General features: G+C 39.3%; 2 protein-coding genes across 3 annotated transcripts in view; one reads left to right on the top strand and one right to left on the bottom strand.

Annotated features, from left to right (window-relative positions):
• The first annotated feature begins 17,606 nt into the window (after nucleotides 1–17,606).
• nrg1 (neuregulin 1) lies at nucleotides 17,607–63,451 on the top strand. 2 transcript variants are annotated; one of them, XM_031287341.2, is made up of 9 exons: nucleotides 17,607–19,088; nucleotides 28,775–28,913; nucleotides 33,477–33,535; nucleotides 41,312–41,335; nucleotides 44,271–44,373; nucleotides 45,340–45,490; nucleotides 45,587–45,708; nucleotides 53,442–53,642; nucleotides 60,510–60,751. In XM_031287341.2, the coding sequence occupies exons 1-8, from the start codon at nucleotides 18,401–18,403 to the stop codon at nucleotides 53,632–53,634; spliced, it is 1,479 nt and encodes a 492-aa protein (XP_031143201.1). In that variant the 5' UTR covers nucleotides 17,607–18,400; the 3' UTR covers nucleotides 53,635–53,642; nucleotides 60,510–60,751. The 2 variants fall into 2 exon arrangements, with proteins under 2 accessions (XP_031143201.1, XP_031143200.1); XM_031287340.2 differs by lacking the exon at nucleotides 53,442–53,642 and having other exon boundaries at nucleotides 17,609–19,088; nucleotides 60,510–63,451.
• Nucleotides 63,452–65,086: 1,635 nt separating this feature from the next.
• Nucleotides 65,087–72,089, bottom strand: part of LOC116041479 (thyrotropin receptor-like) — a 23,031-nt gene continuing 16,028 nt past the window's right edge. The window contains exons 8-11 of the mRNA XM_031287376.2: nucleotides 72,031–72,089; nucleotides 71,694–71,882; nucleotides 67,027–68,107; nucleotides 65,087–65,656 (exon numbers count right to left, since the gene is read on the bottom strand). The exon at nucleotides 72,031–72,089 is cut by the window's right edge and continues 19 nt beyond it. Of these exons, the coding sequence (XP_031143236.2) occupies nucleotides 65,375–65,656; nucleotides 67,027–68,107; nucleotides 71,694–71,882; nucleotides 72,031–72,089 (1,611 nt within the window). The 3' untranslated portion in view covers nucleotides 65,087–65,374. The remainder of the gene's footprint in view (nucleotides 65,657–67,026; nucleotides 68,108–71,693; nucleotides 71,883–72,030) is intronic.

The raw sequence follows: 72,089 nt of genomic DNA, 5'->3' as shown, positions 1-72,089 counted from the left end.
ATTAAAAAGTTATAATATAGTAGATCGAAAAAGGTCATACTATAATATGTCGAAAAAGTGATAAAAAGTCATAGTATATTGTGTCGAAAAAAGTGATAAAAAAGTCATAGTATAGTATGTCGAAAAAAGTAATAAAAAAGTCATAGTATAGTATGTCGAAAAAAATAATAAAAAAGTTATAGTATAGTATGTTGAAAAATGTGTTAAAAAAGTCATAGTACAGTATGTCAAAAAAAGTGATAAAAAAGTAATAGGATAGTATGTCAAAAAAAGTGATAAAAAAGTAATAGTATACTATGTCGAAAAAGTGATAAAAAAGTTATAGTATAGTATGTCAAATTTTTTTACAAAATAGTCATATTATAGTATGTCCAAAGAAGTGATAAAAAAGTCATAATATAGTATTTCGAAAAAGGTCATACTATAGTATATCTAAAAAGTGATAAAAACGTCATAGTATAGTATGTCTAAAAAAGTAATGAAAAAGTCATAGAATAGAATATCGACAAAATTAATAAAAAAGTCATAGTATAGTATGTTGAAAAAAGTGACAAAAAAGTCATAGTATAGTATGTCAAATATTTTAAAAAAATAGTCATATTATAATATGTCGAAAGAAGTGATAAAAAAAGTCATAATATAGTATTTCGAAAAAGGTCATACTATAGTATGTCTGAAAAGTGATAAAAAAGTTATAGTATAGTATGTCGAAATAAATAACGAAAAAGTCATAGTATTGAAAATCGACAAAATTAATAAAAAAGTCATAGTATAGTATGTCGAAAAAAGTAATAAAAAAGTCATAGTATAGTATGTTGAAAAATGTAATAAAAAGTCATAGTATAGTATGTTGAAGAATGTCATAGTATAGTATGGCGAAAAAAGTGACAAAAAAGTCATAGTATAGTATGTCAAAATTTTTTATTAAAAAGTCATATTATAGTATGTCGAAAAAAGTAATGAAAAAGTCATAGTATAGAATATCGACAAAATTAATAAAAAAGTCATAGTATAGTATGTCAAAAACGTATTAAAAAAGTCATAGTACAGTATGTCGAAATACTGATAAAAAGGTCATATTATAGTCTTTCGAAAAAAGTAATGAAAAAGTCATAGTATAGAATATCGACAAAATTAATAAAAAAGTCATAGTATAGTATGTCAACAAAAGTGATAAAAAAGTCATAGTATAGTATGCTCAAAAACGTATTAAAAAAGTCATAGTACAGTATGTCGAAAAAGGTCATAGTATAGTATGTCGATAAAAGTAATAAAAAGTCATAGTATAGTATGTTGAAGAAAGTCATAGTATAGTATGGTGAAAAAAGTGACAAAAAAAAAGTATAGCATGTCAAAATGTTTTATAAAAAAGTCATATTATAGTATTTCGAAAAAAGTGATTAAAAAGTCATAATATAGTATATCGAAAAAGGTCATATTATAGTATGTCGAAAAAGTGATAAAAAAGTCATAGTATAGTGTGTCGAAAAAAGTGATAAAAAAGTCATATTATAGTATGTCGAAAAAAGTGATAAAAAAAAGTCATAGTATAGTATGTCGAAGAAATTCATATTATAGAATATAGAAAAACTAATAAAAAAGTCTTACTATAGTATATCGAAAAAAGTACTAAAAAAGTCATAGTATAGTATGTCTAAAAACGGGGTTAAAAAAGTCATATTATAGTATGTTCAAGAAAGTCATAGTATAGTATGTCGAAAAAAGTTACAAAAAAGTCATAGCATGTTATGTCGAAAAAAATTTGTAAAAAAGTGATAGTATAGTATGTCGAACAAAGTCATAGTATAGCATGTCGAAGAAAGTCATAGTATAGTATGTCGTAAAAAGTAATGAAAAAGTCAAAGTATAGTACGTTGAAAAATGTGATAAAAAAGTTATAGTATGTCGAAAAAGTGATAAAAAAAGTCATAGTACAGTATGTCGAAAAAAGTGACAATAAAGTCATAGTATAGTATGTCGAAGGAAGTCATAGTATAGTATGTCGAAAAAAGTAATAGTAGAGTATGTCAAAAAAAGTGACAAAAAAGTCATAGTATAGTATGTCGAAGAAAGTCATAGTATAGCATGTCGAAAAAAGTAATAAAAAAGTCATAGTATAGTATGTTGAAGAAAGTCGTAGTATAGTATGTCGAAAAAAGTGACAACAAAGTCATAGTATAGTATGTCGAAGAAAGTCATAGTATAGTATGTCGAAAAAAGTAATAAAAAAGTCATAGTATAGTATGTTGAAAAATGTGATGAAGAAGTCATAGTATAGTATGTCGAAAAAGTGATAAAAAAGTCATAGTATAGTGTGTCGAAAAAAGTGATAAAAAAGTCATATTATAGTATGTCGAAAAAAGTGATACAAAAAAGTCATAGTATAGTATGTCGAAGAAATTCATATTATAGAATATAGAAAAACTAATAAAAAAGTTTTACTATAGTATATCGAAAAAAGTACTAAAAAAGTCATAGTATAGTATGTCGAAAAAAGTACTAAAAAAGTCATAGTATAGTATGTTGAAAAAAGAACTAAAAAAGTCATAGTATAGTATGTCTAAAAACGGGGTTAAAAAAGTCATATTATAGTATGTTCAAGAAAGTCATAGTATAGTATGTCGAAAAAAGTTACAAAAAAGTCATAGCATGTTATGTCGAAAAAAATTTGTAAAAAAGTGATAGTATAGCATGTCGAACAAAGTCATAGTATAGCATGTCGAAGAAAGTCATAGTATAGTATGTCGTAAAAAGTAATGAAAAAGTCAAAGTATAGTACGTTGAAAAATGTGATAAAAAAGTCATAGCATAGTATGTCGAAAAAAGTGATAAAAAAAGTAAAAGTATAGTATGTTGAAAAAGTGATAAAAAAAGTCATAGTGCAGTATGTCGAAAAAAGTGACAAAAAAGTCATAGTATAGTATGTCGAAGGAAGTCATAGTATAGTATGTCGAAAAAAGTAATAGTAGAGTATGTCAAAAAAAGTGACAAAAAAGTCATAGTATAGTATGTCAAAAAAAGTAATAAAATAGTCATAGTATAGTATGTTGAAAAAGTGATAAAAAAAGTCATAGTACAGTATGTCGAAAAAAGTGACAAAAAAGTCATAGTATAGTATGTCGAAGAAAGTCATAGTATAGTATGTCGAAAAAAGTAATAAAAAAGTCATAGTATAGTATGTTGAAGTCGTAGTATAGTATGTCGAAAAAAGTGACAACAAAGTCATAGTATAGTATGTCGAAGAAAGTCATAGTATAGTATGTCGAAAAAAGTAATAAAAAAGTCATAGTATAGTATGTTGAAAAATGTGATGAAGAAGTCATAGTATAGTATGTCGAAAAAGTGATAAAAAGGTCATAATATAGCATGCTGAAAAAGTGATAAAAAAGTCATAGTATAGTATGTCAAAAAAAGTAATAAAATAGTCATAGTATAGTATGTTGAAAAATGTGATGAAGAAGTCATAGTATAGTATGTCGAAAAAAGTGATAAAAAAGTCATAAAATAGTATGTCCAAGAAAGTCATACTACAGTATGTCACAAAAAGTGACAAAAAAGTGATAATATACTATGTTGAAAAAAGTCACATTATATTATGTTGAAAAACGTGATAAAAAAAAGTCATAGTATAGTATGTCGAAAAAAAGTGATAAAAAAGTCATAGTATAGAATGTCGAATAAAGTCATAGTATAGTATGTCGAAAAAGTGACAAAAAAGTCATAGTATAGTATGTCGAAGAAAGTCATAGTATAGTATGTCAAAAAAAGTAATGAAAAAGTCATAGTATAGTATGTCGAGAAAAGTAATAAAAAGGTATAGTATAGTATGTTGAAAAAGTCATAGAATAGTATGTTGAAAAAAGTGATAAAATAGTCATAGTATAGCATGTTAAAGAAAGTCATAGTATAGTATGTCGAAAAAAGTGATAAAAAAGTCACAGTATATTATGTTTAAAAAGTTCATAGTATAGTATGTCGAGAAAAGTAATAAAAAGTTATAGTATAGTATGTTGAAAAAAGTCATAGAATAGTATGTTGAAAAAATTGACAAAAAAGTCATAGTAAAGTATGTCAAAAAAATGCATAAAAAATTCATATCATAGTATGTCGAAAAAAGTGATAAAATAGTCGTAGTATAGTATGTCAAAATTGTTTATAAAAAAGTCATATTATAGTATGTTGAAAGAAGTGATAAAAAAGTCATAATATAGTATTTCGAAAAAGGTCATACTATAGTATGTCGAAAAAGTGATAAAAAAGTCATAGTATAGTATGTTGAAGGAAGTCATAGTATATTATGTCGAAAAATGTGACAAAAAAGTCATAGTATAGTATGTCAAAATTGTTTATAAAAAAATCATATTATAGTATGTTGAAAAAAGTGACAAAAAAGTCATAGTATAGTATGTCGAAAAACGCAATAAAAAAGTCATAGTATAGTATGTCGAAGAAAGTCGTAGTATAGTATGTCGAAAAAAGTTACAAAAAAGTCATAGTATAGTATGTCGAAAAAAGTGACAACAAAGTCATAGTATAGTATGTCAAAGAAAGTCATAGTACAGTATGTCGAAAAAAGTAATAAAAAAGTCATAATATAGTATGTCCAAGAAAGTCATACTACAGTATGTCACAAAAAGTGACAAAAAAGTCATAATATTGTATGTCGAAAAAAGTCATAGTATAGTATGTTGAAAAACGTGATACAAAAGTCATAGTATAGTATGTCTAAGAAAGTCATAGTATAGGATGTCGAAAAAAGTAATAAGAAAGTCATAGTATAGTATGTCGAAAAAAGGGACAAAAAAGTCATATTATAGTATGTCGAAGAAAGTCATAGTATAGTATGTCAAAAAAAGTAATGAAAAAGTCATAGTATAGTATGTCGAGAAAAGTAATAAAAAGTTATAGTATAGTATGTTGAGAAAACTGATAAAATAGTCACAGTACAGTATGTCGAAAAAAGTGATAAAAAAGTCATAGTATAGTATGTTTAAAAACGTAACAAAAAAGTCATAGTGTAGTATGTCGAAAAAGTGATAAAAAAGTCATAGTATAGTATGTCGAAAAAGGTCATAGTATAGTATGTCGAGAAAAGTAAAAAAAACTTATAGTATAGTATGTTGAAAAAAGTCATAGAATAGTATGTTGAAAAAAGTGATAAAATAGTCATAGTATAGTATGTTGAAGGAAGTCATAGTATAGTATGTTGAAAAAATTGACAAAAAAGTCATAGTAAAGTATGTCAAAAAAATGCATAAAAATTCATATTATAGTATGTCAAAAAAAGTAATAAAATAGTCATAGTAAAGTATGTCAAAAAACGTGATAAAATAGTCGTAGTATAGTATGTCAAAATTGTTTATAAATTCATATTATAGTATGTCGAAAGAAGTGATAAAAAAGTCATAATATAGTATTTCGAAAAAGGTCATACTATAGTATGTCGAAAAAGTGATAAAAAAGTCATAGTATAGTATGTCAAAGAAAGTCATAGTACAGTATGTCGAAAAAAGTAATAAAAAAGTCATAGTACAGTATGTTGAAAAATGTGATGAAGAAGTCATAGTATAGTATGTCGAAAAAAGTGATAAAAAAGTCATAATATAGTATGTCCAAGAAAGTTATACTACAGTATGTCACAAAAAGTGACAAAAAAGTCATAATATTGTATGTCGAAAAAAGTCATAGTATAGTATGTTGAAAAACGTGATACAAAAGTCATAGTATAGTATGTCGAAGAAAGTCATAGTATAGAATGTCGAAAAAAGTAATAAGAAAGTCATAGTATAGTATGTCGAAAAAAGTGATAAAAATGTCATAGTATAGTATGTCGAATAAAGTCATAGTATAATATGTCGAAAAAAGTGACAAAAAAGTCATATTATAGTATGTCGAAGAAAGTCATAGTATAGTATGTCAAAAAAAGTAATGAAAAAGTCATAGTATAGTATGTCGAGAAAAGTAATAAAAAGTTATAGTATAGTATGTTGAAAAAAGTGATAAAATAGTCATAGTATAGTATGTTAAAGAAAGTCATAGTATAGTATGTCGAAAAAAGTGATAAAAAAGTCATAGTACAGTATGTCGAAAAAAGTGATAAAAAAGTCATAGTATAGTATGTTTAAAAACGTAACAAAAAATTCATAGTGTAGTATGTCGAAAAAGTGATAAAAAAGTCATAGTATAGTATGTCGAAAAAGGTCATAGTATAGTATGTCGAGAAAAGTAAAAAAAACTTATAGTATAGTATGTTGAAAAAAGTCATAGAATAGTATGTTGAAAAAATTGACAAAAAAGTCATAGTAAAGTATGTCAAAAAAATGCATACAAATTCTATTATAGTATGTCAAAAAAAGTAATAAAATAGTCATAGTAAAGTATGTCAAAAAACGTGATAAAATAGTCGTAGTATAGTATGTCAAAATTGTTTATAAAAAAGTCATATTATAGTATGTCGAAAGAAGTGATAAAAAAGTCATAATATAGTATTTCGAAAAAGGTCCTACTATAGTATGTCGAAAAAGTGATAGAAAAGTCATAGTATAGTATGTTGAAGGCAGTCATAGTATATTATGTCGAAAAATGTGACAAAAAAGTCATAGTATAGTATGTCAAAATTGTTTATAAAAAAGTCATATTATAGTATGTTGAAAAAAGCGACAAAAAAGTCATAGTATAGTATGTCGAAGGAAGTCATAGTATAGTATGTCAAAAAACGCGATAAAAAAGTCATAGTATAGTATGTTGAAGAAAGTCATAGTATAGTATGTCGAAAAAAGTTACAAAAAAGTCATAGTATAGTATGTCGAAAAAAGTGACAACAAAGTCATAGTATAGTATGTCAAAGAAAGTCATAGTACAATATGTCGAAAAAAGTAATAAAAAAGTCATAGTATAGTATGTTGAAAAATGTGATGAAGAAGTCAGAGTATAGTATGTCGAAAAAAGTGATAAAAAAGTCATAATATAGTATGTCCAAGAAAGTCATACTACAGTATGTCACAAAAAGTGACAAAAAAGTCATAATATTGTATGTCGAAAAAAGTCATAGTATAGTATGTTGAAAAACGTGATACAAAAGTCATAGTATAGTATGTCGAAGAAAGTCATAGTATAGGATGTCGAAAAAAGTAATAAAAAAGTCATAGTATAGTATGTCGAAAAAAAGTGATAAAAAAGTCATAGTATAGTATGTCGAATAAAGTCATAGTATAATATGTCGAAAAAAGTGACAAAAAAGTCATATTATAGTATGTCGAAGAAAGTCATAGTATAGTATGTCAAAAAAAGTAAGGAAAAAGTCATAGTATAGTATGTCGAGAAAAGTAATAAAAAGTTATAGTATTGTATGTTGAAAAAAGTCATAGAATAGTATGTTGAAAAAAGTGATAAAATAGTCATAGTATAGTATGTTAAAGAAAGTCATAGTATAGTATGTCGAAAAAAGTGATAAAAAAGTCATAGTATAGTATGTTTAAAAACGTAATAAAAAAGTCATAGTATAGTATGTCGAAAAAGTGATAAAAAAGTCATAGTATAGTATGTCGAAAAAGGTCATAGTATAGTATGTCGAGAAAAGTAAAAAAAACTTATAGTATAGTATGTTGAAAAAAGTCATAGAATAGTATGTTGAAAAAAGTGATAAAATAGTCATAGTATAGTATGTTGAAGAAAGTCATAGTATAGTATGTTGAAAAAATTGACAAAAAAGTCATAGTAAAGTATGTCAAAATAATGCATAAAAATTCATATTATAGTATGTCAAAAAAAGTAATAAAATAGTCATAGTAAAGTATGTCAAAAAACGTGATAAAATAGTCGTATGTCAAAATTGTTTATAAAAGTCATATTATAGTATGTCGAAAGAAGTGATAAAAAAGTCATAATATAGTATTTCGAAAAAGGTCATACTATAGTATGTCGAAAAAGTGATAAAAAAGTCATAGTATAGTATGTTGAAGAAAGTCATAGTATATTATGTCGAAAAATGTGACAAAAGTCATAGTATTGTATGTCAAAATTGTTTATAAAAAAGTCATATTATAGTATGTTGAAAAAAGTGACAAAAAAGTCATAGTATAGTATGTTGAAGAAAGTCATAGTATATTATGTCGAAACAAGTTACAAAAAAGTCATAGTATAGTATGTTGAAAAAAGTGACAACAAAGTCATAGTATATAATGTCAAAGAAAGTCATAGTACAGTATGTCGAAAAAAGTAATAAAAAAGTCATAGTATAGTATGTTGAAAAATGTGATGAAGATGTCATAGTATAGTATGTCGAAAAAAGTGATAAAAAAGTCATAATATAGTATTTCGAAAAAGGTCATACTATAGTATGTCGAAAAAGTGATAAAAAAGTCATAGTACAGTATGTCAAAAAAAGTGATAAAAAAGTCTTAGTATAGTATGTCGAAAAAGGTCATAGTATTGTATGTCGAGAAAAGTAATAAAAAGTTATAGTATAGTATGTTGAAAAAAGTCATAGAATAGTATGTTGAAAAAAGTGATAAAATAGTAATAGTATAGTATGTTGAAGAAAGTCATAGTATAGTATGTCGAAAAAATTGACAAAAAAGTCATAGTAAAGTATGTCAAAAAATGCATAAAAAATTCATATTATAGTATGTCGAAAAAATTAACAAAAGTTATAGTAAAGTATGCCAAAAAACGTGATTAAAAAAGTCATAGTATAGTACGTCGAAAAATGTGATAAAAAGTCATAGTATATTATGTCAAAAAAAGTGAGTTTGTGTCTGTGTCACTCTGTCTGTCTGTTTGTTTGCCAGTCTCTATCTGCGTGCCTGATTGCCTGTGTCGCTCTAGACACTGCAGAGAAGTCAAGACATCCAATATCACCATGAACCTTGGTGTCTTATTTTGAAATTTGTTTTATTTTGTAAAATATCCGTCGGCGCTCTGGCCTTCCTCTATGTGATTACCTACCTGGCTTGACACATTCGCTTGCGGAGATGCCAAAACGATCATTGCAGCGCGCACGTAGATGGCAACAATCATCGTGCTGGAGAGGCTGAGAGCCTGGGCGTTCTTTTGTCATTATGCGCAATGTAGACAGCAATCAGTTTTGGACGGATGATCAGTTTTTGGCATGACACTGGTAGCGATGTACTAACTCGCATGTACTCGCATATGTGGGGACACACAGAGATTGATCTTGATTTAACTTTTTTCAACATATTATACTACAACTTTTTATCACTTTTTTTCGATAAACTATACAATGTTTTTTTTATCACATTTTTCCACATGCTATAATATGACTTTTCAACATGCTATACTATCACTTTTTCAAAATACTGTCCATGAAGCCACAATGTCCTAGAAAAGGATTAGTGTAATGGAATTAATGTATTAGATTCTTCTGTATGTTCTTTTTCTAACTCCTAGTGGTGACTGTAAGTAGCTGCACTGAAGAGGAAGTAAGGTAACAGGACCACAGTTAGCCCCAACAAAACATAGCAACCCGTTTTTTTAAACAGAAACGGGGGTGCATTGAACACCCTGTTTTGTGCGCAAGAGCTCTGCCTTTTTATTACCACCTGTTTACAGACACATCTCTGCTGATTGGGTATCATCTGTAAGACAGCCAATAAACCAGAGACACACCCACCAAACGAGAAAACATAACTCAGAGCCTGTCGCACACTGTTTCACATTTTATTCATACAGCGCTTTTTGCACTCAAAGACACTTTAGTTTTTTAAAAGGAAATACACATACTACGAAAATTCACACACTAAAATACACACATTAATCAAACAATAAAAGCAGCTTTAAAAAAAGTGAAAGGTCATGTATATTCACGTTTATGTTAATATATATTTGGTTTGAGTACAGTTGTTTGATGGTTAGGTTATTGTCAACTACATATGGATGTATTCATATTTGGTCGTTAAAGCATTGATGCTTGTGTTAATGGCATTTACAGTTGTATTTTCATCTTATATCATATGCATTGACATCATTTACATTTTTTCTCTATACTGTTGTACAAGATATATTTAGTACTTACAAAGATACTTACTTGTTTGTATTTTTGCGTAATTTTCCAGTTATACAAAATGATATATTTTCCTTCTTTAAAATCTGCCAAACACAACAACCTGCCTGATCCTTGGAGAATGTAATGCTAGAGAATATAATGTTAAGCTAGCTGTATGAACTTTTATTGAGGACAGCATAATTAGACCAGATTAGACAAAAATCACGGTTTATAGTGTTATACTGAACAGTGTAGGACGTGAATCCATTTGTTATATATGTATATATACATGTTTGTCTCTTCCATTTTAAGGACAATTCAGCCTGACAGTGAGAGCATCAGATGAATCAATACGATACGATACAACTTTATTGTCAGTTTACACTGAAATTCGTTTTGCGTTCCCGAGCAGTGAAAAATACACACAGAGTTAGACAACAATTACACATACTACAAGATGGAGACATATCAACAGCCATGACAAAGAAACATGATATCCTTGGATCCAGATCATAATTGGCAGCAACAGGATAGAGTGATATATAAAAGAGTTCTTAAGTCTGTTGTATCTAAACGAAGGGACTCTAAATCGCCTGTTAGAAGGCAGAAGTTGGTATTCATAATTTAAACATGCATGGAGTCAGAAGAGATGTCGCGAATCAGCGGCTGTATGACCAGCTGCCATAATAAAAAGAGACCAAAGTTACGTCTTACATATACTTACAACAGTAGCAATAGCCAGTATAGGTCTTGGTTTTCAGAACTGCTTTGGTGCCAAAGTTGTAGATGAACCAATCTATCTAAAAGCATAAACAGACAAGAGCCAGAAAATATTATGATAAATGGCTCCTAAAATATTTGAAAAAATAAACTGATTTGAATTCCCCTTTGCCTCATGATGTCTTTGAAATGTTCATTTTATACAAAAGGCTGGACAGTGTGATGACTCACGGTATAATGTGTACCTGCCATAAATTCAATTAAAACATGGCAGTTTCAGGTGGGCTTGATGTTTGGCAGAGCGGCATGAAGACCTGATCCAGGTGCTGCTTTATAAGATAGTACTAACATTTTAAGTCCGTCTGAACCAGAACTATTTTCCAAAGAAAGCCAGTCTTGTGCAGTGTCAGATGAGTTGTTTTTTAAACAAACTTCAACAGATGAATTTGGATACAACACCTGCAAAAACAGAGGGACACCCTTCATGAATTAACAACTATATAAGGCTTTTCAAGGGTTTGACTCTAAAACAGCATAATTTCTTCTTGTTAAATTGTTAGTTTAATTCATTTGAACCATGTAAGTGGCGCTGTTTACCATAACTACCTGTGATTCCAGTAACAAACAATGCAATATACTTGTTTCAAATTGCTGTTAGAAGTGCTAAAAGTAATATGCTACTGTAGCACCTCTAACCTGAATTAGAACGATAGCTATCTATTACCTAGGCCCTGAGCAGCGATTGACAACACGCACAAGGAGACTTTACTTTTTTGAAACAGAACAGCTGGCAGGTTTGTTACACAAGCACTGTGCAACACACTATTCACAGAATTATTGTATCTTACATTAGAAAATACCCCAAAATGAAATAGAGCTCTTTCATTTAGTAAAACATTAGGAAAACAAAATAAATTGTCCTTGGAAAAATAGAAAGTCACTTTACCCGGGTAGTAAACCAAAAACACATTCAAGTGTTCCTTATCTGGAATCCATGGAATCCAATATCCGAGATCTGGATACGAATCAGTTCAGTCACTCCGCGGAAGAGAATCCGACACACATAGGTGTCGATTTCGTTGGGGACGGTGTACCTACCAGACTTCGTCATGAGTCATTTGTACCTACCACTTTTTTGAAAACCTCGAGCTCAATTTAGTTTAAAAAAAAGTCCATAACACATATAATTCTTGAGCGACAGATGCCAACAAATCCAAAACAATCTCTATCGCCACAGGGCAGGCACAGACACACACACACACACACACACACACACACACACACACACACACACACACACACACACGCACACACACACGCACGCACAAACACACACACACACACACGCACACACGCACACGCACGCACGCACACCACACACACACACACACACACACACACACACACACACACACAGCTGTCTGCTGCGGCGCTGGCTGCATGCTTCTCTGTTCACAACATTCTGCTTAACGTGAAAAAGCTTAACGTGTACCTAAACAACGATCAATGATCACCAAATTTCTCATGGCCATATCTTGTAATGAACACTTTAGTCTGTCAAAAGAACTAAACCGAAATCCAACGATTATATAAGTTATCTCACATTGTCGTTGTGTTGTCTTCTTCATTGGTGCCTATGGCGAGGAAAAAGCTTGTACCTAAACAATGATCAATGATTACCAAATTTCTCTCTCATATTGCTCCTCATAACCACTGAAAACTGTCAAAAAATCAAACCAGAAATGTGGTGATGATTGATCATTGTTTAGGTACATTAAACCACGTTAAGCTTTTTCACGTTAGGACTTATAAACCCCATGAGAACCGCGGGGAGTCAACCCACAGCCGCTCCGCTGCCCTGCTGAAAATGTGAATCAGAAACACTTAAATTCAGATAACGTCCATAATAATTGGAGTGTGGGTTAGATTTTTTGACAGTTTTCAGTGGTTATGAGGAGCAATACGGGAGAGAAATTTGGTGATGATTGATCGTTGTTTAGGTACATTAAACCACGTTAAGCTTTTTCCTTACATAGACTCTAATGAAGCAGAAACGCTAAATGTCAGATAACGTCCATAACAATTGGAGTTTGGGTTAGATTTTTTGACAGTTTTCAGTGGTTATGAGGAGCAATATGAGAGAGAAATTTGGTAATCATTGATCATTGTTTAAGTACATTAAACCACGTTTTTATTCAATAGTAAGCTACAGGACAGCGTCTTTCAAAACATGACCTGCGCAAAAGAGAAAAATGAATGTGTCATTGTACGCAGCACTTCTGGAAATGTACTTCCGAATGCGTCTCTGTCCCCAGCACATTTCAAACCAAACTGACGCCCATGCCGACACAGCTGGCCACACTGTGTAGAATGTCACTCACCAGGACAGGTTCGCCATCGAAGTCAGTATGGTTTGGAACCAAACTAAATCCAGGATTAAAAAAAAAAAACAATCTGCACGTAGCAGTACAGAATAGATAAAAAAACAATTATAATAATTTTGATCTCCTTTATGGTACCTTATTTACTTTTCTTTTCTCAATACCAGTTACACATTTAAAACCATTAGCTATGGTTATAAGATAACTGTTCAAATCACACTACGACTATGCTCCGTACAAGTCTGTTTGACTAGAGACCATAGTTTGCATTGGCAAAGCCAAAACATGGTACAAAATTAAACAATAGCATTTCCACATTTCTTTTTATAAATAAATGATGTTCCTTACAGGATTAATGCATTTTTCAATCATAACATATAATGAACTGTATGCTATTAAACTATTAAACATGAAATGAATGCATTATTTCCCCATTAGTAATTTCACTTAAGTAAAACACATTTAGAACACAGTACTTAGCTGAATGCTCAGTTCAGCAAAACACAAAATGCACACATTATGAGCTAAGTGTAATATAAACATCTTACAATACTCTCATGTCACTTCGATTGGTTTTATTATAATAGCATGAGATTTTAAAACCTAATATTGTTTAGTGATAGCATCACCTCGTGGTAGCTCGCAATATGGTAAGCTAATGAGCACCTTGAGATAACAGAAACTCACCAGAGGTTTCGGCAGGAAAACACGGTGGAGAACAACAGAAAAGCGTCTCCCACAATGCAGTCCTCGGGTTACTAGTAAAAGATTATCTTATCCAAACAACTCCTGATTAGAATTGACTAGATACCATACTGTTCTTCTATTTTGGCCACATGAACTAGAGCTTTTTTCTAATGCAACTTGATACAACGGAGAATCCCTAATGACGAACGTAAAAACAGCGCTAGCGCGCCCTCTACTAGCATAATTTAATTTGACACTCGACTAGTTAACCCTTTAGTGACAGCATATATTCTATATGGGTTACACTACAATAGTGTAAAAGACAGATTACTGTTTTCACATTAGGTAATACATTGACATGACCCAACATTTACAGGATCTATCCTTTCCATAGTATATATCCTATGTGTAATCAAGTTGTGATCAATGAAGACATCCTATACAATAATTTGGCCAGATTTGTTTTTACAGTATTTACAGTAACCTCTCTGACCTCTCTGTTGGTGTCCATGCCCACCTCTCTGGCCTCTCTGTTGGTGCCCATGCCCACCTCTCTGACGTCTCTTTTGGGGCCCATGCCCACCTCTCTGACCTCTCTGTTGTTACCCATTCCCACCTCTCTGACCTCTCTGTTGGTGTCCATGCCCACCTCTCTGACCTCTCTGTTGGTGTCCATGCCCACCTCTCTGACCTCTCTGTTGGTGTTTATGCCCACCTCTCTGACCTCTCTGTTGGTGTCCATGCCCACCTCTCTGACCTCTCTGTTGGTGTTTATGCCCACCTCTCTGACCTCTCTGTTGGTGCCCATGCCCACCTCTCTGACCTCTCTGTTGGTGCCCATGCCCACCTCTCTGACGTCTCTTTTGGGGCCCATGCCCACCTCTCTGACCTCTCTGTTGGTGTCCATGCCCACCTCTCTGACCTCTCTGTTGGTGCCCATGCCCACCTCTCTGACGTCTCTTTTGGGGCCCATGCCCACCTCTCTGACCTCTCTGTTGTTACCCATTCCCACCTCTCTGACCTCTCTGTTGGTGTCCATGCCCACCTCTCTGACCTCTCTGTTGGTGTCCATGCCCACCTCTCTGACCTCTCTGTTGGTGTTTATGCCCACCTCTCTGACCTCTCTGTTGGTGTCCATGCCCACCTCTTTGACCTCTCTGTTGGTGTTTATGCCCACCTCTCTGACCTCTCTGTTGGTGCCCATGGCAACCTCTCTGACCTCTCTGATGGTGCCAATGCCCACCTCTCTGGCATATCTGTTGGTGCCCATGCCCACCTCTCTGACAGATCCATAGTCCACAAGCTCTTCCTATTCCTTGCTGTCTATCCTGCTCCATGCTCCATCCCACCCCTCCCCCCCACCACACACACACATACACATACACACACCTTTATTGTAATAGGGTGGCCAATTGTGGTTACCATATGTGGAATCAAATAACAATAACAAATATTCATTATGTGTGGTTACATGTAATATAGATGTTCATACATACACGCATTATTTAGCTGACAAACCAATTTAAAATCTATAGGTTTACCAAACGATTCAGTGACTAACCATTAAGAGCTGTTGGATTAAATGTTGGTGAAATCTAAATGTATAATTTCTATAAATGTAGACATTTTTTCACATACAAATTCAATGGGCAATACGTAAGGAATATTGTATTTTTCTGTATTGATTCATATATTTTCACAAGTACTCAATTACATATTTATTTTCACATTTATTTTCAAATATTTTGTATTTTTAATTTTGTATTTTTATTTACAAATGTTTGTTATTTTCACATCTCCTGTCTGATTATGACGGATGGTGTCACACAACCTTATCATAGTCTCTCCTTCCTCTCATTGGCTGAGCAGTCTGGGTTGGTTGCAGTGATAAACAACAACGGTGGCATACATAATTGTGAGATTCTTGGCTTACTCTGAGGAATACTCTGAATGTTTTGAGAAATATACTTTTTTTCACCTTTCTCGACCCAGACTGATCAGCCAATTAGAGACAGGGGAGACCATAAATAAATGTGGAAATATGGGAAAATAAACAAATTAATACTTACGAGTTGATCTATTCATTTATTTATTTTAGCACATTTTCTGTTTATTTATTCATGTTTAATCTGGTAAGCTTGTTTATTTAGTTAACTATTTCTTCTGTCACTCTTTGGCCACCATAAAGGGTTAAAATGCTGACTAGGTAATCAATATGCAGGTCTCTAATTCAGGGGCCTGACAGGAAGTGCTCTCCCACAGATGCCATTACTGGTATTAATTCTGTCTGAGGATTTGAAAGGGTCACAGCAATGTCAATGTTCAGTGTGGCGCTGACCTGACCTTTGTGACTGTCTTCATCTTGTTTAAGCCCCGACTCCTCAAGGAGACTTTGGATTGTCCTGCTAGCCTATTAGCCCGCATGGTGGGGGGTTGGGGAGTTCATAGTTTTATTGGTGGTCTGGGGGCTTTCTGTCACACTTGCACATTAGCAAAGGAAGGGTCAGTTTTGTGATTAATATCCACAGTTTACTATGTATTGTATCTGAAAAATTGTAAACCACAATAAATGTTGGAACTACTGATGCATCTGGATATTTTCTGTTTATATTTCAGGCCAGCAGAAATGACTAGGGCAGATCTGTTTTGTTAGTTAATTTTAGTCATTTCTTGGTATTCCAGCACTGTTAATCCACTATTGGGCGTTATAACAAATTCAGGGCACATTTAACATTATTTCTTTCTCTACTTTGCACAAGTGTTAAGTAGCAACCATGTTTAAAATGTCTGCTATGAAAAGGACTATAGTATGCCCTTTTCATAGACATTTCATGACATTTCAAGACATTTTGACTCTGCACAGTAGGTCAAGCACAGCTAACATTAATGTTGGCTTAGTTCTATATTAAAGAGTCCCAGTAAGCCATGGCAGTGTGACAGTGAACTGGCATGAACAAGAGCCAGGAGCCTGAAACTGAAGCAGATTAATTCAGCCATCATTTAATTTAATATTTATACCTTTGCTTTTCCTACTGTCACATGTCAAACTGTCTTCTGTGGAAAAGGCCCATGATTATTGATCTATTATGAAGGTTCTAATGTTCATTTAAAACTTGTATGTATTATATTAAAGCTGCAAAGATAAATCAATTAAATTGTCATAATCGATTAACAAGTTTGAGTCATTCCCTTATGAAAAAAGTAAAACTTCTCTGTTTCCTGCTACTTAAATGTGACTATTTTCTAGTTTCTTCTCTCCTCTGCAGTAAAATGAATATGTTTGACGTGTGGACAAAACAAGACATTTGAGGACATCATCTTGGGCTTTCGGAGACCCTGATCGACATTTTTCACCATTTTCTGACATTTTATAGACCAAACAACTAATCCTTTAATCCAGAAAATAATCGAAAGATTAATTGATGAATGAATGAAAAATAATCATTAGTTGCAGCCCTAGATTACATAGATGTGCTGTCTATACGCTGTCGTTGCAAGTGCCTTATTCATTATCATTATCATCCGTGCTACTATGTTATTACACTAATAAATGCAGATACTTGAGAAGAGTAGAACACAATGGCTGCGTCCTCCTGGGGTGGATCATATGTCTGCTTCCCCGGTTCCTTCCCCTTGACAAAAAAATACACTCTTCAGTATCAGCATAATCAATGGGAGTGGTGCTGGAGGGGGCGGCTACAACAGTTTGCCTGTATGTGATTCGCTGACATGGGCTCTAATTGGATCAAGTAGGAACTTGCTTAGCTGGATGCTTTGTGCTGGGATTGGGAGCCGAGCACGAACGCGACCAGACAGGAAGAGAGGCGGAGAGGGAGGAGGCTACAGGCTGCCCCGCTCACCACTACGAGAGGAAAGATTGAAAGAGGAGTGGTGAGAGAAAAAAAAGGGGTGTATTCCCTCTTCTCTGCCTCTTGTATTCCCTCTTCTCTGCCCTTCTGAGCCACTGCAGCCCCCCTCCCCCTCCCATTCTCTTGCTCTCTCTTTCCCTTACTCATCTGTTTCTGTGGCTGTGCTGAGAGGAAGGGCACCTGCCGCTCCCTGATGATTCAGCCTTTCAGCTACTTGGAGCTCCACAGACAAGACAGCATGTCCCTCCTGCCACTGCAGTGCCTGGCCGTCCTGTCCTCTGTCTGCACTACAGCTACTGCAGCTGGCCCAGCACGTCGACACCGCCTCTTCTGCCCAAGCGCTCAGGTGAGTGAGTACTACTCTTCCACCACTGCTCTCTAGTAAACCCTGCAGAACATTTAAGGAATCCAATTCTCTGGCAATCTTTTTGTTTTGTTTTTTTGCCTGCAGCCAGTTTGACGATTCTATATATAGACTGATTGCCTTTTTCTGTGAGAAAGCATGAGTAAGGAACTCCTTTCCCTCGTGCGCAGAAGGTTGTCTACAGAAGTCCCAGGCTGTTAACAAGGTGCGACTCACTCTGAAGAGCATTTGTACCTTCCTCTGAAATCCCAGCTCTGACTCTGCAGCATCATAATGGAAAACATACTCGAGGAGACTGGTGGCAGACAGCCACTGTGCGATGCTCTGAGTTAATAGTTGAGGTGTTCAGAGAGCCTTCATCCAGCAGTTGGAAAGGATGACTGAGGGAATGGACGACATCTCTGCAGGGCCAGCTCACCCCCCTGGATCGGCCTCCCCCACCAGCTCTACTGTTGATACCGGACAAGTCCCTGAGGAGAAACCAGAGGAGACAGTGGCAGCTGGCGAGAGTGGGGAGGAGGGTGCAGAGGGAAGTGGTGGTGGTGATGGGGAGCATTTGGGGGCTTTGGGATTTGTGGCCTTGCCAGGGACCTGCTGTGTGTGCATAGAGATGGAACAAATTAACCATTGCCTGCACTCTGAGAAAATCTGCATTCTTCCTATCCTAGCCTGTCTGCTTAGTTTAGCTCTCTGCACAGCTGGCCTCAAATGGGTCTTTGTGGATAAGATCTTTGAGTACGAACCACCCACACACCTAGATCCTAAACGCATCGGACAGGACCCAATTATCATATCAGTTTCCCCGACGCTGGGACTGACTGTGTCGATTCCTCATTCGTCCCCGTCGTTTGTCTCCTTGACCACCGCCATTACCCCAGGACGTCCTGACGTTTTCGTAGAAGAGAAATCGACACGAGGGTCGTACATGCCCCAGTCTCCACAAGTGACTCAGTCTGATCCTTCTGTTACACTGAAATACAACGCTGAACGTCCCACCGTCCCAAAGCAGACTCCCCACCCTCAGACAACACAGGAATTAAACGACATCATCATCCCAACAATCTGTAAGTACCCAACACTCAGTTCAGTGACAGCTCTGGGATTGGGTTTTCATTTATTTATGTCCCTTTGTTCCAAAACTGGTCTCTAATATCATGATATAGGATGTAATTATGGGCTGGAGTCCTGCTTTACCTTGGACTGTGATTTTCAACATTGTACAGACAAGCTCAGTGTTTTCATAAAAAAGGATTCAAATGTTTTTCTTTCTTTCTATTTAATCCATGAGTTAGTAAATGGTGCATTCTATCCATTGTGTCAGGAAGTGTCAGGACCTCACCTGAAAGCAGACACGTTGTGACTTGCAGAGTGTAGCATAGAGGCCCATGACTAAGCCTCTGGAGTATTGCTACACAGATAGGTGTGCAGGAAACAGCAGCTCTATTCCAACCTACTTTACCCCTACAGTGAGTGAATGTATCATTTCAAACATTCATTCCTTCCTCCTAATTTATTAATGACCCATTGAATTTAACCACATTGACATAGGCACACTACAATAACTGGATGTTATGGTGATATTTTGAATGTCTTTGGTAGGCAGCATACAATATGGAATATCTTTAAAATGTGTCGATGCACATTTTCAGTCATATGAAAAAGTGAAAATCAATAAATGATGTGGGACACAAACTGGAACTCCGGGATGTGGTACAGGGAGACTTCCTGTCTTCTGCCTGTGCTCCATTTCAAGGTCAGAGCCTGCTGGAGGCTAATTGATGCCCTCCCCCCCCCATCCCTCAGCCGCAGGGAAAAACAACCCACTTATACTGTCTGTCTGCCAGTGGCTCGCCACTATGACGAGTCTGTCGTAGTCACATTACTGTGTGCTTTATTACAGTGAGCTAATCTAAGGTGATAATGGTGGTGAGCGGTCAGTTTCCAACCAATGCCTCAGTGAAGGCACATACTGCTCTCTTTATCAGCTGCACAGATAGACGATGTGTGTAACTCAGTGGTTCCCAACCTTTTTGGTCTGAGGTTCCCCCCAGAGTCCGGTCAGAGGAACTCACGTACCCCTTCATCAATTCCCATTCTATGTTTCAAATTACTTTTAGTCATATAAAAGTGGATAGTTTTTTTTTTCATACTTGTTGAACTTTTAGATTGTCTAGACTACAATGTTTTAACTAGGCATTCATTACCTTTAGCTAACTATTTTAACTGTTTAGTCAGTAGGTCTACTTTTAGCTAACCATTTCAGCCGCTTATGCAATATGCCTACTTTAGCTAACTATTTCAACTGCTTACTTTTAACTACAGTATTTATTCCTCTCATTTACTCATTAGTTTTAGCTAACTACCTGTTTAAACTTCTGTGCTTGCTTGCTAACTAGTTTTCAAGCACTCTTACATAACACATGCAACATCTAGTGTTTAGTTGTTACAGGTTTTAATCAAATCATAATTGCTCCGCAATCTTTCCATGTAACCCCTGGCAACAGCAGAAGTACACCCTGGGGTGGTTGAGAATCAATGCTGTAACTAACTGCTATAACTGCACTGTGGGAAAATGCTTGATAACCAGCTACTGTTAACACACGTACTGAAACATTTAGGTACATTGGTGGTGCAAAGGCCACTGCAGACTGTCAGTGTTGAATTATTTGTAGCAGTAACTGCTCATGTGTTCTAACAAATACAAAGGGTTGTGTTTGCTGGTGGGAAGCCAGCGAGGGATCCACGGGCATCATGCAAACACATCTTTGTATTCTTATCCTAATCTTCCTACAGCAGTGTGGAGGGTGAGGGAGACAGTGTCATCTGATGATCTGTTTGGCAAATTGTAGTGGGTCCAGTGAGTCAGGGAGGGAGGTGGTGATAAAGGATTTGATTAACCACTCAAAGCACTTCATGATGGTGGAGGTGAGTGCTACTGTTCGGTAATCATTCAGGCAGAGGGCGTTAGTCTTTTTGGGGACAGGGACAATGGTGGTCTTCTTGAAACGTAGACTGGAACAGTGACAGGCTGAAAATGTCTTTGAAGACTTCTGCCAGTTGGTCTGCACACACCTTGAGAGCTTGGCCAGGGACACCATCAGGTCCAGGTGCCTTGTGTGGCAACACATCTGCCCTAGATATTAGTAGTGGGCAGGGGTCCTGGGCCTTTTGTGCCTCCTCAGCCTCCCCGGTTGATCTCAAAGCCTGCATTGAAGGAGTTCAACATCACTGCTGTTTTTCTCTTGTAGTCTGTAATGGTTCTTAGTCCAGCCCACATGTTTCTGGTGTTGGAGCCCTGGAAGTTATACTCCATATTTTCCCTGTATTTTTTCTTTGCCCTGCTAAAATCTGTCCCGAGCGCATACTTGAGACATTGATGATGTATCAGCAGGACTTTCCCCAAGGTGGCGCTGTTAAAATCCTCCGCCACAATAAAAGCAACTTCCAACCATGAGGTATCGGTCCTGCTGATAACTCCTTACAGCTCGTCCAGTGCTTGGGTGAAATGTACACTGCTGTGAGAATGGTCGATGTAAACTCCCTAGCATCCGATCATAAGGTGCTCTAGATTAGGAGATAGATTAGAACAGCCTGTAGAAAGTATCTCCACATCTGAGGATCACTTAATGTTGATCATGAAGCAGACATCCAGCCTAGAGACTTGATTTATTGATATTGATACACAAAGCTAATGCGTACGGTAGGGCTGCTCGATTATGGAAAAAATCATAATCACGATTTTGGTCAGTATTGATATCACGATTATTTAACGTGATTAGTCATTGACTTTTGGAAAGATGTTGCATTTATTGAAGTTAAAAAACAGTGAAACAAATCAACAGTTAACAGATCAATAGTTTTTCTTGATTACTCTGTTTTTGTGATCATTAGGAGTCAAAATCGCAATCACAATTCAAATTTCAATTAATTGTAAATTATGTAGCGTAAGGTAACGTTATAACGTAACTACATTCAACACGCTCATAATGTTGTTAGTATGATTGTTTGGACCACGGTTAACGGGCATTAACAATCAAATTTGCCATGTATTAGCTACATTAGCTTTTGAAATAGGATTACATTAGGCAATGTGATTTGTAGTTGATTGACATTTGGTTTTGGTTTGTCTGTGTGTGTGTGTGTGTGTGTGTGTGTGTGTGTGTGTGTGTGTGTGTGTGTGTGTGTGTGTGTTCTACCATAGCCCCGGCTGCTGGACAGGATCAACTGGATTGCTGAAATAGTTTTTTTGGTTTGTTTTTTATAATCTATGCATTCAGCATTTTTCGTCATTTATCCTACAATTAATCAACAATTAATATTCTATGGCATTCGAAATTCTCCTACTCGTAACACTTTCTTTTCTCCTTGGAAATGAGGGGTGAGAGGTTTGTAGCCCGAAGTACATTTTTGCCAGAAAAAGAAACAAACAAAACAAAACATTGTTCTGTGTGTATGGGTTCTGTGGCCAATCATTTTTCGAAAGACAGATTAAAAAAACTGCATACAGATTTGGTTTAAGATAAACTCAACTTGTTGAAACTCAACACCTTGAAATCACCTAATCTATTTTTTGCTGATTTTCAAGCTACAGTATACTGTATAGTAACAAGGTCAAAAAAAAAAAAAAAATGATTTAAATAAAAAGCCTCAAATGGAATTTGCCTTTTCTGGGTTGTTTTCCCTTTTCATTTCCAGTGTGTTCTACTTGTCTGATGTAGGATTACTGGTATGTTGTACAGATGCAGACCTTACAAACATATCTGTAGGCACAGAGCCTTCTGTATATCCTTAGGATAGCTCTACAAGGAATACATCTTTATACATGTTAAAATTAATGAGGCTGCTGCACCTCTTTCTCTAACCATTTCAGCCAAGCAAAACTTACATTTTGAATTCGTAAAAAGATGAATTGTTCATCAATAGTAATGTTGTTTTTCAAATCTTTATTGTGCCTTGTAAGTGATTTAAGAAAAATAATTTTGTCTTAAAGGTGGATTAAGACAAAAAGTGCAGACAAATGTCAGAATCTATTTTTAGATCAATTTCACTGAGTCATGGTTTCCTTAGTAACCTTAATAGCATTGTCAATACTTCTGAACAATAAAGGCTTGTAGCTTCCCATTGCACATGTGTTGGTCGTAAAACATGTGCAGGAAGTGATGGCTTATAGTATCAACATTATCATTACACATCAACATTAGCTCACCGCTAAGTGAAAGGAGCAGAACAGGAAACAATGAAACTCCGAAAAGGCCATGTCAGTGAGAGAGTGACTGCTGGACTATTTGAATGAACAAGGTAATAATGCAGGGCATTGCTGTGCTGCCACTACCCTGGCCTTCTGTGGACTGCCTGACATACAGTGCGTTTCCTTGCACAGCAATAACCAGGGTATGGTCTTAACCAAGGGGGTAAGCTTCTCCTCACAACACATACCTCCTATGGCGCCATTTTGATGCTAACAAGGACTCACCCCCTGTTAGCATCCCATTGACTGCCATTCATTTTGACGGCACTTTGAGAGCTGAACTTTACATATGAAGCGTTTAAAGACTTTATTTGTCCATTGTTTATTTCTAAAGAAACACGACAATGTATAAAAGGCTCCATTACCTTGTACCTCACGTTATGGCGCCGTAGCAGACGTTTTTATAAAAATAGGCTAACGATTGTGTCATAACCACGAGACTTACTGTCTCATAGTAGAGGAATTACCGTATAGTACAGGAGAAGCTCGCAGACAGTTTGGACTTCCATTAGCTGTTTAAGTTTAATTACTAATGTTAACTAGCATTTTAGTTAGCAATAATTAGCCTGTGCCTATGTTATCTCCTTACATATACCTACGCTCTCCGTCTCTGCAATATTCGGAATGATTGAGATTTCTCTTGGCACAGCTACCAGAAGACTTACAACTTTCAGACAGGTTGCTCACGTCACATCTACGTCGTCTCTCTCAGTTGGAGGCTGCGCAGTAACGCTCAGCGCTCAACGGAAAAGTACTTCTAATATCCTTCACTGGTCTCCATCCAGAGCAACGGGATCTGTTGGTCCATTCTATATACAGTCTATGGTCTTAACCCAGTTAGTGAATAATCAGGTTCTGAAAGTTCCCCCCGTATACATGAGCAAGAATGGGAAGAATAACAGGAGTAACTCTACCTCCGGTACAGTAGGTGGCGCTCTAGCGACAAGACGTAATATGTCTCCATAATAGCAGGCGGCGCTAATCTGTATTGTCGCCCAAAAAATTAAAACCGGCATAACGGCTATTACTGGCGACTCATTCAGAATACGATCTCATATTGTACTAAAATAGTTCACTGAAACGTGTTTCTGAAAACATTTTAAGCGAGAAATAGGCCGTGAAGTTGCTGAATCTGTCTTCATTTCAGATCAACAAAGGTCAATTTAAAAGATTTTCGTCAGAGTTTGAGAGGCTTAGTCACGCTCATCCCGCTTGCCATTTCCGGGTGAGTCCCGACTGCCCTGTCTCCGACTGAGCATGTCAGGTTGGCCAAAATGAAGGCCGACAGCTCCTCCAATGGACGACGGCACAGAACACACCGAGCAGAGTCAAGTCACTGACCTCGCCAATTATCGGCCCGTGTGTAACTGCTTTAAGGTGTAAACATGCAGGAATCCCCCGGTTACTGAAGGAGTTCTCTAGGTCTGTTAACCGGGTTATGAGAACTCTGATTTTAACCGGGGTAAGGTGTTTACATGGTGTTTGAGAAATCGGAGTATTGCCTTAACCCAAATATAATCGTTTTTTTAAACTGCATCTAAACGCACTGATAGTCTATCTCACAGGCGCAGGTTTTATTCTTCTTCTTCATAAATTAAATAGATAAATAAAAATAAAATAATTTTTCCAAGCTTTTTTGAGTTTGCAACCGAGCATAGATAGTCAGACGCCCAAAAGATATCAAGAAATTAAAATCTAACATTTTAACAATTTTACTAAGGCAACAGCCTGTGTGTAATCCATGGAGGATAAAAAAAAAAATCTGGATACTAAGAGTGAAACAAGTCAATTTGTGGGGGTTGTGATTTTGCCATTTAAGGCATTGAGGAAAAGTCTTTTTTGGGCGCCATGGCATCACATGACGGGCACGGAAATTGTAATTCCACTGTTTGGCCATTATGTCAAATGTCAAATTGTGTTAGATGTCCTGGTGATGTTTCTTCTTTCTTTTTCTTTTTACAAATTTACAACTGACCAGTTTTATTTATTGTTGTTCAGGTTGGATTTTGCTATGTTGTTCACAAAATGTACACATACATTACAGTGTTTAATTCAGATTATTTTGTCTAAATCTTTGTCACCTTCTCTGGTGTGACTGCTGGGATTCCAGGTAATCATGCAGAGGGAGATTTCTGCTGGTGCAGTGCATCACTGTTTGTCCTTGACAACACTTGACAGAAACATCCTCTGCAGTAGACTGATTGCTCTGCAAATACAACCCCAGCTCTGCCCAAAGAGCCTGAACAGCAGAGAAATGAAGTGGCCTGCTGGCAAAGCTCCAGCACTGTGTCACTGCTCACCGGTTTCATGTTTCAGATTCACCAGCAAAAACTAAGCAGAGAAATCTGCATCATCTCGAGTTTGGTCGCCCATGTTTTTTTTTTTTTTTGTTAGAGGGCGGAGCTGGGGAGGATGACCTGGTCAAGCCAGTGTTGTGTATGGTTGCCATGGTGCTGCGCTAAGCTAAATGCTAAAGGGGGAAAGTTGCCAATTTTCAACCCTTCTGAAGCGAGTCATCCAGCAGAGATTTACCGGCAGGTAAACGCGGACCTCCGGGTACTGGAGACATTCATCTGCATGTACAGCAGTACAGAAAATCTACTGACCTTACCTTAATTTAACAGCTAACGCTAGTGATAACTAGCTGGCTTGGTTGGCAGAACACCAAAGACATTTTTAGGTGACCAAATGTTCCAATAAACTTTGATTAAGTGAAAACACACAGTGAGATGGTCAAAGTTTAAGATGAAAACACAGACAACACTCAAAAATAAGTTGAGGTCTATTTTAATGTCCATAGTGATTGACTGACAAGTTGGCGTGTAGTCACGCCCCAAAAACATCCCCTGCTTTATTGTCTATTTTAAAATGGGACCATCATTTTCAAAATGAAAATCATGCTGTATTAAAGAGTTGAAACTAGCGATTGAGAACATAAACTCATTATGAAAATGTTTACTGAGGTAATAAATCAAGTGAGAAGTAGTCTCATTTTCTCATAGACTTCTATAGAAACAGACTTCTTTCTGGAGCCAGTGGAGTCTCCCCCTGCTGGAAGTTAGAGAGAATGCTCTATTTTTTTTTTTTTTTTTTACAGTTTATGGCCAAATATCAATATTTACTATCCATATTGGCTGCTGATTTGTGAATGTCATGGTTTGGTCCGTGTTTCTAATACATCCCCTGATAAAAGTTTCCAAATTAAATCATTAACACCAATGGCTTTTGAAAGCTATTTGATGTTTTGAAGTTAACAATAAATCCAATGAATTTTCTAGAGCTTGCATACGAAACTATTCACACATATTATGAAAGCTCCAGTGTCAATTGAAATGCTGTCACAAATAGCTCAATTTCAATACAAACAGGAATAGAATGCAGGATCTGATTCACACTATGTGCTGCAAATATCTTACACCCTGATTGATGTTTTTGTTATCTTTTTTCTCATGTCAATGATTCTTTTCTCAGTTATCTGATGTAGCTGCTTGTTGCAGTGCTGAAATATGCTGTGTAATGCTGAGCTAATACCCTTATACATGTCTACAGTATTGTACTCACTGAATCCATTCACCCCCTTGAGGCTTACTTTTTCCTTTTAAGAATATATATTAACTTATCATGTGGCATATCTGCATTTATAAAAGTGAGTACACTTCAATAAAGAAGGAAACAAGGGACACATGTCCTTGATGTGTGCAATATTGCCCTTGAACTATAGCTTTACATTACACTTCATTTAGCTGATGGTTTTATCCAAAGCGACTTACAATTGCTATATATGTCAGAGGTTGCACACCTCTGGAGCAACTAGGAGTTAAGTGTCTTGCTCAGGGACACGTTGGTTGATGTATCGCAGTGGGAATTGAACCTGGGTCTCTCACACCCAAGGTATGTGTCATATCCACTGCGCCATTACCACCCCCTAGAGTTGTTACGATACCAATACCAGTATCGGAAAAGCCTCCAATTCTGGCTAAACTATCAATCTAGTATCTGTCCAGATACTGTATCATAGCCCAGATGAAAGTTCTGAGCAGATTAAAATGCTGACGCACTCATCTGAGTCGCCTTCAGCCATTACTGTGTGCTAAAAGAAATGTGCCTAATGAACAGCAATGAATGGTGTTTTACAGATTTTTTTCCTGCTGGTTTCACCTCTCAGGCTAGTCAGAGCCTTTCGGAAGGGTGTATGCAGCCTAAATTAGGAATAGCTGTGACCACTGCTCAGGGCTGGAAAAAGTAGCCTACTCCCAACTGTGTTTTTCTGATAATATTCTCCTAAAAAGTTAGAATTAAATGTCAGACATTGCAGCATAGTGCCCTTTGTAGAAAAGATACACACACACACACACACACACACACACACACACACACACACACACACACACACACACACACACCTAAACCAAACGTATGCCTGTTTGTAAGCCAGTCGATACAATGTCTTTATTAACATTCATTTTTCAGCTCATATGCACATTTTTGTACAATTTACTATTTTGGTTTTTGTACCATCCTATGCAATAGATGTGTGAAAAGCACACCTGACAACAGGAGCCGTGTAGCTCAGACTTACGGAGTACAAAGTTGGTGCAGTTCGAGGTTAGCTCTAGTTTTCACCATAAACGAACCACTACAGAGCTCGATATATACCCCGACTGCCTCATCAAGGTCTCGGTACGATTGTTTTGTCCACTTTTGGTGCACATCTGAGTGTGATTGTCGCGTTCTCACCTGCCCAAACAAACTGCACCAAGGAGGCAAATGAACTCTAGTGCGTATCAACCTAACTAAATGAGGCAGGTGTGAGATCCACAAAACAGTAAAATAGGGTCCAGGTTTTTCCCGTCTTTTAGTATGGTATATAGTTTATTGTGTATGTAATAGATGTATAAAGTACAAAATAACACATTTCACTCCAAATGGAGCTTTCTCTCCCACAGACAGCACAATCTATCATCTGCCGAAACGCCTTTCCCACATTCCTGATTGAAATTCCTCCATTAGTGATGTCACTGATTGAGAAAGCCAGCCCAGTTTTTCATATGTGCTGCCTATAGGTGCTGACTGAGCAAGCACAGCCCGCCCAGTGGCTTGTTTGAATTAGGTTTGACCAATCACAACAGAATAGGCCAGCTGACTAATCAGAGCAGACTGAGCTTTTCAGGAAGGTTGGCCAAGAGCTCAGACAGTGTTTCAGGCAGAGGAGCTGCAGCAATAGGCAGTATGAGAAACATATTTTTGAACAGTAATGCACGTAAACCTATTCTAGTAGATCCCAAGAGTACAACATAAGCTGAAAAAGTATAATAAATAAAGAGTATAATAGGGGCTATTTACTGTAAAGAAAGATTGAATCATGGGATGTTTTCTCCACAATCAGTAAACATGTAGCCAATATGGTTTTTAGCTAAGAATTTGCTTTTACTTTACAAACTCATTGTAACCTATGTGCCTGTGTTGTGTTCTTGCTGCACTAATTGTGATTGTCTTCTGCAGCTGCCACCAGCACCACCACTACAGCCAAGACCTCCAGTCACGTGACACGCTGCAGCGACAACCAGAGGAACTACTGCGTTAATGGAGGGGAGTGCTTCACCCTTGAAATCATGCCAGGCAGCACAAAGTTTCTTTGCAGGTATGATATGGACAGCAGGTTATAATACTGACTTTGATTCAAGTATTGGGCTGACTGTAAAGCTGCAAGAGAAACTAATAACACATCAAGCATCAATAAAAAGGATTTGAAGGTTCTCAACTGTTAAAAGTAATCAACATCACGCAGCATGTCTAAGTCGGTGTGCACAACGCAACCCGTCTCTCCCAACTTGTAAAATACTGATGCTTGGTCAGTGGCTCTCAGCTTCAGATAGTGACACAAAAATACCCCTTTTAGCGTCTGTATGGAACGCACCAGGCAGAGCAGCAGCTTGACCGCGACGCTGTAAGATGACGTAGTATTAAGAGAGACAATGGTAGAGAGTAGTATGAAAGACCCAAAATCCTCGTAAGGAGGTTGGTTGGGTGGTGGATGGGTCAAACAACACAGGACCTTCCCCCAGGAGACCGGTGTTCGTGTCCTGTTCTTGTCCCGCGTGTCACTGAAACATACATTTTGTAACCCCACCCACCATCTTTTCCTGAACCTAACTGTCCCGTTCTTGTGCCGTCCCCAACAAGCGCGTATTACTCTGACGCCAAAGGAGACTTTTTGCGGCAATAACAAATGCCAAAGGCACCTGTCCAAGTGTCACTTTTTGGCACGATGGGAATGAGAATGTGTTACAACAACAAGTAGATGTGCACACTTCCGTTTTAGTCGAGCTCCGACTCCACTGAAACGCCCCATGTTTACTGGAGCTCTATCGAAACAGGTAAACATGGTTTTGTCCTGTTACAGATGCTCTCTGCATCACCTCTTTCCAGGGTTTCTTAAGCTGACTAACTCTCTGTGGTCAGGAGAACATTATCTTTCAGATAGGGAAAATTGATGACCTCTTCCTTTGTCGGTGCTCCCATGTAAGAATACTGCAATCCAGGCCAATGTCTTCACTCTCTCTGTCAGCTCCCTGTGGTAGCTCTCATGTATGTAGGTCGTGAATGTGTGCGCTTCCCTGTCGTTCATGTATGTTTCTCCTAGAAAGACCATTGGCTTTCTTTAGTTTTAAAAGACCCTCAAAGTCAGAGAACCGACGACCTTTCTTGGAGATACGAGTTAGAAAAAGTAGCGCATCTTCATGATGCAAGAAAGCCTCAACCTTATTGATTTTGTTCCTCCATCCACTTTTTTCATATTTCCTGCATGTTCCACACCAATAAGCTTTTGTTTGCAGTGCTTTAAGCATGGTTTTCTCACATTGCCATTCGCTCATGAATCCTGCAACATGTATTGTTTTTCCTTTTTTTCCTGAAACAGTTAAGGAAATAATTTATAATTTCTGAATTAAAGCAAGAAAGAAATGCACTTTAAAGTTAAATTTATCATGACAACATAACCCACATCCAACATCGAAATACTCTTTTTTATTATTTTTATTTCTTGCACAAGTAATGTTTAGTTTAATTTATCTATTATGGACATTACAGTAGCATTAAAGCCAGATGCTCTACGTTAAGTGTTTAAAGTGATACGCTAAAACCCTGTCCTCAGGAGGCTTTTTGTTTTAAGTTATACCAGATCATTTTATTTACATTAATTACTTATAACCACAACAGTGGTTCTTTACAACAGTAAACCCTTAGTTAAGTACATTTATTTATTATAATAGTCATGCATTTATTTTTTTTTCCTTTAATGGAGCCTCCCAGCAAGAAATATTTTCACACGGTTGTACTTGGATAACCAGAGTGACAATAAACATCTTGATTTTTATATCTTTTGAACAGATTTACATAGAATTACATTCACAGCTCACATTTACTAGACTAGTCTCACATTGCCAGACCTTCCTCCACAGCGCTGTGGAGGAAGGTCTGGCTAGTCCACACAGCATTCCTGGATGGGAGAAAAACGTGCTCTGGTTTATTGGCATTTCTTTAAACCAATCAGAATTGTCTTGGGCAGCACTACGCGCCTGACTCATTGACGGCGCCGCTCCAAAATAGTCTCAGGAAGGAACTTGTTTTGGTGGAACATGTGTACGTTCAAAAGTAGTTTTAGTCGTGCAACAGAAAACTCAGATTGGACAGATAGTCTAGCTAGCTGTCTGGATTTACCCTGCAGAGATCTGAGGAGCAGTTAACCATAGTCCTCAGAAATCCACCAGAGGTTAGAACGCCAACAAAAAGAAAGAGGAAGGGGAGGGATATCCAGCTGGAAATGAGGGACATCCGGCAGAATTTTAGGCGGCACCATAGCAATCCCGGAAATGAAACGTCGTCGTAGACTACATAAGGCCTAATCATAAAATGCACCGACCTTACCGATACTGAATCCCACTCTAAACCATATCGCACAGTTGGCAGCCCTGATGACACTGGACAGCGACCAGAATGAGAACTTTCCTAACATCTACTCGATTGTAGAACAAAAAATCTACAAATCCTCTCAGTAAATTAGCAAGCCGTAAGGTTGATGATATGGTAAACAGAACATTCATTTTACATTAACTTTGTCTTAGTTAAATATTTCATTTAAGTTGTTTTCATGTTTTATTTTTAAACTCCAAATTCATTCGGATGACTTTCAGGTCAAAGAAATGTTTGACCGTCTCTGGCGCGTTTTTATTGATCCCACTAAATTTCTAGGCAAGACCAGCCCTACGAAGCAGCCTGATTGGTTGAGGATAGGCATTGACCTCAAGTATTTAAGGTTAGGATAGCTGATTGCTCAGGGGATAGGATTTGAACAAATTGGTTTCCGTTACCTTGTGTGAGCATGGACGCCTGGCCAATCATAGCGCATGAATGCTATTGAAGGGCGGGTCTTGCCTAGAACTGCATTGGGTTCCACATTAACGCGTCTCTGGCCCCTCCCGACTGTACTCAACACTCATACAACAGGTCTGGAGCCCTCGTTATTTTCGTTCATACCCTGAGAAAATGAGTGATGCCAGTAATTCTTTCATACCTGCCACTTAACAACAAATCTGTTTGTACAAGTGGTTCAGGAAGCGACGTGAGTCAAATTAATATTTACCTTAAACATAGCGTGCACAGGTTTTGTCGGACATGAGAATTTTAAAACCATTGACATTGGACATTAAAAAAACATTGTTTTGTGACTGTACACTGGATGTCTTTGTGTTTGTCATGTCTTGTATGTCCTGTCAGTACTGTTTATCTCTTCCCTTTCTACCCATCAACCAGGTGCTTGGCGGGATTCACTGGGCACCGATGTGAACAAGCTGTGCTTAAGAAAGTCTCAGACTCAAAACGTATGTGAAAACAACTGTATTCAACCCCACATGTCATTGCTGGTGTTTCACCCCTGTCATGTTTAAGCCAGGCATTGTTCCTGCTGTAACTCTATTTCTATGAGCTCAAGGAGAGCCCTCTAAATGAGTCTAAAGGCTTAAGCACACTCTCCTATGGAGTAGTGTACTAAAATTTGCATGTACTTTACATTTCATCACATCCATCCATGCAGTTGAGAGCAGTGAACTGCCTCCATCTAGGGTTGAAGTTGTGTGTCTTGTCTGGAGGTAAGACATACTAACTTCTGCTCCTCCCATTCAGCCTTTCCTCCATCCTCCCTAGAGAACACACTCGTAACCCGTATTACCTGCATCAGAACCTTTTTCCAAATGGTCCAGTGTGGTTGGTAAAGCAGTGATGATTTTGTCCAAACTCCGTTTTCAAAAAAAACACGTCTTACATACAGGAGACCCAGGGGATCACTGGTTGGTCTGCTGGCACATTGAGACTAACGGAGCCATTACTTGGAGCCCTCAATGCTCCTTTTGATTGCCATACTGTATGACTGCTATTATTTGAAGTTGGGACAAGACGCACCCACTTTTTGAAATTAATAGTTTTGACTCAGAGCATTCTGATGAAGGATTTTAAAATTGAAGGCTTTGAAAATGTCCAATAAAAGCAATATTTTAAATCTTTTATAGGCTGCTAATTAAAGCTATATTTTAATATTTTTTCAGGCTGCTGTAAAAACGAAACCTCCTGTTTAGCCAGACCCATGACATTCAGTGTAGGTGGGAATGTCAGCTGTTCGGCATAGCGATACCGCGTGAAACTGCCGTGATATCATCTTCAACGTCAACAACACTCGCTGAATCCTTTCAGCCAACTTTTGCCAATGGAAAACCAAAAAAGAGCGAGCCGAGTAGTGTCAAGTCGAGCTGTATCATGCAGTGGAAAAAAACTGCACATGTTGCTATTTGGGTGGGGTCATGCCAACCCATATATGGGATTTTGTTACAGGCAAGACTGTCCTGGAGTAGCTGCAAACGTACATGCAAATTTCAGTCTGCTGTTAAGACAGTATTCAAACCATAGAGTTTGATGGAGGGCCTGTGCAAAAAAATAACTTGTTCCTCATATAATCACCTTAAACTGGAGATGATAATTCAATGTCTTGTGTATGAAGGTCGGAGATGATTAATAGACTGACAGACTATAGCTAGACATATTGGTCTAGCCGGCCCTTCCTGCCAACACCAGTGATGACTGTCGTGGGTTTTGCGTTTCTTGTATGAACTAAGTCCCTTTCTCTTCTTGTCTGTTTCTTTTGTTTCCTACTCAGGTGTCCAAATGAATTTACTGGTGATCGCTGCCAAAACTATGTAATGGCCAGCTTTTACAGTATGTCTATTTTCTTATTCTACCTGTTCTTGGATTGGAGCATGCTTAATTAACCGTTGTTGTGCTGTGTTTCTGTTCCGTAGATCTGTGATTTATGCAGCACTAAACAATTTGCATGTTAATGTTTGTTTCTGCATGGGGTATTGTAGAAGTTATAGAAATGTTATGTCCATTTCAAAAGACCCAAAATTAAGAAGTTAGCAGATTTACCATTTTTAAAGTGGAAGATTTGTAAATTGTCAATGTTCAAATCTTTACTGTTTGTTTAAATATATACCTGTATTTTTACAATAGACCTGATATATTACTATTTCTATAAGAACACAATCCAACCAATTGCCAGTTGGAATAAGCAGTGTTCCAACTACATACAGTATTTATGTAATTGTCTGTTTTAAATCAGTGATCAAATAACCTTTGCCCGTAAATGATGAGATATGATTTATTTATTTCTTAACTGGACCCAGGTTATAGTAAATTTATTTTTGACATAAATGAAAAGATAAATATACACGTGATGAATCATAATAAGGTAGTATTTTTGATACACTTTAGTTCTAGCCCAAGCTATGCCACCAATCAACGAGAAATTTAACAGCATCAGTTTAGAACTGCAGGTCTAGACATGCTAAAGTGTTCCATTTTTATAAATGTGTGTCAATGATGTATTGTGAGAGCAAATGCTACTATGGATGACCAACCAGCTCTTCTTGTATATTGTTCTAGTGGTATGACTTATTGTCAAATATGAATTATTTCCGCAGCAGTTAGTGATGAAACTGAATCGCTTTATTTACATTTTCTGAGAGTTTATCTGTGGTTTCGCTGAACCTAGGCTCACTTTTAAAGCAGTCAGGTAGCAGTTGCATTTTAAAACCCGAACATCTGGTTTAGCTGAACTTGTTCTAACTTGACAGTAAGAAAGTCAGATGGCCTAGTGAACAGGTGGTACAAGTGATCAGACTCAAACAAGAAAGTCAAGTAGGCAAAACAGCACTCCAGTTCAGTAAATCAGACTATTTCCTCAGACCACTTTTGGGAAACCCATCCACTATGTCTTAATAAAACAAGTGTGTTGGATTTCATCTGCACCTGTATGGTGAGCCAGCCTGTTCTCGCTCCCAACACGTAAAACACTGATGCTTGATCAGTGGCTCTCAGCGTCAAATACCTTCACAAAAATCCCCCTTTAGCGTCTGTATGGAACGTGCGGCGCTGTAAGATGTAGTATTAAGAGAGACAACGGTATAGAGTAGAATGAAAGATTGGATGTCAAACAACACAGGACTTTCACCCAGGAGACCAGGGTTCATGTCCCGTTCTTGTCCCACATTCACTGAAATGTACATTTTTGTAACCCCACCCACCATCTTTTCCTAAACCTAAATGTCTCGTTCTTGTGTCACATGTCAGTAAAACATACATCCTCAAGAAGTGACGCCAATAGTCCCAACCCAGAGTGTATATATATATATATATATAATATGATGCCAAAGGGCTGGACGCGAGTCCCGAGAGCGTCAAATATTGACGTCAAGAGTCCCGACCTAGCGCGTCTAAATGTGATGCTAAAGAAGACTTTTCGCGTCAATAACAAATGCCAAAGGCACCTGACCAAGCATTGCTTTTTGACACAATGGGAGTGAGAATGTGTTGCGGGTGAGCAGTACATCAGGGGACAGCCCCATGTTCATCAACCAACTCAGGCTCAATACCATGAAGACCATGGCTGAGCTGAGCTAATTGCTTTCTTGCCTGGAGAGCAAACAGCACTGCCCAGAACTAGGGGACTGTCTGGGACAGCACACTCATCTGGGTCAGTTCTACAAACCAATGAGCCACTATTTTGTGTGGTTAGCTGTTCCTGCTAGAACCTTCCCAACAGAGAGTTGGATAGATTAAGTATATGTGCGCACTGGCCGTGGAGAACACACAGCTGAAGGTGCGGCAAACAGTGGTGTGGAGGCTGGGGGCCGGGGCAGCGGCGATGGTGATGGGGCACTGGGTGTGACAACAAGGGAGTATCTTCAAGCTGTGCGGCTGATTGAGGTATGGAGTCCTCCTGCTCCGCTCTGGGTGGCATTATGTCCCCGCTGCTCTGAGTTGACGTTGCAGGAGGTGCTGGCACCTTCTGAAGGCATCTGGCGTGCCAGCGGGTGCCATCATCTAGGAGGTATGTGGCTGGTCCCAGTCGGCAGGCCACTTGCTGTGGTGTGGACCAAAATGATGCCATCTTGTTCTCCCTGTGTGGTCGGCGAGCTCTCACCCAGTCTGTCACAGTGATATCTGGTATCCAGAAAGTCCACAATGACCTGGGAGGTGACGGAGCCGGTAATGGTCAGCTCAGGCCATTTGGAGTGTAAATCATACACTACGACCAAGAAACGCTGATAGTGGGGGGCCCCGTGGATCTTGCCACATATGTCTAACTGCAGATGCTCCCATGGCTTTGAGGGCCAGGCCAGAGGTTGCAGGGGTGGTGGAGGTCGGCGGCCGGTTTTCCCACTCACAAGGCATGCTGGGCATTCTTTAACGAGGGCGTCGATGTCTTTGTCTATGCCTGGCCACCACACCAGGTCGTGGCATCTCTGTTTAAGCTTCACTATGCCCAGGTGGCCGTCATGTGCCATGGCCAGCACACGGGCGCAAAGGGCCCCTGGAATCACAGTGCAAAGCCCACGTGCCACACATGTGTCATTCCAACAAGAGAGCTCCTGCTTGACCCGAGAAAAGGCTAACAGCTCCTCTGGTAATTCCCTTGGCCATCCCTGACGAATGTAGGTGCTGGAAGATGACTGGATCCTGTTCTGAGGCTGCCTTCAGGTCCTGTAGAGTGACTGTGGACTCGAGCGGAGTGTGTAGCACGTGAATAATCTCACTTTCGATGTGGTTGACGCTGTTGGGTGGGGCCTGGGCAGGAACTCACCGAGAGAGAAGGTCTGCAACGACATTATCCTGACCCGGGGTGAACTGTAGAGTGTAGTTGTATTGGCGAAGGCGGTCATACCACTGATGCAGTCTCAGCAGCTTGTGACTGGTGCCAGTAGAGGAGAGCAGAGCAGTCAAGGCCTGGTGGTCAGTTCTCAGCGTAAACGGGCGGCCATAAAGGTAGAGGTGCCACCTCTCGCACGCCCACATGCAAGCGAGTGCCTCCTGCTTCCCAACTGAGTATCCTTGTTCAGTTTGGTTCAGAGCCTGGGAGGCGAATGCAACAGGCCTCTCCACGCCGTTCTGTACTTGTGATAGTACAGCCCCTATCGCCATGGCTGAGGCATCACAGATGACCAGGGTGTGACTGGATATGTCAAAGTGTGCCAACACTGGATGTGAGGTAAGTTGAACTTTGAGAGTTTGCACTGCCTTGGTGCATTCTAGAGACCAGACCCACGGCTCATCTTTCTGAAGTAGCTGGCGCAGTGGGGCTGTTATGGCCAAATACTGAGGCATGAACTTCATGTAATAGCCCGTCATGCCCAGGAATGAAGCAAGCTGGGCAGCCAAGGTCGGTTTGGGGACAGAGAGGATGGCCTCCACATTAGATTGAAGGAGGGAGATGCCCTCAGTGGAAAGTCAGAAGCCTACATATTCAATGGCCGGCACAGCAAAAACACATTTGCTGCCATTGAGGGTTAGACTGTGCTTGGCGAGGGCTTTGAACACACTTTGCAGGCAACTGTCATGGATAGCGGTAGTAGAACCATGTACCACCACATCATCAAGGTAGATCACAACCGCTGGTATACCTGCCAGCACTGAGGTCATGGCCTTTTGGAAGCAGGAGGGGGCGGAGCTAAGGCCAAATGGCATCATCGTGTAGCGGAAAATACTGAGGTGTGTAACGAAGGCTGTCAGATTTCTGCTTTCAGGGTGGAGGGGCACATGGAGATAGCCCTCTCTGAGATCCAGTTTTGAAAAGACGGTGGAGCCGTGAAATTGTGCTGTGAGCTCCTCAGACGTGGGCAATGGGTATGTGTCCGGGATGACTGCTTTGTTTACTGCACGGAGGTCCACACAGACGCGATTGGACTAGCCACACAACAGATTCGAAATCCATGGTGAAGCATCAGCCGGCTCAATTTAGAATGCAATGGCAACAGCCTTAGCTAGTGTCAAATCATCTGATTCGAGTAGCAACGTCTCCCTGATTTTAGACTGTAGTGTGTTCAATCAGTTGATCACGTATCATCTCGTCTGTCAATGCGCCAAATTTACAATGGCTGGCTAAACCTTTCAGGTTGGAGACGTACTGATGGACGGACTCACCTGGGAGTTTATGGCGTTGCCTAAACATAAACCGTCTCAATAAAGCACTCTGTGGGGCAGCAAACTGGTCTTTCAAACTGTCCCTGCATAGTCTGTATTTGTCCCATTGCCGGTTAGCGTCTCCAGTATACGTTGTCCCTCGACTCCCAAACAGTGCCTCAGCAATGCTGTTTTCCGAGCTGCACTCACGTCGACTAGTCCCCTAGCTTGAAGGTACGTTTCAAAAGACTGATTCCAGCGATTCCACGGTATTGTAGGCTCACCGGGAAGTGTGAGGAAAGGAGGTGGAGGAGGAAGAGAAAATTCGGCCATTCTCGTCGCCAAATGTTGTGTATAATAAGGACGCTGGATGAGAGGTTTAAGCACACAGCTCACTTTACTTTCAGGAAACCGGAACTGCCAATTTCAGACCAAAACAACTGCATACTAAGCATGCGCCGAGGCGTTACCAAACAAACACAGATTAAGGCGTTACCAAACGAACACAGATTAATTTGTCCTGAACGGACATAACTGTGGTGTATAGGTTTAGGCAGAGAAATGATAGCGTTAGTGGAAACCAACACTGACTGACTGTTGGATGTGATGGGATATCAAAGTCAGGCATTTTGTACACCCAAACATCTACCTCCTACTTCCTCTCTAAGAAGTTTTTCAGTGATATAACAAACCCTAACCCCTGCTTCTGAGAGAGGAAAACCATTACTTGCGTGACCACAAGGTAGTTTTAAGCATTTGCATTTTCCTGGTGAGGAAAATCTCAAAGTCACAGCCATGATGTTTTGACTAGCAAAAGCAAGACAGCTCTCACTGCAAAAACACATATCAGTGTGATCGAGATGAGAGCAAGAAGAGAAGAGAAGGAGCGTTGCAGTGTCTCTCACACTGTAGTTGTTCAATTACGTTTGCTCTGCAATTTTTTTTTATTTCATTTTTTATTTTACACTAAGTTTTGTATTATTGATTTCTCTAAACCAGTGTTTCTCAAATGGGGGTAAACACACCCCTAGGGGTACTTTGGAGTACTGCAGGGGGTATGTGAGATCAGTAATGCATAATTCCTAAAATAATTACACAATAATAATGACTGAATTTTGTGATAAATTCTAAACATTCGAAGTGTAGCATTTAAGTGTTCTTCAGTTACAAAATTGTTGTTTAGTAAGTCTGACACTGAAGGCGCAGCAATGTAATGTACCTCTTTATTTAGGCTTTTCTTTCTACCAAATTTCTTTTTTGCACTGGTCAGGGGGTACTTGGCTAAAGAAATATTTTAAAGGCGGTACATTATTGAAAAAAAGTTTGAGAAACACTGCTCTAAATCATCAAAAATAAACTGATAATATGCATGTTGGGAATGGTGCATGGTTGTCATAGCATGCTAGATGTATAGTGTTTAATGCTGAGTGTCTATTGACTGTTTGGCATGGAGGTCTACAAATGCAGGCACACTGATAGAAGTGCATGCACCAAGCCACATCACTGCAGTAGTGCTGCCTTCAAGTTAGATACATTAAATATCATATTGTATTCGCATCATTTAAAGTATTTCATTATAGTCCAACATGTGTTTTAAAAAACTGAATTGGTGTTTTAAAGGTACAGGAAACCTTAAAATTATGAATTTGTAATGAACTAGGTGTACACTAAAGCACTGCAAGAAATGTCATCAATTGCTGTGAATTTCTTCTAATGTTTTTATCATCTTTATTCCCTGATTCACGGGCTGGGATTTAAACAGTTTGGCAGTGTTTCATGACACACAGAAGAGTCCAGCATGTCTCTTTTGCTTTGTGATTGTCATTAGTGTTGAGAGAATGGAGAGAATACCCATGCCTACTTCACAGGGAAGGACTATTACAGGTGAAACATTTGGCGGATGTTTCGCCATAAAACCTCCAAGGAGCTTATTCCAAGCGACAGAGAAAAAGTATTATGTGCAGAGTGCGTTTTTACTCAGAACTGGATACAAAACAAACTGACAGTTTAGTGCAGAAAGCAAGGGCTCTAGTGTTGGAATATTGTAAAAGCCTGGCAAAGAGTGAGTTTTTTCCAAATGAAAAATGGAATTACAACAATGTACAGTTACCCACACATTTCACTGTTAAAATTTTTCACTCTGCCTTGAGGCTTGGGAAAGTCAGTGTGAGGAGGTCAGGGTAGTGGATGGCTGAGATTACCATCAGATATTGTAAGCATGGATTTTAAAAAAAAAGCTGGCAATGGATGAAAATGAATAAAGACATCATTGAATGTAATTGTCCAATATCAACACTCTTGACTGACAACAGGGTTGCAAAAGACAGTGAAATAGAGAGCTTGTTTTTTCATATGTTGGGTTGTTGATGTTTTTTATGTACTTTAGTTCTGTCATTCCTCAGGTGCAGCCAGTTGATACTCAGTCAGTGTTTAGCACACACAAACTTTCGATTTGGTTTCCTGTTGTGCTAACCTAGCATTTTAATTCAGGTTGCCAAAAGCTTATCGGGCTGAAACATTCAGTTTGTTGCTATGAGATTCATGTGTCTACAATGAGTCATATAAACAGCATATTCTGTTTGGAAATTCCAATGGCCTTTTTCCGAGTATAGCATTTATCAATTAAGACGTGGGATATGTCGGTATCACTCAGGTTTTAGAAGCATTCTTTGGACATGTATACAGCACATTCAGAATATGTCTCAATCAGGGTTTTTATCGCAGTTTGTGAAAGTTTACAGCCTCTTGCCCCGCTCTCGGTCAGCTCTGTGCGTTGCTATGGTTACTGTACACAAACCAACCAGCCAACAGTTTGCTGGGCTGCGGTAGAGATGCATGGCCAAAAGAAAAGAACACATCTCTGATCAGAAGGAGAAATGCACCTACTTATAAACATTACAAAAGACTTCATCAATATCAACAGTTTTTTGGATATGAGCAGACCTTTTCAAGAATGTGGTTCAAGGAATGAAAGAGAGACGCTGTGTTCACACGGTCCAACAAGTCTTCCACCGCTGGAAAAGTTTGAAAAAATCCTATTTTTGCACAGCTGCATGTAAACGAAAATATAAGTGTCATTAGCCATGGAAACAGGTTAGTGTTAATATTGTCTTTTTTGGAATAAGTGCATGAACCGGAATATTATGTGCAGATAAACGTAGTGTGCCATGTTTGTGTTTGGCCATAGCAACCTACACCACGTGGCTTTGTCGTTCCCAATTTTATTTGCATTTAATTGAAATGCACATACTACCCTGGTGCCTGGAAAACTTTGAGAAAAGTCAGAATAAACTCTTTTCGATTTTAGGTGTTATTTGTTTCCTGTACCTTTAGGATAGATTTCAGATACTTAATGTTTATACAAGTTCATATAGAAAGTCCAAGTGTGTAATGTGTGTATAATGACTGTGTTACCCTTAATCCATCAAGCTAAATCTGACTACATCTCTTTTACCTTAAAAACACATTAACCACAAATATTATCTCATCTGAAAAATCAAATTTCCTTTTTGTGTCACCTTTCTGCACTGACAGAACATCTTGGGATTGAATTTATGGGTATGGATTGTTCCTTCCTCTGTAAGCTAAAACCCTCTACTAAAGCTAGTTTTCTCTTGCCAGATAAAGGGATCATACAGCCTTGACCATCAGCACAAATAATATATCACATTTGCACATATTGCAATCAAAAATAACACCAACACATCAACATTATTTAAGCACTGTGATGCATCTGCAAGCTGTCAAACGTGCCTTTTTAAATGCAGGTCAACAGTTTACCGCTGCTGATTTATTTGAGTATACCATGAAAGCCAAAGAGGCTGTACATTTCTGATGCTGTATGTTCACACCCCTTCGGCTCTCCCTTCCTGCATTTTCTGTTGCAACCAGTGTTCAGCATGAGCCAGTAGAGCAGCATCACTGTCCTCCTAACTCCATCCATGCCCTTCCATCTGCCTTTCTGTTTCCACCTCCAATACATCTATGTTTTCAACTATTCTCTCCACTCTTCCTCATACTGTAGCAACTCTGTACTTTCTGCCTCTTCTCATCACACATTTGCAGAAAAAAATGCATTCAAATGTCTAATATCAACCTGCCCAAAGAAAGCTGATGAGAATTAGCTTTTTGGCTTAATCTGGCACATTTACCTCACATTGATTAATTAATCTCAATATTTAGTTTTTTTTCAATTAGGCAATTACATTAAAATGGAACGCAATATATTCTTATACAATGCCAGCACTAGGACAGTTGACTAATTTAAAAGGTACTGCATGGACCCTGCTGCATCCTTTCAAGTTCTCAGTTATGGCTGACAAGACAATTAAAGGTCCAATATGTTATATATTTACTGTCGTTAATCACAAAATGACCACAATATGTCACCAGACATTAAGGAAACATGCTAAGTTAAAATACTATCTCCCTGACAACAATGCTACGCAACAAAATGCCAAAATTTGTTCCCCGCTTCTGTTCAGCGGTCGTAGTCGACAGACGGTGACTGTGCCTTGGTTACAGACGGCAGTGAGGTTGCAGTCTTTTTAGCGGCTGTTGCAGTGACGTTAAGCCGAGAAAATGTGGCCGTCAGTCAGGCACAAACCTCCGCAGGGTCACGGCCTTTTTAGCGGTCGTTGTTGTCACGTTTAGCCGATAAAAGGTGACTGTCAGCCGGGTACAGAGCTCCGAAAGAGCACGGGCTTTTATAACCGTCAACATAAAAGCAACTAGCAACTCCGCTGCAGAGTAATGTCTGGCAATGCGAGACTAGCATCTAGCTAACATTGACATTGTGGGACATTGTGGGTTTAGCGTTCGCAACCTGGCAAACGCTTAAACGCTTTCTGTCAGTATTACATATTGGACCTTTAACCGACACATTCATCAAACAGTTTTAGGCATAAAACCAAATTTCTCTGCAGCTGCTTTATGGAACACTGATATGATATAAATGAGCATTTTATTATTTGATTGCACTTTGGTAAACTGCATGCAGCTGTGGAAAAAAGAAGCCACTGATGATTTATATTGGTGGGGTAAATCTGGGTATATTAAAGCAAGGTCAAAATGAAGCAAAATGTACAAGCAATGCAAAAGCAAAGATATAGAGATTCACCATAGGAGCAGACCTTTATAATACAGTTACCATCTGTTTCTCCATAATGAGCCTAAGTTCACATATGTATTGAATGTTTTATTTCAAAAATACCATTTGGTATGCAATATGCAAATGTGCTTGGTTATGCACAGTGTGTTTGACAATATAAAAACACCTTAACTATTATCCTGCTAAAATACAGTTTGAAAACAGGACTTCCAAAAGTCCCAGGGAGAATGAACATAAAGGATGGTAACTTACTTCAAAGTTACTCCAAAAATGAAAATGCATATTAGAGCTTCTCAATTTGCTAAAATAACAACAGTGCAAAGAAAGACCCAACACTGAAATATGCAGGTATGGGTTTCATGCTCAGTGCTCCTTACACAGCATTGATGAACAATGAAGGATAAAGTGAAGGGAAACAGGCCAATGGATTAGAAGTAATCTTGGAGATATTATGTGATATCAAAGTGTTTCCATGTAGACTCCTTTGAAATGAGTTTAAATGTTTTCCATGCAGGTATATATATAAGTGTAAGTGACGCACAGGACAAGAACGGGACAGTTAGGGTTAGGAAAAGATCATGGGTGTGGTTACTAAATGCACGTTTAAGTGACATGCTACCATTGCTGCTCTTAAAGCTATAGTGCAATGTTTCTGTCTCCCCCATGAGGAATTCTAAGTAATGACAACAAAACTGTCTGTCCAAGGAGACATGGAGGATTAAAAGAGGTTTGTTTAGAAGAGGTAATTATCTTCACTCGATTTTCTGCACAATCACCGGACGCCACAATCTTCTGAACATAGCCATACTGAGAAATACAAAGAGAGTTGTGTGGAGCTGATAGTCTTAATTAGCTTTGTAGCAACTCATTTGGCAATGGCTTGAATGCAACGGACGTTCATTAACCACGTTATCTTACAGGTGAGAATGGGTTTGAAAGTCAGGATACCTCGGCCTCTGCTGCTTTGACTTTTTAAACTGTCTTCTCACTAGTCCCCCAAATTCATGGAAGCACAATACTAAATCCCTGTAGTACCACTTCAAGCGCTAAAGTAAATCCTTTGTTCCATGAGACTGACCACATTTGGAAGTACTGTAGTACTAGAAAAAAAGCCTAAGTAACCACAGTCAGTCATAATTCCCATGTTCGGCTGCTGTGAAAGCTTCATGAATGAGGGCCACTGTGTCTCCAAGCTCAGTGGATTAGATTTTAATCACGTCGATAGTAGCAAATGACTTCTGATACAAGGATGCAAATGTAAAAACCTCCTTACAGAGCCTTTGCTTATTATTTGGGTTTATGGCTTTAATGGTCGTAATGTATGTGTCTGTATGTGTGTGTTGTACACCTAAAGTTTTAAGATTGGACTGTCCTCTTTTTCAGAAGCTGAGGAGCTGTATCAGAAACGTATTTTAACAATAACAGGAATCTGCATTGCACTCCTAGTCGTTGGAATCATGTGTGTGGTTGCCTACTGCAAAACAAAGTAATTCATGTTACATTTCTGTTTCATTTATGACTTAAAGATACACTCCCTGATTTTAATATAGTGCCCAATAGTTCCCCCAGTTCCCAAAATCTCCACAAGTGTGAACTGTGTTGTGTTTGTTTTTTGCATGGCTAATTTTAAAAGTTAGGCTACAAAATAACACATTTAAGAATAAGTACATGCCAATAAAATACTACAAAAAAGTATGTGAATAAATATTTAGATCCAAGAACAAATCCAATCAATAAAATGTCTAATAGGTGTTAGGATGAAATTGAGATGTTTTCTCAGAGGGAGACTACCTGGGTGTCATGACAGCAAAAGCTCAGCCACCTTGAGTTTTGAACTTTGAGTCGGAAACAACTATTTTGTTCTGATCAACTGAGAGGCCTAAGCCAGTGAACCCAAAACTGTGGTAATAATATGTCTGTTGAGTCTTATCGGGATGGGAAGTCTTCTGCGCAGCAGAATTTGGAACTCATAGTGATTGTGCTAGAGCTTCTAGGCTTAAACATTAATACAAGAAATTACAATAGTCAAGACTCAATACCAAAATTGACCCAGCGGTTTTTGAAAACCAACTTTGAGTTAATAGCCAGGTGGTCTAATGTACTGTAACATTTCAAGTGACCTCATTCAGACAAATGTCCTGGGTTTTACAAATACATTAAGCTAGACATCATCGGCATAGCAATGATCAGAGATACAGCCAAACCAAATGAGCTGAGACATTTGGGGATTTTGTGGTGCTATTGGACACAATAAAAATATTATGAAGTGTATTTTGTATTGACCTCAATACGTAAAAAAAAATATCAATTACCATTACTACAGCCAAGCCGTAAAATGAAATTGGGGTATATTTATTACTTTATATATCTACATTTGGAACTTTCCCCTCAGACATGTTGTCCAGTTGTAATCTGGGCTGCTTCACAATCTAGTTTGTTTCTTCACAAACAGGAAGCAGAGGAAGAAGCTCCATGACCGTCTGAGGCAGAGCCTGAGGAAAAAGAGGAAAAATACCAATACTGGTATTGGCCCCAATCTGGCAAGCTCAGCCAGAGGACGTCAGATTTCTAACTTGCCTCTTCAAGATTTGCAGCTTATCAATGTATGCTGCATTGGTGTTAAATAAAAGGTGTCAAAACCTGTTAAATCTGTGCACACATGTCAATTGTCAATCTGTTTTCTGCTCCTCTTTTTATAGCAATGTAATGGGACGACTATACAGCATGCATCTGAGATGGAGACAGAAACAAACTTCTCAACAAGCAAAAGTGCTTTAACTGCGCATGAACCCACCACATTCACCCACATCTCTAGCCAAAGGTAAGGAAGAACTTAAAATATGCTGTAAGGTTGGTAAATTTGGTTTTAATCAGTCAGAGCTTGGTCCAGCTCAGCACCAGCCCAGCCACTCTGGCTACCCAGCTAAATCAGTTGAAACGTTGTCGATTGCCATTGTCGTAGTCTTTATCCACAACGTTGATGACGGACATTCCGCCAGATGTTCCTCTTTCCGGCCGGATGTCCCTCTTTCCGGCTGGATGTCCATCCCCTTCCTCTTTCTTTCTGTTGGTGTTCTAAACCCTGATGGATATACGGTATAAGGACTATGGTTAACTCAGCCTGGTCTCACAGAATTCCGTGAAATTACGTGTACCACGCATTACGTGGTGATGGCACGGATTGTGGGAAAATTCCGTGTGGCCACCACGGAAAACAATGCCAATGTAAAGTCAATTAGAAAATGACGTAGCATTAGCAGCGACTACGGTAGCGAGTAGTATGAAAGCCCCAAAATCCGCGTAGGCAGGTTGGTTGGGGTAGTGGATGGGTCAAACACAGGACTTTCACCCAGGAGACCGGGGATTGTGTCCCACGTGTCACGTTTCCTAAACCCAACCGTAACAGTCCATTCTTCTTTTCCTAAACCCAACCGTCCCGTTGTTGTCCCGCATCCCGTTATTGTTTTCCTAAACCCAACCGTCCCGTTGTTGTCCTGCATCCCGTTATTGTCCTGCATCCCGTTATTGTTTTCCTAAACCCAACCATCCCGTTCTTCTAATCCTAAATCCAACCGTCTAGTTGTTGTCCCGCGTGTCATGGAAAGGAAAGCCCACCCACAACCTTTTCCTCAACTTAAGGGGCCGTGTTCATTTCACGGAATTCTTCCGTGGGCCCATCGCAAAATTTTCGGCGATCCGTGTTCATTTCACGGAATTCTTCCGTGGGTCCATCACGAAATCTTTTGCGATTCCGTGAAACTGCCACTGATTTTGAGTTAAGGGGTCGTGTTCATTTCACGGAATTCTGTGAGATCAGGTTGGGTTAACTGCTCCTCAGATCTTTGCAGGGTAAATCCAGACAGCTAGCTAGACTATCTGTCCAATCTGTTGCACGACTAAAACAACTTTTGAACTTACACATGTTCAACCAAAACAAGTTTCTTCCAGAGGCTATTTTGCAGCGGCACTGTGGCTCCGTCCAGTGCTTAGCACCGCCCAAGTTGATTGTGATTGGTTTAAAGAAATGCCAATAAACCAGAGCACGGTTATATCCATAGACAGTTAAAGAAATGGACAAAGTGACGCCGTTGTTTTCAACAGAGACCAGTAAAGGATATTAGAAGCACTTTTCAGGTGATGGCTGAGCGTTACTGCCCAGCCTCCAACTAAGAGAGACGACGTAGATGTGACGTGAGCAACCTGTCTGAAAGTTGGAAGTCTTCTGGTAGCTGTGCCAAGAGAAATCTCAATCATTCTGAATCTCGCAGAGACGGAGAGCATAGGTATATGTAAGGAGATAACATGGACACAGGCTAATTATTGCTAACTAAAATGCTAGTTAACATTAGTAATTAAACAGCTAATGTAAGTCGAAACTGCCTGCGAGCTTCTACTGTACTGTACGGTAGTTCCTCTACTATGAGACAGTAAGTCGCGTGTTTATGACACAATCGTTAGCCTATTTTTATAAAAACGTCTGCTACGAGCCATAACGTGAGATACAAGGTAATGGAGCCTTTTATACATTGTCGTGTTTCTTTAGACATAAATAATGGACAAATAGAGTCTTTAAGGGACGGTTCGGTATTTATGGAATGGACCACCGGAGGAAAATAGGGGAGGGTCATGTCTTTTTATTTTATGCCGAGGGGAGGGTCATCCAACATTTTTTAGTCTGGGTGGGGGGGTCACCCAACTTTTTTATTCATGAAAAGAGCAAAATTTCAAAGTGGCTTGTTTGGTGCATATTTATCCATGTAGCTCTCAGTCTTGGCCCCCTAGCAGATGGTCTGACCCCATACGTGGATTTTGCTGGGGGGGCAGGAGGAGCACTGTCCCCTGGTGGCTCAAACAGGTAATTGCATTGTTTAAAAAATGAGTGGAATAATTACATCTGGCATGACCAGATATTTTATAAACATCTGAAATAACACAAAACAACTAAATGGTGATAGGTAATACATCAGAGTTCATATACTGCTTTAGTAAAAAAAATATTACCTGGCTGACGATGGGAGCAGCAGGACGCAAAAAACAAAAGTTACTGTTGCACTAGTCTGGACATCTTGCCGTGCCAACCTTGCAATAAAGGTTTCCTAAATGCCATGTATATACATGTGATGTCAGCTTACTAATTGATTGCGGGTTTTGTGTAGATTTGGACTTTTATACGTTTATTCCACTTTGTTTAAATGGCGAAGTGGAGAGACCTCGTTCACCTGTTTGGAGCTGGCTGGTGAATGTGACGCTCATATCGGCCTTGCTGGATACACTGTATCATTTACCTTTTTGTGGATCTACTTATCTCTGTGGATTACTTTTTTTTCGTGTCGTTGGATTACGGCAAAATAGGGATCTTTTTTTCTCAACGTGTCTTAACGTTTTATGGTGAGTTTGGAGAGGCATCTCAACAGACTGTAGGTCCAACACTGATTGTTCACCGTTACATTTTAGTTGAATTTAAGCGTCTCTCTATTGCGTTCCAAAACAGCCGTGCTGCGATTGGATTTCATAAGGGCGAATTGTTAAATTGTTACAATGTAACTTAAAATCTGCTTTAAAAATAAACATATATGTTTTGGAATATAATGTTAAGCTTCGGCAGCTTTACCTAGGTGCTAAAATATACAATGACGAAGCCTAGTGACAAGTCCATAGCAACCAGTGTTGAATTGGTTAGCCTATATCCCAGTGTCCTTTGCTGAATGGTCTCAATGTTTTATTGTTTTATTTCATGTGAATATTAGTTTACTAAAGGAGTAACTTAGTATCTGAAGTAATGCAGTAATGCATGAAGTTTGCATTTAGTTTCCATGCTTATTGTGTTTCCACAACAATGTTAGTGAGTAAATCTACTGAAATGGCCACCACACCATAACAGAGGAGTGGGATGTGTAAGATGAGAATGCAGAGGTTAACTCATGTATGTCATGGCTGTAAAAATCAAATGGCATCTGTACTTCTTTGCTAAGTGCAAACTTGCACGCAAGGGGAGGGTCATTCTTTTTTTTCATATAATTTTGGAGGGTCATAGGAAAATTATTACTGATGAGGGGAGGGTCATGTCTTTTTAGGTTAGAGGCCACAAAACTCCTCCGGTGGCCCCTTAATTAAATAACAAACAGTCCCTAAATGCTTCAGATGTAAAGTTATTCGCTGTCAAAGTGGCGCCAAAATGAATGGCAGTCAACGGGATGCTAACGGCGGGTGATGGCTTGATAGCAACAAAATGGCTCCATAGGAGCTACGCTTTGCGGAGGCTGGTTTACTCCCTTGGTTATTTCCCATCCTGGAATGCTGTGTGAACTAGCCAGACCTTCCAGCAGCGCTGTAGAGGAAGGTCTGGCAAAGCGAGACTACCGTTGTCGCTACCGGTTACAACAGGCTCGGTAATAATTGACATGGTAACATGCTGGTGAATTCTGTGTTTTTAGCTAAGCCGAACCAGAGAATATTTGGTTAAAACAGTTGGATGATGCTCTTTTACCCATACTCTCTGTGAAGTTTGCTGAAAGTGATGTAATAGCATTTTATGTGGAGTGAGCACTGCGCCGGACTCCGTTGGTAAAAAATCTGTAAAAAAAAAGTAGCCTTTCATATGCTTGTAAGGAAATATGGGAGTAAGAGGCGAACCAGCTTTACTAGTAGTGACATATTTTTATTTTAAATAAGTGCTGTGCGGTGAATTAAATACATAGCGATGTAAAGAGTGGTTCATTTTGAAAAAGTAACTGATAAATATTGACTTAAAGTGTTCTGTAAACAGAATTTGAAGTGGCGGTAGCGTATACTAGGCCTATACTAATAGAAAGTTAATACCTGCAATGTCTTAGCTTTGCACAATCAAATTATGAGTGTTATAACTTTCACCTTATTTAATTAATTTAAATAAGGTGACCAGGAGCACCGCCCTCCAGATGCCCAATGTCAGTGAAGGAGGTGTGATTTCTATCTGATCACAAAGCTCAGAACAGAAATACTGTGACCTTGATTAAAAAATATTGACTTTGGTCACAGTTCAACTTTTCCTACACTACATCTTTTTTGCTGTACAGTGAGTTAGTATAATGACAGTATAAGGGTTACACACAACATTAAACGTACATATAAAACAAACAGAAAAACAAAACGTAGAAAAACTGTAACACATTCAAACATTCAGACTGAATTATGGCTTATTTTTTTAAATACATACCACTCAGATATACATGTGTGTGTATGTCATGAAAGTGGTAAATATGTGTCAGATATAAGAAGAAATAAAAAGCTAAATAAAAAATGCTTGTTGCACCTGCCGTGGTATCTATAGCTCTTGTTTATGGTCTTTTTTTTTTATAATTGTCTGGGTTTTGTCCTCTTTTGTGGGTAGTTCTTGTAAGGCTACACTGAGGAAGGCGATTGTATTTTTATAATTGTTAATCAGCTGTATGCACAGGCTGCAAATGTCCGTCTTTAGAAGAGGAACTTGTTTGTTTGGTCATAGAGGCTTGGTGATAGAGGCTTGGTGTGGCTCACACCAGGGGAGGATGCCACATTGTTGTTTCACAAGTGTATACGTCAACATTTTAATGCGCTTTATTTTGTAGGCTAAACGTGGTCTTTAATTTAACATTTCTACCATATACCATTATCAGAAGTAACAGTACTTTCTTTAAGTAAAATATTCCATCCATCCAACCCGAAAGTTAGCATCGCCCTGGTGCATACTGACAAAAAGCCAATTTCTTTGGCTTTTGGATTACTTCAGAAAATAAGCTCTGTGGCAAACAACAATGTATGTTACTTAAATGATAAGATAATGTTCACAAATAAACTCCACTACTCCACAACAAACTACACCACAGTCACATAACGTCACCACCACTAGCTTCCAAATGATTTTGCATGTTCCCATTTAGCCACTTATTAGAAGTTGCTTTTTAAGACCTGTAAATGCTTCAAAATTAACGAGTAGGGTATTTACTGACAGTAGAACAAAAAGAGAAAATCTCTTAAGCTTGTGTTAACCGCAGACCATATTTCATCCGTCATCTAACCAAAACCCATTCTAAAATTGACTTTAAGACAAGGCGACCGAAAGGTCAAAAACAAATTTTTCGGTTTTAGGACCGATTGTGCGTTCCATTTACCTCGGAAGCCAGAGCTGGGAATTACGTCGAGCCTGAGTTGAATGAGTTCCATTTACAAGTCCGATTCTTCATTGTGGGGGTAGCTCTAGCCAGTTAGCCATTGTTAGCAATACCAATTGATAACAACGCATTAGGCTGTTTTTTTGTGCATACAAACAGCGTAACAACATGTCCACAGATAGAAGTTGGACAGGACTGTGTGTACGACTTTTCGAATTTAGTGAGACACAAATTATACAGAAGTGCTAATAAACTGTACTTTACTTTCACAACTGTTGATACAGTGTCCAACTTCAACGTCCAACTTCCCAACTTGGAAATCTGAGTTAAGGGGGCGTGTTTCCGATTTTGACCTCCGAAATTCCGACCCCCGATACAAATGTGCAGCATTGTATTGTCATAATATACAAAGAAAAGATCTATCCCCTCAGGAACACCTGTGGATGTCTTGCCTCGGACACCAAAGTGTCCAAGACATTGGTTATTTCTTGCAGATTTTATGTATCTATTCTGCCACTTATTTGCCAAGCCATTGGTATAATAATAGGAATATGCTCATTTGGACAAGATTACCTGGTGACAACAATGGCATTTCATTGCTTTCATTAGCTGGACTGCAAGGTGAAGTAGGAATTTTGCTTAATTATATAATACTGTATGGGGAATCTTCACATTCAAATGTCTAAAAACCACTAGACCTATGTTATATGTTTTGTTGAGTTGTGTACTTACATTATGCCAAATGTTTCCAATGTTCAAACCCAGAGAAATCTGTAATTTTAATCAGGGGTATGGACAGTGTCATTTGGTCACGTTGTGGTTGTCTGACAGAAGCTGTCATACATGTACTTTTTATCCAGTTTTAAGCAACATTTTTAAGATACACTTTGTAGATCTTAGTTGTTTCAACTATATTTTTAACCAGATGAAGGAGTTTAGACATCAGAAGCCAAGCAAATTGTGGCAGCTCTCCGGCGACAAGCGGCGGATTTTTTACGTGAAACTGCTGTGTTTGTACCAGTGTTGTGACCAGGTCATCTTCGCTCAAGTCCCTGGTAAGTTATTTGGTCCAAGTCTCAAGCAAGTCTTGAGTTATTTTTGGGGGCAAGTCAAGTCACAGGTTACAGTATGTAAAGTTATGTCCAGACCCTAGTTTAAGCAGGTCAAGTCCCAAATCAAGTCACTTTTTTTTTTACACCCAAGATAAAGCACTCTTACCTTAAGTATCTATGAAGAGAAAAGACAAGGTATTAGTAGCCCACCTAATAAAATGTTCGGCTAGTTTTTATAACTAGTACAAAAAAGATTGCAATGAATTGAATCTGTATTATAATTATTGATATTCAGAGAAACGGTCTTGCAATTAGCAGTTTGCTTTTTTTCTTCTTGCGTGAAATGTTTACATCCCAAAGTGATTACTCGTGGCACAAATCGTCCAATCACGGTTCACAGTTTGCACTGCTGTTGCTGCGAAGCGTACTAGTTAGATAGACAGAAACGTGATGACATTAAATTATATTATTTTATATTTAACAGCTTACATTCAAACTTATGAATACACCAAGTCAAGTCTTGAGTCATTAACTTAAAAGTCCAAGTCGAGTATCAAGTCATTTATTTTTTGTCAAGTGGAAAGTTATCAAAACAGTGACTCAAGTCAACTTGAGTCCAAGTCATCAAGTCTCAAGTCCACATCTCTGCTTTGTACTGGCTGAAATCACCAGTTTTGAAGAGGAGGAGACGTTTGTGGATAATTCTGGATCTTAAGCAATCAGAGGGGCCAACATGCTCTATTGCCCCAAAATGTACAGAATTGTCTGCACCAGGATGTGCTGTGCCACGAATCAAACCCCTTGTCAGTTCTGTGTGTGCGCTGAAAAGAAATCTGGCCGTGCACCGAAAAGGGATAGGTAAAGTGAAAGGCAGTGGGAACAAGACAGACGGTTCATCTGGCACATGCTAACATTTTGAAAGAGCACTTACAAGAGGGATGTATTTGTTTGGACGTTGAGTTCAAATATTAACAATCTTTCACCAGAATTGCAAACTCTGCCTGAAGCTGTAATAAACATTATTTTGACTATCATAATTGAACAGGATAAAACAGAACGGGATCAAGCTTCTTTATTGGGTTCCACTTTCTTAAATTTTGGCAGGCTCAATCCTGATTGGCTAAACATATAACACATTTGAAAAGAGTTTCAGTTGCTGATTATATAATTAAATAAAACTGCTGCATCAGTAAATCAGACTTAGAATTCATGCAGACTGTGAGCAGACTGTGAGCAGACTGTGAGCAAACTGGAATGTAATAATAGTGAGAGGCTCAGGTACAGAAATTTGACCCACAATATATTTATGTCATGGTCTAGTGGCCTGTCTGAAACCTGTCTCCATGTAAACGACCACCTCCCTGTCTCTGCAGCTGGAGTAATGACTGGAGCAACAGTGTTCTGTCTGACACTGAGTCTGTCTCGGTGATGTCATTGGCGGAGAATAGCCAGCGTGCCACACAGAGCAGACGGGATCGTCTGAATGCCACTGGCGGCAGCAGAGACTTAAGTGCTCATTCAAAGAAGTGCCGAGACACACCCAACCTCGACAGGGACTTGCCTTAAAGTACAAGGTAATTTGATAAATACTTTGAGTCACAAACATGGAACGCATACACAAATAATCACGGATAATGACTCATACCGATTAATAATCAAAGATCCATTGTCCAACTACAACTAAAAGCAAAAAGGCAAACAAGCAAGTGCGTGGCGTGTGTGTGTGTGTGTGTGTGTGTGTGTGTGTGTGTGTGTGTCACACGAGAGTTGAAAGTTTGAAGATGGCGAGGGAGATTAAGAGAGTTGAGACACTTTGGTTGAACTTGTGTCGCAGACATGAGGTACAAATGGCGGACGTAGTGCCAATATGGCGTGGAGCTAAGCTGAGTTACACGGAACACTAGCTGTGCAATTAAAAGGTGTGTGAATGCCAGTTAGAGCATGTAGATATGCGTGTTTATGTGAGTGTATGTGGGTGTGGTTAGTAAAAAGGAAGAAAGACATAGGAAAGCACAAAGCAAGGCAAAGCAATACATGAGATTCTGACTTCCAGCGTGGAGAATACCCAATCCCTTCATCCACTCAGAGCTCGGCTGTGTGTCGTCAGAGTTCTAATCTTTTGAACGATGAAGAGTTGATTAACCGTATCCCCAGAAGCACATAGCTAATATCCCAGTGGCGCTTTAACACAGCGGTCTAATTCACATTGATACAGTAAGACTCACACAGCAACAGAGATTACAAATACATCAATAGCAAATCAAAAAAAAAAAAAAAAATCAATAGCAAACTAATTAATTCTCCCTGCCCAGAACTATAGCCTCTTACATGAGATTGCTTCCTGTAGCAATTTAGGTAGGGCTGTCCCTGAGTAAGAATTTTCATAGTCAAATCAGAATTGTCAAGTTCAATGGATTGTGGACTGATCGTTGAAACATGTGGGTGGGGGCGACGCCGATCACAGATCATTGAAAGTTAAACTTAAATCTGTCATGGGGCAGCTGGAAAAGCTTCAAAGATTCCCGACGAGACAAAACTGATTTAGAACGTTGCAGGGAAAAGTTGCAGCGGTCAGAACCGGTCAGAAGGCGCAACGAGCGCCCGCCAGCACGGTATATGGTGGAGTGCCCGTTGTTAAAACAGAACAGTGAATCAGAGAAGTAAAACGTTTTCGCCGTTTCATCACTAGCAATGCAGCTGTAGCAAGCATCTTACTATCACTAATGTTATCCACATTCATATTTAGACGCAACAGATGATATCCAGCTACAAAAAAAGCCTAAAAGTTGGAAGTTAGGAAGGAAGGACAGAGTCTTTTTGTGCTGTGAAGATGATACACCGTCTCATCTCCTCGCATTAGTGTAAACTGGCAGGTTTTAGAACGCTGCTTACTGCCGCGCTGCAAGTAGCTGCAAGTAGCTGCAAGTAGCTGCAAGTAGCTGCAAGTAGCTGAAAGTTGTACACTTGTCTTGTCCAGAATCTTTGGTCTGAACTGGACTTTGCAGCGGTGCGAAGATTCAACTGTGAAGACTGGTGGTCGGCTCCAGCTCTTTCGATCGAAAGCATTGAATATTCTACTGTTCGGGGTCACCCCTAGATTTAGGTGTGTTTTATTCCGTCCGAGTTGAACAAATACGGGCCCTTAAGTTCCTTATCTATCTATCTTTGCTAATTTAACAGCAAGCTCGTCCTTCAAGGGGCAGCGAAGTAAACAGCTGAGTCGACTTGGTGAAGAAAGTGTACAGGTCTTAGGAGTTATACTTCTATTCCGTGGAGAAGACGGTGTTTGTCTCTACCTTAGATGAAATGGCTGATTGCACAGCGATTTCTCCAAACCAAAACGCGTTGCAATGAACACGGTCTGTCAAATGTCCACTGAGGTGGAGAACTGCTAATTAAAAGTACAACCCTTTGACAGTGTGCGTCTCCTGAAGCAGCTTCTGCAACCGCAATGGAAAACCAGGGTGGGGTAACCTGCGTCGGCTTTTATCTCCTAGGTGACATTGCAGGGACTCCCCGGAGTTTCCGTGAGGCTCGTCCAGTGGGAAGCCAGGATCTGAATTCAGACCTAAAGTACTGTATATCGACGGTACTTTATTTCCGGAATTGTTCCAGTGTCGCCGGAAATTCCGCCAGCTGTCCCTCATTTTAGGTCGGATGTCTGTCACCTTCCACTTTCTTTGTGTTGGCGTTCTAACCTCTGGTGGAACTATGAGGACTATGGTTAACTGCTCCTCAGATCTCTGCAGGGTAAATCCAGACAGCTAGCTAGACCATCTGTCCAATCTCAGTTTTCTGTTGCACGACTAAAACAACCTTTGAATGAAGACGACCTTCCTCCGCAGCGCTGTGGAGGAAGGTCTGACAATGCGAAACTGAAGAGCCCCAACCAGCGACCCACATTGGTGCTCTGCCTCCTCCTCCATTCCTTCTGGTCTATTCTTTTATTGCTGCCTCCCCATCACTCCTCATTACCCAAACGTTTCTCCAGCCTGTAATAACCATTACACACTGCCATAACAGCACCACCATCCCAGCCCGCTTCATCACTCTATCGACCTTCTCCCCGTCGCTCCAGCATTACGCCAGCAGAATATCTCTGGCAATCTTGTTAATCTAGCTCAGCTCCTTCGGCCATATCACATCGACACAATCGAGCCAAGGGAATTGCAGACTAACCAAGGTTTATTGTTTTTCCTGTACAGCACTTTGTAACTTGGTTTTGAAAAGTGCTAAGCAAATAAATTATTGTTAGCGCAGCTGCGTCATCCACTACCTTCAGGGTCAAAGGACCTCACTTCCACTGAGTTTGCTTTAGCTGTGATACAATCTGCTCAGCATTTCCAGATCGAAGATCCGAGCTGGTTGTTTGTTTTTTTTAAATCATACATCAACACGGCTTTACTTTCTGAGGGATAGGCTTTTACAGCTTTTATAGGCTTTTCACTACACAGGCAGGGCCTCCAGTACACCCATTAAGCATCAATACTGTCATTGCTATGTGTAAAAAAAAATGCCTTCGCTCCCTATTTTGGTCGTAATTTTCAACCAGGGCAGCAAACTAATAATACAAAGTGCATCCATATTTCCATGGGCCAATGGTAAACTTTTCAAAGGTCAACTCTGCAAGTCCACAAGAGCTGTCTGGAGATTGCAGCTAAACAGGAAACACAGGGCCAGATGTACGTACATTTGCGAATGCAGCGTTATCAGCGCCATGGCCAACCCACAGAAAGATGTGATACTTGAGCTTACGTCGTATTTACCAAACCTGCAGTTCATCAGGTAATCAGCACCTTTCTCCACCCACTATACCATAATGTGCATGCATCTTTCTATCATGGATCAGCCACCAGTGTTGTACCTGAACGCATTCATTGAATGATAGTTCATGAACTCGTTCATATTTTGGGCGAACGTGAACTGAACGTACTGTATTACTGCCTGATGAACGTTACTGTGAACTCGTTCATTCTGGTGTCTGTGAACGGCACGCTCTCTCAGTTTAACTTCATTCAATAGGATGCCAGATTTCTATAGAGCCTTCCAGGTGAAAACCTGGCTAAAACACACCGTAAACAGGTCTTAATATGTAGCGGAAAAAACACCCAATCTGGTAGCTGTGCCAAGAGAAATCTCAATCATTCCCAATCTTGCAGAGACGGACAGCGTAGGTATATGTAAGGAGATAACATAGACACAGGCTAATTATTGCTAACTAAAATGCTAGTTAACATTAGTAATTAAACTTAAACAGCTAATGTAAGTCCAAACTGTCTGCGAGCTTCTCCTGTACTATGCGGTAATTCCTCTACTATGAGACAGTAAGTCTCGTGGTTATGACACAATCATTAGCCTATTTTTATAAAAACGTCTGCTACGGAGCCATAACGTGAGATACAAGGTAATGGAGCCTTTTATACATTGTCGTGTTTCTTTAGAAATAAACAATGGACAAATAAAGTCTTTAAACACTTCAGATGTAAAGTTATTCGCTGTCAAAGTGACGTCAAAATGAATGGCAGTCAATGGGATGCTAACATCGGGTGATCGCTTTGTAGCATCAAAATGGCGCCATAGGAGGTTCGAGCTCTGAAGCGAAGCTTACCGCCTTGGTAGACAACGAAGCAGCATGGAGGCGTCGTATGATCATTTAAACGAGTTTTATGACAAGGTCAGTGAGAATGGGAAAAATCTTACATTTCTGTGCAAACTTTGCCCGTCGACTTTCAAAAAGAGAATCCGCACTTCAGTCACATCCACAACAACCCTGAAATGGCACATTGAACTGAAGCAACATATGGAAAAAGAACTATTAACTAGTTCATTTTTGGAACTGTGAACTTAGTTCAAAATTTTGAAGTATGAGCTATGAACTGAACTAGTTCATTTTAACATTTGTGAACTGAACTAGTTCATGTAGAAAGTGAACTTTCCCAACACTGTCAGCCACCAAGTCAGTCAAAACAGTGAAAACAAAGATTTAGCGATAACAAAGTTGATCTGCTTGTTTAAAGGTAACAGCTTGATGTGTGTTATTTCAGCATTAGTGGTGGGGAAATGTATGTATTGACTAGTGCGCTGTAGCAAAGTGTTAAGTACTGGTGCTATCAGTTCAGTTCAGTTCAGTCACTTTATTATCCCAAATGGGAAACTTGATATGCAGTCAGGAGTGAAAGATAAAAAGAAACACATTCAAGCAACATACAAATAGAGGCAACAACACAAGACATGAGTACAAAAAAGGTTTCCTGTATGTAATACACACAACACATTTTATCACCACTGGAACAATCTCTAAAAACAAAACAAAGTACTACATTATATGTGCAAATTAAGCTGAGTTATTGCACATGGGACAAAGGAGTTTTTACCCCTATTGGTCTTGAACCGAGGTACTCTAAATCTGTCTAGTCTGTCTAGCAGTCTAATATAGACCGGGCCTTGTGAAGAACTTGCTGGTCAAAGATAACCATCAAGGGGGACTGTGGGAAACCTATCACCTTACCAGCCACCTTTACAATATGGCTGAGGTGGTTTTTGTCCCTGATATTCAGGTTACCGTACCAAGCAATCATGGCAAACATAAGAACTGATTGAATACAAGATTTATAAAATAAGGACATCATTTTCCTATCTACATTAAAAGTGTTTAACTTCCTAAGGAAGTACAAAATGCTGTCCCTTCTCACAGACTGCATCACAATTCACATCAAATTTCAGGTTTTTATCAATGACGGTTCCCAGATACTTGTACTCAACAAACTCAATTCCAGTTCCCTTAATGAAAGTCTTAGATGGTGGGAGGGATACTTTCCTAAAATCAATGACCATATCCTTGGTTTTTGTGGCATTTAATTGGAGAAAGGCCTCATCACACCATTGGACAAACTCATCCACCACTGGCCCATGCTCAGATTCATCTTTACAGAGCAGGCTAATGATGACCATGTCATCAGCAAACTTCAGAATGTGCCTGTTCTCATGCTGGCTTCTACAGTCATTGGTGTAAAGAATGTACAGCAATGGGGACAGGACACAGCCCTGAGGAGAGCCAGTGGAAGAGGTGCGCTGTTCTGACAGAAAGCCATTAACCCTAACCCTCTGAGATCTACATGTTAAAAAATCTACAATCCAGCCAACAAAATTTACATCAAGATTAAAATAGGTACGCAGTTTCCGAGCTAAAATATGTGGTTGAATAGTATTAAAAGCTGATGAAAAATCCATAAATAAAAGTACGGCATGAGTGCCAGGACCTTCCAGGTGCTTATACAGAAAGTTAAGTAACGTGATTGAGGCCCCCATCCCTGCACTATATGCAAACTGCATGGGGTCTAGAGCCCCCTCCACCATAGTTATCAGTTCCCATATGATGATACGGCTGAGTGCAGACTACGATATTCCCACTGCTGATGCTATGACTGTTTGAAATTATCCTGATGCCAATATTTGTAACGTAGCGAGGAGTTTAACAACTGCTGGAATGGAATGTGAACGCTGAGTCAGAGATTCAATGTCATCTTTGATTTCTTCCATTAACTGTAATATTGCATGGCTGCTTAATCTGTAACGCTTAATGATTTTGTGTTCACTCAACTGAAAAAGTCTGATCCTTGCGGCAAAAATCTTTTCAGCTTGTCTCCTTGGCCTTTGTCTTCGTCTTGCTCGGATTACTGCTGCCATTTCACCAGGAGGCATATGCCAGGAAACCCGTTTCCAGGTTTAAACCTGCTTTTAAGAGGCGGAGAATTTTCACCGCAAAATAGAGGCGCGCTGTCACGGGCGGTTTGTACATGCCGCGGAATACATACTGTACTTAGGCGCACTTTACGCTTCCCCTCCCATCTCTTTATGGGAAACTTTCCCCTTCACCCTCCCATGAATGCATATGCATGACATGGAAAAGCGCAATTTGCCATTTTCAGTCCATGCGACAGGCAGTCTGCGCTTTTCCCTATGTGCGGCCTGTTTGTACATACCTCGCCATGCTTTTACACGCACGTTGCGAAACAAATACGCCTGAAGTGGGCGCAAACGCGTTAGTACATCTCCTGTGTACACCCACAGTCTTGTAAATTACTCGAAATTGCTCATATTTGAAAATTGTCTGATCTGTGTGTACCAAGACACACCCTTTCAAGATTTGCCTTTTTATCCCTTTTGCAATAAAGAATCTGCCTCTTAACTCTTGAAAGAAGAAACAAAGATCCTTGCTTTTACAGTATGCATCATGCCCCTGAATATACAGCTTCCTCTGTCAACCTAGAAATAATGTGATTATTATTTATTGTGTGATAACGTATGCTGATGTCATTGGCCTTGCCTGAACCTGTAGTTGGTTGTGTATTAGACTCAGTATTATGTTCAATAACTGTGGTACACACACTTTGCACATGAACATCTTTCAAGTAAATGGATGAAATGTGTTTCTGTTGTAGGTATGCATCTTCCATGACGAACCCGACTCAGCTGTCTCCGGAGTCCCGCACCTCTCCTGCAACTCCAGGTTCTCCTCCATCAGAGATGTCTGCCCCCCTGTCCAGCCTGGCCATCTCTGTCCCCTCGGTGGCTTTAAGCCCTTCCGGCGAAGAGGAGCGCCCCCTGCTGTTGTCAAACTCACATCAGCCACGCAAGTCTTCAAACCGAGATGAACAGAAGAGGATCTCGGCCCACTACAACCACGGCCATGTGGCACATAGCTTACCACCTAGCCCGCTGTTTCCTAATGGGAATGGTTACTACCAAAGCATAGGTGACCATGACACCACAGCTGGCAGCCAGATGTTCTCAGCATCACCTGAGAAGCTTCTTACAAACAACAACATCAACAACTGCAGCACCAAACAAGTCCCCAACGGCCATGTGGTGCGTAATGCGGAGTCCAGCGGTGACAGCATGCTAGTGAGCGAAACAGACGCACCTCAAAGGGAACACACACTCTTCTTTACTACAGATAGCACTGCAAGCCTGCCGCTCGGGGCTTTGGACAGCAGCAGGACTAACCCAGCATCTCTAAATGATGACCTGCAAGACAAGTCATGCAGTTCCATCACCACCACCAAACTAAATCCAGTTGCTGTGTAAAGTAAAAGAAAATAAAAAAGGAATTGCTGAGAATCCTTTATGTTGAGGGGAAAAAAAGGAATAGTCACTATTAAACTTTTATTTTCTATAAATTATTTGCCGTGTAAAGACTTTAAAGATAAATGAAAAATGAAACTTTTATTTTAGTGATGTAGCAAATAAAGAGTTTTATAAAAAAAAAAAAAAAAATTACAAATGTGTTCATGTCTTGTAGGTAAAGTGCCATACACTAGTATGTAGCAACAGTTAATGGTATATTTCAGTGCAGAAAAAATATCAACGGTGCCTTTCTGTTTAGTATGCTTAAGGGATCTGAAACATTGCATACTGGGCCATATATTCACCATCTTAATCTTCCAGTTAACAATCAAAACTAACTTGCTGGCTGCTTTTAACATCCTGGAGTTGGAAGTGCCCACTGACACGACAGTTTGATATGAGATTTATACGAGGTGCATGCTACATCCTTGAAAGCTGTGATGGAATAATGAGCAGTTTGTGTTGTTGCCATTCCAGCCATTTGACCTGATACTGAACTTCAACACCTGGACTCATGTGTATGACTAAACAATTGATCAGCTTATTACCTGCATTTGATGAGTAATGGAAAAGATGTTAGAAATCATAAAGGTTTTATTCATCGCTGTCTAATTCAGAATCCTGCTGGTGAACAAATATTGTAACTGTTAGATAAAGGTGCAGTCACTAAAGTCTGGCTCTGTAGTGTTACTAATACTGTCAGTTATATGCCTAACATAACCCCCATAGAGTTTTCTTTTTAGTAAATTCAATATTGGGATTTGATTTACATATTACAAGTTTACTAATTCTATGTTAAAGGGTACTGCTCTGGTGTTGTATTGCACTTACATAGCTCACAAAGGACAATGCCGGTCCCCATCCGGACCGAGGCTCAGTCCTCGCCACAGCGGCCGTGCTGGATTCCCACCTGCGGCCCTTTGCTGCATGTCATTACCCCTCTCTCTACCCTTTCAAGTCGTAAGCTGTCCTATAAACAAAGACCCCCCAAAAAAACAAGAAAAAAAAACGGTCATTGAAACATCAGAGGCCTAAATATCCTGACTTTAACTCCCGAGAATGAGTCAAGCTCAACTCTGGATCCTACATTTCCAATACTGCTTAAAGTATCTTTTTTTAAAGTAGTTTCATTTCTTTCTATAGCTACATCTTCACAGAGTGCAAACTGACTCAGATAAAGTGGTGCCATCAAAGAAAACTACTAGCATTAAGAACAGCAATGCTCTACACCAGTATATTACTACAGAAAAGGATAAGGGCCAATGTGAAAAATGTATTTGAGTTCTAAATTTAAAGTCACAATTCTGACTTAATTCTCAGGATTGTAAATTAAAAGTTCAAAGTTAGAATTCTGAATTTTTTTCTTGGAATTCTAAGTTTAATCTCAGAACTCAAATACATTTTTCACACGTGGCCCTAATTCTCTTCCATAGATTACTGATCACATTTTTAAATGCAAAAATATCTACAAAGTGTGTACTGAATATATGGCTCATTTTGTCCTTCTTAAGACATCCATGTCGTCCTGAGCAATGCATTTTGGGGATTTAGGAAATTGCTAAATATATACATGATGGCTACCTGCTTTAATTTGTTCAGTCATATCTCTGGTATGATAGACATTTATTTTCTAAATTCAATTTGTTACAATTTCCCAAAGAATAAATGCATACACACAGTATGCATTTATTTTTTCAACTAACCCAGCTCGTGTTCACGTGCCGTCTCATTGTATGTGTGATTTAAACAAATGTCTGCTAACATGAACATAGTTTATAAAATCTGCCAAAGACTGTCACCTGTTATGAAAAGTACATAAAATAACCATTTTTGGTCTCTGTAATCAACCATAGTTTCTTAAAACGTATGTAGCATCAGCATATGAGTAAGTATGATGACAAAGACGTGCTGCTCCATGATTTGTGTTTTAATGGTGGCCATTCTTCTGTATTTTATGGTAACATTAAGATTATTTATTTATTTTTTTGGTGATTCTTGTTTATTACAAGCATTAATTACTGATTTATTTATAATTTAACAAACATGATTTTACAGATGTAAAATATATATAGCCATTAGTCACATGGTTATTAGTACAAAATAGAAAATAAGTACTTGCATATTTTGTCACTTGTATGCTTAACATAACTCACAATGCATTGCTTTTAGGTCTAGGAGTGTCTTCAAATGATGTAAATACACCATGGAAACCTTCAGCGCTGTTGTTTCTTATTAAATATTAAATCAGTTCTATGTTTTGTGCCTCACAGTGTCAACATATTTCTGCCCTTTAAAATGTTGTGCCTTACCACTGAAGAATGCAATGAGAATGAATCTTGTGCGGCTGTAATGATAAAGACAATTTATTATGTTTCACATTTTATCATAAATGTGAACATTTGGAAAACAATTGGTTTTGAACCTATTGTTATTATAGTAACACTATCAGATACAATAATAACGTTAGTAACACTTTCAGATACTAACACTATCAGATACAATAATAATGTTAGTAACACTAATAGCTACAATAGTAATGTTGGTAACACTATCAGATACAACAATAATGTTAGTAATACTACTATGTATTTAACACATTTTGAAAAAAGCCACACAGTACTTTACAAAGAAATAATAACACACTTACAAATATAGAGTCTAAATTATGTTCTATGTAATCTAAATGAACTGCTGGATATTATGCAGTTTTTTTTCTGAGTATGACTCAGGAAATGTCAGATTAGACCGGAGCGCAGACAGTGAAAAAACAGTGGTTGGCTCCAGTAGTAGTCTTTGCAAGACTGGAACACATAGTGCGTTCCATTTCCCTCGGAACTCGAAAGCCAGAGCTGGGAATGACGTCACACCCGAGTTGAAGGTGTTCCATTTACAAGTCAGATTTTCCATTGTGGGGTTAATTCTAGCCAGGTTAGCCATTGTTAGCAATACCAGTTGGTAACGCATTACTCTATAGTTTTTTTGTGCATACAAACAGCGTAACATCATGTCCACAGATAGAAGTTGGACAGGGTGTGTGTACGACTGATTTAGTGAGACACAAATAAGACGTGCTAATAAACCAGGTCCAGGTGAGTTTCCGGCCCCTTTTAATAGACTCTGCCCCTTGCCTGGGTCCTAGTCAAGCGACACCTTGCTAATCTATATCCATGACCTTCCACTTCCGGGATTGCTCCAGTGCCGCCGGAAATTCCGTCATATGTCCTTTTCGGCCAGATGTCCCTCTCCTTCCTCTTTCTTTGTGGTGTTGTTCTAAACTCCGGTTGATTTCTGAGGACTATGGTTAACTGCTCCTCAGATCTCTGCAGGGTAAATCCAGACAGCTAGCTAGACTATCTGTCCAATCTGAGTTTTCTATTGCACGACTAAAACTACTTTTGAACCTACATGTTCCACCAAAACAAGTTCCTTCCTGAGACTATTTTGCAGCCGCCCCGGGGCTCTGTGCGGCGCTTGCCGCTGCCCATGACGATTGTGATTGATTTAAAGAAATGCCAATAAACCAGAGCACATTTTTCATCCATCCCGGAATGCTGTGTGGACTAGCCAGACCCTCCTCCACAGCGCTGTGGAGGAGGGTCTGGTAATGCGAGACTAGTACCTTGCCAACCAAGGCTAACTAGCGCTAGCATTAGCCCATAACTTAAGGGAAAGTCTGCCGATTTTCAACCAGCTCTGTGTACTGCTGTACACGGAGATGAACTGCGGCAGTACCCAGGGATCCCTGTTTACCCACCGGCAAAACTCCGCTGGATGACTAGCGTCAGCCAGTTAAAAATTGGCGACTTTCCCTCTTTAGTGTTTAGCTTAGCAAAGCGCCATTGAAACCATACCCAACACTGTCTTAGCTGCGCCTTTCTCCCCAGCTCTCTTATCTCCGAATTCTCCTCATCTTTACATTTCCTATGCAGTTTTAGACACATTCCCACTAATCTTTCCCCAACAGCTGAAGCCAAATCTTTGCTGTCATTACTTGCAGATTAATATCTGGATAATTATTTTGGAACAGCAAACAACTGGAGGTATCCAGGAATACAGATACAAAAAAATGAATGGATCACAAATTCTAGAAGGCCACGATATACTGTGAAATGGTTAGATTGTGTGAATTGGTATTTACAAGGAAATGTATATATAAGTACAAGTAATGCTTGAAAAATTATTATTCACATTTAAAAAGCAATTTTGGTGTATCATGTTGTCCGGTAATTCTTCTACTTGAACATTTTGGGATGTGATGGCTGGACTGTGGGGCAGACATTGTCTCTCTGTATACGTAGGGAGTCATACTAACAAGTTGGCTTCGATAGAGGTGTGCTTGCCGCTGGCACAGCCCTATCCGGCTCAGAAACATCAGGATATCTCGGTGAAATGCCTTTGTCAGGATAGCATAAAAAAATGGGTGCGCACAAGAGTTGAGAGGGTAGAAAAGCACCAGCAGCACCTGTGGAGAAATAACATAGATCAGCCTTTATTTTAGAAAAAAAAACAATTGGATTAAATAATAATAATAATAATAATACATTTTATTTATGAGCGCCTTTCATAGCACTCAAGGACACCTTACAGTTAAAACAAGCAAAAATATAGTAAAAAAGGCGAATATAATTAAATTAAAACAAACACATTTAAAAGATTGAGATAGAAAATTAAAAGAAAGCAATCTATCCATGATTTTGATGGAGTGGAGGTAGGCCTCATGTGGGGTAGGCCTTTCAGAATAGGTGGGTACTATGGTACGGATGGATAGTGGGAGGGAGTTCCAAAGGGGCGAGGGCCAGAATGGCTGAAGGCTCTAAACCCCATTGTTGACAGGCGGGCAGAAGGAGTGGAAAGCAGTGAGGAGGATCGGAGAGTTCGGGATGGAGTGTAGTGCTGAAGGAGTTCAGATAGGTATTGAGGAGCAAGATTATGGAGGGCTTTGAAGGTGAGAAAAAGAATCTTTTTTTTTTTAAAGATTATTTTTTGGGCATTTTAGGCCTTTATTTTGATAGGACAGCTGAAGACATGAAAGGGGAGAGAGAGGGGGAATGACGTGCAGCAAAGGGCCGCAGGTCGGAGTCGAACCCGGGCCCTCTGTGTCGAGGAGTAAACCTCCTCTATATATGGGCGCCGGCTCTACCAGCTGAGCTATCTGGGCGCCCGAGAAAAAGAATCTTAAAGTCAATATGGTATTGGACAGAGAGCAAGTGCAGTTGTTTGAGGAGTGGAGTAATGTGTTCAGTGGCTGGGGTTCTGGTGATAATATGGGCAGCTGAGTTTTGGACCAATTGGAGTTTATGGATGGACTTGTGGGGTGAGTGATGGACAAAGGTGGTGCATTGTGCGTAAGTGGAAGTAAGCAGACCGGTTGAGATTATTGATGTTTTTTCAAAAGAAAGTGTGCTATCGAGGATGACACCGAGGCTCTTGACCTGAGTGGAAGAGGGGAATTTGGAATTGTCGATGAAGAGTGAGAAATTGGGACATTTTGCTAGAGTGGATTTGGAGCAAACAAGGAAAATTTCTGTTTTGTTACAGTTTAGTTTGAGGAAGTTATGAGTTAACCAGGTTTTAACTTCATCTAAACAATCAGACAGGGAAGTCGGAGGGAGCATGGAAGTGGGTTTGGTAGACAAGTAGAGCTGGGTGTCATCCGCGTAGCAGTGAAATTGGATATTGTTTTTCCTGAAAATTAAGGAAAAAAAACCTAGAGGAAGTAAATCAATTATAAAAAGGAGGGGCCCCAGGACTGAGCCATGGGGAACACCACTAGTGATTGGGGAGGGTTGTGATTGAACATTTTTAAGTTGTAGGGTCAAAAGGAAGTCTTACCTTGGAATCTGTGACAGTCATCAAGGGTTGGTGGAGAACTGCAGACAAGCCATAGAAGGAAATGGGAGCCAGACACAGAAAGTTAGTGAAAATTAGAACAGCCATGCGTTTGGCCATGCTGGTATCACATCTGCTGGACTGGTGCTGGGGATTGTGCACCATACAGTAGATGTGGATGTAACATAAACATACCACCATAAAAGCAATGACATTAACCATCAGGACAGAGACCACATAGGCCCGGGCAACACTTGTCTCAGTTTCCATGGGTAAGCAGATGCTCACTTTCTGGTAACTGCTCACACCAACCACCGGCAGCAGTGCTAGGATCAGACACAGCAACCAGCCGGCGAGCATCAGCACAGCAGCATGGCGTAACCTCATTTTTCTGTCTGGCCTCATTGCGTAGAAAATGGCATGCCAGCGCTGAAGGCTGATTAAAGTCAATGTGTACACAGACAGCTCGCTGGCAAACACTGATAATGTCCCTGCTAGACTGCAGCCACCTCCTGTTTGCCAGGCAATAGCATAGTGGTAATAATATGAGCGTGTGTAGAGGTCGACAGATGCAATGAGCAGTAAGTATATTCCCATACAAAAGTCTGCAAACGCCAGGTGACCCATGAGGAAACGGGTAACGGACAACTTCTGTCTGCTAGTCAGCAGGATGAACATCACCAAGAAGTTGGCTGAAATGGCTAACAGACTGACCACCCAGACCAACACCCTCAGGAAGCCATGACTCATCACATCCTCACAGGGGTTCAGGGCATCAGGCAGGGGGGTGCACAAGAGTCCATGATTATCTGTGTGAGGTTCATCACACAGTGCAAAGTCAAAACCTTCATTGAGATTCTCTGTAGGTAATTCCACATGAAACAAACCCTCATTTTGAGACTGTTCGGTTGGGCAAATGGGGCTGTTGTAGTAATGATTGTGATTTCTGCTGACAGCAGATTGGAGACCAAAGCTGTCTTTCAGATGTTGGTAGATTTTGTGTCCCTGAGAGAGAACAGCAGAGGATTCCTGCAGCTTTCCCAAAGCAGTCCGGGTCAGGTTGCAAATAACTGCCTCGGAGTGTCTTGAACACAGATAATAAGGATTAATAATCAAAGAATGAACTACAAAATTGTTTTTAAATGCATGCTTATGTTGAAAAAATGATGATACAAAGTTTTTCCCCACCAGAAAGTCTTCAAAGGATCAAAAGCTCTCGACTCGATAAAAAAAAAAGAAAAAAAACACTCATTGCTAACTCATAGTCACTTTGTTAATGACGTGTCAGACCTTCATCAGCACTGTATAAAGTTCAACAGTGACTGCCCACTTTTTATTGCTCTGGTTACTGAAGTGATTTTCCCTGTTCACTATCTCCATTGACGTTTCATTAAATGCTTACACAAAAAGTTTTAAGCCTGCCAGCTCCGAGATTAATCATGACCATAAAACATTTGATTCGGCGCAAAAGAACATTTTGAAAACGGCAAAAAGGAAAGGTACAAGACTACTTTTTCTATTTATACTACGTCATTTTACAACGCCGCGTCGAGCTGCTGCTCTGCCTGGTGCATCATACAGACGCTAAAGGGTGCCATGAGCGTCGGTATTTGACAAGTATTTGACCAGATGTAGTATGATGCCGTGCGGAGGATGGAACAAAACAGCACTGAAGCCGGAATCTGTGCCAACTGCCCCATGGAATCTAATCGTTATACATAAGATTTATTCTTTTTGATTATGGCTTGGTTTTGATATTAATAAATAAAAACAGGAGTATGTACAAACATCCAAACCAAAAAGGGCGTGTGCTGAACCAAAGGTTTTTCAAAGGTTTTGATATTACAATTAGAGCTCATTGACCTTAATTTGTATGGTTGCCTGAAGATGCTGCCTTCACCCTCCCTCTCTTCAAAGGGGGAGACACCCTCGACCCAAACTGCTATAGACCCATATCTATCTTGCCCTGTCTCTCGAAAGTCTTCGAAAGCTTAGTCAATAAACAGATCACCAACCATCTCGAATCCCATCGTGTCCTTTCCGCTATGCAATCTGACTTCCGTGCTGGTCACGGCTGCACCGCAGCCACCCTCAAGGTCATAAACGACATCACAGTCGCCATTGACAAAAAGCATTACTGTGCAGCCGTTTACATTGATCTGTCCAAGGCATTTGACTCTGTTAACCATCATATTCTCATCGACAGACTCAACAATCTTGGGTTTTCCCATGACTGCCTCGTGTGGTTAAGTAACTACTTTTCTGATAGGGTCCAGTACGTTAAATCTGAGGGCCTGTTGTCTGGACCTAAGGCTGTCTCCATGGGGGTGCCACAAGGTTCGATTCTCAGGCTGACACTTTTCTCCCTTTACATCAATGACGAAGCTCTTGCTGCCGGGCCCTCACAAATCCACCTCTATGCGGACGGCACCATCCTGTACACATCTGGCCCCTCATTAAATAACGTGCTATCAAACCTTCAGGAGAGCTTCTACGCTATTCAACACTTCTTCCGAAACCTCCAATTACTTTTAAACTCCGGCAAAACCAAGTTCATGCTTTTCAATAGATCTCTGCCTATCCCGGCCCATCCGATCGGCATAACCACACTCGACGGACTGGAATTAGAAAATGTGACAGAGTACAAATACCTAGGTGTCTGGTTAGACAGTTCCCTCTCCTTCCAGCAACACATAAAACACCTTCAATCCAAAGTTAAGTCCAGAATCTGTTTTCTATTCCGCAACAGGACTTCCTTCACTCACGCTGCCAAACTCGCGTTGGTGAAAATGACAATCTTACCAATTCTCGATTTCAGTGATGTTATTTACAGAACTGCCTCTAATTCTCTCCTGAAAACATTTATTTATTTATTTATTAATTTATTTGACAGGGACAGTGTACATTAATTAGCATTTCTGCAAATGCACCAGAATTAGCCAAAAGGCTATTTTTCATCCGTTGTCCCTGGACAGATCTTAAAATTGTCTACCTAAAATAACACAATAAAAAGATTACAGTGAACAATGCAAATATAAAAAGCAGTAAAATAGATATATCTCCTCATATCATGTTGATAAATACAAGTTTACCAACATACAGACATTATGTTGGATGTTCTCTATCACAGTGCCATACGTTTTGTGACCAGAGCCCCTTATAACACCCACCACTGCAAACTCTACGCTTTAATTGGGTGCCTTCGTTACAAACAACGCCTAACCCACTGGTACCAACTCATTTACAAGTATGTGCTAGGCAAAGCCCCGCTGTACCTACGCTCACTGGTCACAATAGCTTTACCCAGCCTTCGCTCAAACAGTTACATCTCCTTGGTCACTCCAAAAGCCCACACCTCCTTTGGCCGCCACTCCTTCCAGTTCTCAGCTGCAAATGACTGGAATGAACTACAAAAAACCCTGAAACTCAAAACCCTTATCCCACTAACTGCCTTCAAAGCACGTCTGTCCGTGCTCCTGTCCAATCACTGTATGTGCTAACGTCTTTTACCCACTGTTTTTGCACACCCTTACCCCATTATCTCTGTCATGGCCCACTGCATAGTTGCACAGATGCACATCCACACCTGCATTGCTATCATATTTGTTTACGCTATTTTGCACTTTTCATCTGCCCTTATATGCTCAACCGTTATTTTCTTCCCACCTTTGTTGCCACACAACTTTTTGCCAATCTACTGATCTACTACTACCACAATCTGCACTAACTGTATATAGACTATATTGACTCTTTACTACATTTCAGCATTTATATAGTCTGTCTATTCTTGTATACTGTGTTATTACTGATCTTCATCAGTACCCAGACCACACTTTGCACTAACTGTACTCTGACTCTTTACTACATCCCAGCATTTATACAGACTGTCTGTTCTTGCATATTGTGTTATTACTGATCTACATCACTATCTAGACCACCATTTGCACTAACTGTATATTGTCTCTTCTCTACATTCAGCATTCATATTACTGCTTACTGTGTTATTACTGATCTACATCACTTATTATACCGCAACTTACACTAACTGTATTTTGACTCTCCACTACACTTCAGCATTTATCTAGACTGTCTATTCATATACATTGTGTTACAACTGATCTACTTCACTAACTAGACCACTAGACTGTTTATTAACTCTTTATACCACTGACTCTTTACACCTTCTCAGCATTGATATAGACTCTCTGTTCATGTATATTACACATCCATTGACTTACCTACACCTCACTACGTGCCGGCATTTGTATTATGCACTTTATGTAGCATAATGTATTCTGTATTCTTGTACTGTATTGAATGTGAAACTGTTTGTTGTCTTGCAAGCCTACGCTTTTCTTGGCCAGGTCGCCGTTGCAAATGAAAAACCTGTTCTCAATGGCCTACCTGGTTAAATAAAGGTTAAAAAAATATTTACATATGTTTATGTACAGTTACCTGGTGAAGGTCTGAGGACCATAACATTGTTAACGAAGTAGCTACAAGTGATCAACAGTGATTCTTGTTTTCACAGTAACATGGTTAAATATGAAATCATTACAATGCAAAAAAAATTGGACCTGAGGGTAGCTTGGAATGTAAAGGACAAATACTTGACAAATGGAAACCACAGTGGGGAAATATTTCCCAACACTTTCAATTATCTTACTTACCCTGTCCACCTTTTCAACATTTTGAGACCACAACAATGGCTTGGGAAGGTCAATTCAGCACTCTGTAAATGGCGAAAGGCTCTCAAGGGGGGCAGTACTTTGAGGGCCCAAGTGTTTTTAGCTTGGAGCTTTTCAATGGTCTCCATACCCACTGAAGGCAAAGAGCTAACTTTGGTTTCTGAAAGGTCTCTGGAAAGATAAAGAGTTCAGATTATTCATTTGGACACAAAGCTGCGGTTGTTCCGGTATCCAACCCTTAACATGTGCTGCAGTTTCTCTATTTTTCCTAGACCCCAATTGTAATTCCTCTTCTAGCAAATTCTGCACATTCACTCACAAGTGCGTTGGGCCGTGAATCACGCCATAAAATGCGAATTCATCTATTCGTTCCAAATT

Source organism: Sander lucioperca, chromosome 14, assembly GCF_008315115.2.
Source record: "Sander lucioperca isolate FBNREF2018 chromosome 14, SLUC_FBN_1.2, whole genome shotgun sequence".
NCBI classification, from domain to species: domain Eukaryota; kingdom Metazoa; phylum Chordata; class Actinopteri; order Perciformes; family Percidae; genus Sander; species Sander lucioperca.
Note: the sequence above shows the minus strand (reverse complement) of the source record. Positions and strands in the feature narration are given on the sequence as shown.

What these genes read in the sequence shown, in the direction of transcription:
- nrg1 (XM_031287340.2), top strand. Translation starts at nt 18,401, where the DNA reads ATGACTGAGGGAATGGACGACATCTCTGCAGGGCCAGCTCACCCCCCT. An exon ending in CATCATCATCCCAACAATCT is followed by an intron (nt 19,089 to 28,774) that starts GTAAGTACCCAA and finishes TGTCTTCTGCAG; the next exon opens with CTGCCACCAGCACCACCACT. An exon ending in ACCCACATCTCTAGCCAAAG is followed by an intron (nt 45,709 to 60,509) that starts GTAAGGAAGAAC and finishes TTTCTGTTGTAG; the next exon opens with GTATGCATCTTCCATGACGA.